General features: G+C 43.7%; 2 protein-coding genes across 7 annotated transcripts; both read right to left on the bottom strand.

Annotated features, from left to right (window-relative positions):
- Nucleotides 1-24575: 24575 nt before the first annotated feature.
- LOC129466591 (pregnancy-specific beta-1-glycoprotein 6-like) lies at nucleotides 24576-41639 on the bottom strand. 3 transcript variants are annotated; one of them, XM_055250352.2, is made up of 6 exons: nucleotides 41474-41633; nucleotides 39899-40264; nucleotides 34009-34287; nucleotides 31007-31285; nucleotides 30352-30606; nucleotides 24576-25285 (listed from the first exon to the last, which is right to left on the bottom strand). In XM_055250352.2, the coding sequence occupies exons 1-6, from the start codon at nucleotides 41535-41537 to the stop codon at nucleotides 25233-25235; spliced, it is 1296 nt and encodes a 431-aa protein (XP_055106327.1). In that variant the 5' UTR covers nucleotides 41538-41633; the 3' UTR covers nucleotides 24576-25232. The 3 variants fall into 3 exon arrangements, with proteins under 3 accessions (XP_055106327.1, XP_055106328.1, XP_063477103.1); XM_055250353.2 differs by lacking the exon at nucleotides 24576-25285 and adding an exon at nucleotides 26285-26952 and having other exon boundaries at nucleotides 41474-41639; XM_063621033.1 differs by lacking the exons at nucleotides 24576-25285; nucleotides 30352-30606; nucleotides 31007-31285 and adding an exon at nucleotides 33283-33609 and having other exon boundaries at nucleotides 41474-41594.
- Nucleotides 41640-47822: 6183 nt separating this feature from the next.
- Nucleotides 47823-60869, bottom strand: LOC129466589 (pregnancy-specific beta-1-glycoprotein 7). 4 transcript variants are annotated; one of them, XM_063620047.1, is made up of 6 exons: nucleotides 60643-60869; nucleotides 59033-59398; nucleotides 53121-53399; nucleotides 50115-50393; nucleotides 49461-49715; nucleotides 47823-48509 (listed from the first exon to the last, which is right to left on the bottom strand). In XM_063620047.1, exons 1-6 carry the CDS (start codon nucleotides 60704-60706, stop codon nucleotides 48493-48495), a joined length of 1260 nt encoding a protein of 419 aa, XP_063476117.1. In that variant the 5' UTR covers nucleotides 60707-60869; the 3' UTR covers nucleotides 47823-48492. The 4 variants fall into 4 exon arrangements, with proteins under 4 accessions (XP_063476117.1, XP_063476119.1, XP_055106323.2 ...); XM_055250348.2 differs by lacking the exon at nucleotides 47823-48509 and adding an exon at nucleotides 48564-49105; XM_063620049.1 differs by lacking the exon at nucleotides 53121-53399.
- Nucleotides 60870-70814: the final 9945 nt, after the last annotated feature.

The following is a 70814-nucleotide window of genomic DNA, read 5'->3' as shown; positions in this document are numbered from 1 at the left end:
ATTGCACTTTTGAGGTCATTAAGTTTTACATGTATGTCTTTTTCTGAGATGTTTTTATGATTATAGATCTTATAATTAACTCACTGATCCATTTTTAGATAATTGTTTGATATGGTTGGAAGTATAGTTCTCTAAGTTTGTTATCTAGTTGTTTCTGCACCATTATTTGAAAGGATGATTGTTCCTCCATTAAATTATCTTGACACCATTGTGCAAGAGCAATTGACTATAAGGGTGAGGGTTTATTTCTGGAATCTCAATTCTATCCCTTTGGTGTCTATTTGTATTCTTATGCCAGCAACTTCTGTTTTTAATAGTTGTAATGTTTTGTGAGATTTCAAATAAGAAAGTTCAAGTTCTGCAATTTATTTTGGCAAAATTGTTTCGGCTATTTCAAGGGTACTTTTTTGAAAAGCAAGGAAGCCAATGTTTTGCAATTGGAAAAGCCTTTTCTGTATTCTTTTGGAAGGAGATTTTGATGTCTAGGGATCTTTTCAGGAACTTTATCAAAGTAGGTAAGTTATCACCACTTCCTTTGCTGAGGTACTGTGTTAAAATGTGTGCTGCCTCCCGTTGAGGAATTGAGAGACCTTGGAAGCACTTGCCCATGTGGTGAAGGACAGTGAACTCCATAATGAGGGGCACAGAAGCCATTGCTTTGGGACACAATGTTGTCACGGGAGCTGTGTGCATCTCTACTTTATTTTATTGTACAACTTGCATCTCTGCTGGACATACTAGATATTGAAATCTTTGTTCATTGTCTTGGTTCTGGGTTGGCTGACCTGTCAGCTGGGACTGGAGGACATGCCTGGCAGGGGAGTGACCCCCATGGGAAAGAGCAGGGCTCAGCAGAGTGAAAGCAGCTGGGACCCAGAGAAGCCAGGGAGATCTGACTCTAAGAAGTCAAAGACCAGCAGGTGGGTGTCCTCAGGGGCAAATGGACTGCACTGGTACCCATTGCAGTGGACTGGAAAAAGGTAAGAGGCTTTGGGTATCCTATTTTCTCTCTCAGCTCTTCAGTAGGAGATTCGGGCCCTGGGCTGGTACTGTCCTGCAGGAGGGGCAGGGTAGACAGGAATGGCTGCATATCAGGCCTAAGTCCATGTCATCCTCTCAGGGATTGCCACTGAAGATGGAGAATTTTGTTCAGAGGCCCAGCCTGGGCACATGGGAGGAACCACCTTGTTAAAATTAATTTAAGAAAACAGTATGCATACTTTATTCTTCTAGAATGATTATTAATGTCATGTTTTACAATGTATCTCTTAAAGGAATGGTGAGAATCATGTACATAATGTATGTTTTAAGTGGTCTTTTCTATAATTGCAGCTTTCATATGATCTTATAGGAACCATTTTCTTTGGGAACACACAGGCAGTATGCCTGTGTTCATTTCTACCAGGAAACATTTATGCAGGGTGGAGAGAGTCACATTTCCTAATGAGAGATGGAAAGCATCTGACTACCAGAAAAAGTGTCCAAATGCTGCTGGTAATGATAATGGGGCTGCAGGTGGAGGTCTATTTAAGGAGGTGTCAGGGAAAGTAATTTTGATAGTCTTTTTTTTTACAAAATCATGGGCGGAAGCCACCACTTGGTCCCGCCACATGTTGGAATGGAGGTGGAGCAGAAATAGAGGGCAGTAAATTAAGAATGAAATCCAAGAGTGGGCAAGAGGTTTGAGAGGTCGTCGGGTGTGAGAGGTGGATGGGTGAATGGTGAGAATGTTCAAAACATCTTGTTTCTCCATAATAAAAGAGCATTTAGGCCCCTGAGTCATACAGTGTCCAGGACAGGGGGAGCAGGATGTTGTCAGCTCTCCTGGCCAAAAATGAGACTCCAGCAGTGTCCAGTTACTTGGTCCTTCTTGGGATTTATTCATATTTTTAAAATGATCCAATGGTATACAATTTTGAAAATATACAAAAATCCCTATGCTACCATTCATAGATAGCTAAGATGGCCTTAAGATGGTGAGAGAATCTGAATGGGGTTTGGGTTTATGTTGTGTATTTTTTTCTCCCAATTTCTACAGAATTCCCTACATCCCACTTTTTAATATAACCCAGAGGGTGTCATTCCCATTCTCAGTTACAGACCTTTCTGGTTCATGGTTACAGACCCTTGGAAAACCCATACGCTTTCTGCTGTGAAGTAGAGGCAGCCATGTGGCATCACCTCTAAACATGGCTTCTGGGACATCAAATTGCTGATTAAGTAAAAGTCATTTCAATCGATATTGAAGACCTTAATTTTACCCCTCTCACACTTGTAATTCTTCTACCAAGAGGTGATGGATTTTAGTGGTGATTTGCTTTTATAGATTAGTGTAGATTAATGCTTCTGCCAGGGGCAATTTTTTCATTTGGAAAAGCATTTGGCAAAGTCTGGAGACATTGCTGGTTGTCAGAGCTGGGGGAGGGAGTCCTGCTGGCCTTGAGTGGGTAGAATCCCCGGATAGTGCTGAACATTCTAGAGCTCACAGAGCCCGACCAGCATGACCACTACAAAGTTCAATGCTGAGGAGGAGTGGAGAGCCCTGATATGCCTCCCCTAGCTTTCCTGGAGCTTTTTACCTTCTCCTTCCATCAGTCTCTATCACTTTCTCACCTCAGCTTACTCCTGCCCTCCACTTGAACTTGCCCTTAGTTTAAGACCTGCTGTAATCTCTCAACTCCCCTGGCCCCTTTCTGATCCTTAGCAGGGTGTCCTCTAGAGGGCACCGTCACCTTTCCTGTAGCTTCCCAGGATCCAGATGCCCCCACCCTGTGTTTATACCGGGAATATCGCTTTGTTCCCATGTCCTTAAAGGTCCTGTCACTCAGGACATTTGTGTGAGAGCAACTGAGGTGATATTACCCTCCCCTGCTTTTCTTGGAACATAAAAATTATGCAAACCTTGTAGAGTAAAATTTCTTAATACATGTGAAAATTTAAAAAATATATATTTTTGCCTCCCAAACTTTACTGGAAAAAATTTATCACAGTCTCAGTCATAAAAAATGACACCTAATCAGAGTTGTTCACTGTATTGTTTAACAGCAAAATATTGGGAACAACCTAGACTTTCACCAGCGCAATGCTAATTAAACAGGTTAACATATATGTACACAATAGAATATGATGCAGCTGCATAAAAAGTATGGAATCTTTCAGCTATTCATATGGAAACACCTCCATGTTCTGTTTTAATTATAGCGTCTAAACATCACAGAATAAGATGCAGTTTTTGTACTAGATCTGACCTTAGAACATTATTTTTACTTTTTTTTTTTCTAAAAGAGAGGGTCTGACTCTCATACCCAGGCTGAAGTGCAGTGGCAAGATCATAATTGACTGCAGCCTCAAGCTTTTGAGCTGAAGTGATTTTCCTGCCTCAGCCTCCTGAATAGCTGGAATCACAGGCACTTGCCATAATACCTAGCTAATTTTTTGTGTTTGTTTCTGTAGAGATGGGGTTTCACCCAGGCTGGTGAAACCCCAGGCTGGTCTCAAACTTCTGGGCTCAAGTGATCTGCCCACTTTCACTCCCAAAATGCTGGAACTACAAGCAAGTGTCATCACACCTGATTCTGCCTTTTTTTTTTTTTTAACTGGACTGCAGTCTACTCACTCATCACTTCCCCATCAGGTGATTTCTAATTTTCCTCTATTTCTCTACCATATGTCCATGCCAAAATCCACATGTATTTGCTTTTATCTAGAATTAGATTTTTTTTGTTGTTAAAGAGAAGCCTTAGGAATGGTCTCCTAGCTGATTTTCAGGATTCTAATCTTCACTGTCTAAGCCATAGGTTTTCAATTCTGGATACTGATTAGAGTCACTTGCAGGGTATTTAATGCCTACAAATGCCTGTACAATCCCTCAAGTGTATCCGATTTGGCTGATGTGTGGTGTGGCCCAGGGATTGGTTGTTTAAAAATGCTTTCAAGGAAAAGGGTCATTTTGCAGTGGAGGCACTTTAGCCCAGTGATCAAAGTTAACATCCCCAGTAATCAGAGATAATGACATCTTAGGGCATTCTAATATAGTGGATGGAAAAGGTGCAGCATCACCCTGTGGTATTCTTGTACAAAGTCTATAACCTGAGTTTATTCATGAGAAAATATTAGAAAAGTCCAAACTGAGGGTCATTCTACAAAAGAAGTCACCAATACTCTTCAAAAGTAAAAGAAAAGGTAAAAGAAATCCTGATTAACTTTCCCAGATTAAAGGAGATTGAGAGAACAGTACAATGAAATGCAATATGTGATACTAGATTGGATCCTGGTCCAGAAAAAGGACATTAGTCAGAAGATAGAGGGGATTTGAATAAGGTCTGTAGAGGCATTCATTTTACAGTGTTAATAATCATTTATTGATTTTGATGATTAGGTGCATATCTATAACGTTAATATTTGGGAAAGTTGAATGAAAAGCATATGAGGACTTTGCTTATTTTTGGAACATTTTTGAAAGTCTGAAATTATTTCAAAATTAAACATTAAAAGAAAAGAAAAGGAGTACAGATGTTTTAGATATTTCTATTAAGTTGCCAAAGTTGAATACCATTTCCCAACTTATCTTGCCTAACACTGTCAGAGTAATCTTCCTGGAAATGCTGTTTGTCATGTTTGTGACCTCAAAGCTTTCCAGTGACTTATCTTATCTGTAGGATGAAGTTCCCATTATGTAGGCTGTCATTTAGTGTCCTCACAGCATAGCCTTAATCTCCTTTTTTCTGATCTGTGTTGAAAGACCTGACCAACATTTTACTTTCTTATGTTGAAACCTGTTCTAATTTTTTCTTGGTTGTGTAATGCCCTTCCCTGTCTTCTCAACTGTGGGAGTTTAGTCAGGGTGGTGGGAAAGATTTTAGAAGAAAAATTATAAAGAGAGTTATAGGAAATAGTCACAAACCTTGGAAGCCCAGGTGGTTTGCATAGCTTCAGTAAAAGGTTTGGCTGAAGGCAGCTGAATTATCTTAAAAGCTTAGGGTGTAGATACATAGGAATGTAGAGTTTATCTAAATAGCTTGTTTACTCAGGCGGTCCTAAAACCAAAATTTAATCTTATGCTCTGGGAACTACTCTCTGGAGATTGGCAATGTCAATTACCTTCTAGTGGTGTTTACTCAAGAGCTTTGTCATTTAATCTGTACTTAATAAATTGAAACTGTGCTGGCTGATCAGGGCTGCGGCTGCTAACTTTTTACCAGAAGGGTCTGGACCCTTCTCTGTACAGGTGGGTAGTGACTAGGCAGCCTGGCCTGCTCTTTCGCTGGATATTTGTGTCTGAATGTATGTGTTCATCCGTTGCTGGGTCAGGGTCTGCCGGTTGGACCCAGACAGTTGGTGCCCCGTGTGAGGACCTGGCCTGTTGGTGCCCAGGTCTGAGGTATAGCTGCAAAGAATCGAACCCTCGAAAACAAAGAAGACTGTGCCATTGGTAAGCCAGTAAGTCGATAAGTCAGTAAGTCAGTAGATCATTGGTCCCTGCTTGGGATCTCCAAGTTCGAGGGAATTGTTCAGGCTACGGTTTGACCCTGGAACAACAGTTATCAGCACAACAGAAGCAGTATATAAAAGTATTCCAACAGCTGCTTAAAGCAACTGTAGCCTCGGTTTTGCAGGCTCAATGAAGGGACCTAATGCAAATTGTATCACTTAACCCATGGTTCCTGAAAGAAGTTACACTAGATGTAGAGCTTTGGGAACAAGTGGGAAGAAATTTTCTTTTTTTTGAGGTGGGGTCTCCCTCTGTCGCCCAGACTGGAGTGCAGTGGCGTGATCTCAGCTCACTGCAAGCTCTGCCTCCTGGGTTCATGCCATTCTCCTGCCTCAGCCCCCTGAGTAGCTGGGACTGCAGGCACCCGCCACCACGGCCGGCTAATATTTTTGTATTTTTAGTAGAGACAGGATTTCACCCTGTTAGCCAGGAAGGCCTCGATCTTCTGACCTTTTGCGCAAGAGCAACGGGTCCCAGTAATCTTTAACGCTATGGGCTTTAGTGAGGGCGACTCTGGTCCCATTATACACAGAAGAGCCTAAAAAGGGGAAGGAGGCAGAACCGTCACCTATTTTACCACCCCGGAGTCCCTCAGCCCCACTATCACCATGCCAAAATAACAAAGAGGAAACGGAGGTTTTGCCTGAGCACTCTCCTCCAATAAATGAGAAAAAAGACAAGGGATACACTACAGCTATTGGACCCTGTCTTAAGCAAGCGGCTTTAGAAGGGGAGCTTTTAGCCTGCCCGGTGATGCAAAATCAATAAGGTAATCAGGTGTATGTTTATAGAGAGATAAGGAAAGGCATTAATGGGTGTAGCACACCAACATGGCATATGAATACATATGTAACAAACCTGTACGTTGTGCACATGTACCCTAGAACTTAAAGTATAATAAAAAAAAAAAGGAAAAGGCATTAGAGGCCGAAGCCATGCAGCCAAGCGGGCTGTGGGCCAAAGGAAAGCCTCAGCAGCAAAAAAACTCAAAGCGCCCAAGCTGACAGGGTTCGCCCAGGCTGGCAGCATCCACGCAGCAGTGGGAGGAGGGAGCCATGCAGAGAAAAAGCGGCGCCTAAGCAAGCACAGTGTGGCTGCCGCCCAGGAACCGCCCCGCTGCCCTCCGGCTCCACGGGAGGCCCACGGTAAAATCGCATTTGTTCCTTGTATACAACGAACATTCCAAATTATAATTCTCTGTTAAAATTTAAGTTAAATTTAAATTATAATTATGGCCACTGTTTTTCCTCCGCTACCCGTGATGTGGCTCTCTCAAAATCTTAATTGGGTAAAAGAGTGACCTCTGAAGGGAGAGAAATTACAAAGAGACCGTGAATTAGTTGAGGAACGATTACAAGCTGGCCGTACAGAACCATCTAACGGCCCTTGGAATTCGCCCATTTCATCATTCCCAAAAGTCTGGCAAATGGAAACTTTTGCATGACTTACGTGCTATTAATGCTAATCTACAGCCTATGGGACCCCTTCCCCTGCGGCGATTACTCAAGATTGGCCTATAATTGTTACTGACTTAGACTGTTTTTATACTATTCCTCTCCCAGAACAGAACAGAGAAAAATTTGCGTTTACATTACCAGCTATTAAAGTCTGTGAGATTTTACACTGATAATGCTTTTTCTTTTCATGTACAGAATAAAGACAAGATGAGACCAAATATTCTTCCCCCTACTTGTCTCTTCCTACCTGCTTTCCCTCCTTTAAGAAGATGTGTAAATACCAGGCCTCCTGAAAACCGCCTCAAAGACACAACAAGCCATAGAGGGTTTCTACAACTTGTGTTTTTGCAGGGTATGCCCTCAAGCTCTGGTCCAATAAACCTCAATTGATTCAGAAACAAACCTCAACTGATTCGGGCACTTGAATCAGGCACTCAATTTGGTTAACATTTTGCCAACCATGAAGGGGTCCTCTTAATGGAGTTTAGAACCTTTGACCTGCAGTGTTTCTTTTGTTCGTGGTCAGTACCAGATATAGAGCTTTAGTTCTGGCCAGTCGTGTGACTTTCTGAGAATTGGATCCTACTTTCTCTTGAGGTCCCTGCTCTCTCCGATTTTTTTATTTGAGATGTGAGTTTTGTTTTTTCATGGAACTCCTCTCCTGACGGAGCTTTGCTCACTTCCTAAAAGGGAAATGAGTTTCCTGCTCCTGTGACAATGGAGAGCAGACTACAGCTTGGTCCCTGCTCAACTAAGGAGCTGGTTTGGGGTTTTGTTTTAGAATTTGGTAGCTGCAGGATAAGGCTTATTACTACTTCATTCTAAGCTCTCCTTATGCTTAGAGTGTTCAGCAGTATGTAAACAGTGCAATCGCTATTTGTGTTTTTGGCTTTTATCATTCTTCTTTTGGATTTGACCAATTCTTCACCTTGTCTAATGTCCAAAACACCTTTCACTTGGTCAAATCCAAATCTAACAGGAGCTCTAAATTATGGTGAAGGAGGCCTGTAATTTGGCTAAAATTCTTTAACTGCAGAACATCCAATTCCACCTCTAGAAACACCCGTTTGTTGAAGAAAATACAAATATTTTAACTCACAATATATTTCTTTGACAAATTTTGAACTGTCTGTCAGAGGGCCAGCAAATAGAAGTGGCCCTTCACAGTTGCCTTTTGTGGAAAAATCTATATCATTGATAATCATTGTTAATGCAGGCATGTCTTCCCTTATCTGGATGTGGGAAAAATGGACTGAATCTGATACCTTAAAGATAAACAAGTTTAGCATTGATTTTTCTCTAGGGCTGCTACCTGCAAGGTTTCACTGACACAAGACCAGCTTTGCTAACTGAACTTCCTTTCTCCCATGACCTGTATTACCACTAAAACCTGATTTACTTCCATAACCTTGTTTTGGACATGCAGAAATGCATGAAAGTAATCAGCCAGCTAAAGGGTAAAATTGTATTAGTCTCAAGTTTCCTAGCTTCTCTCTGTGTATTCTTTCCAATTGGATGGTAAAAATCACTGTGTCCTCCACCAAATTTTGATTAAGGGGAGAAGATTTGTGTTGGACTAGTCTTGGTGTAGTAATTCTGGTGTACTTTTTAGTAATGTTGGGGTATGAATATTTTGATTGTTTAATCCATTTCCTCCCAGAAATAGTCTTTCCCTTTATCTCTTTCCTTCTGTGTTGTTCATAAAGGGAGGTACTGGATAAAGTTTTCTCTCATCTTGTCATATGTCCTTGAGGGCTTGATTTGTGACCAAGTCAGAGCACTCACTCTTGGTCTCCACCATCAGGGGGAGGAGTCATTTTTGAGTCACATTATGTGATCAGCTGTAATGTGGCTGAGAACCTGAGGTTTTTTATTTTGTTTTGTTTTCCAAATGTGTTAATATCCCAGGAGGGCTTGTTATAAGAAGTCCCATCCAGGCCGGGTGCGGTGGCTCACGCCTGTAATCCTAGCACTTTGGAAGGCCGAGGTGGGTGGATCATGAGGTCAGGAGATTGAGACCATCCTGGCTAACATGGTGAAACCCCGTCTCTACTAAAAATACAAAAAAATTAGCCAGGCATGGTGGCAGGCGCCTATAGTCCCAGCTACTTGGGAGGCTGATACAGGAGAATGGTGTGAACCAGGGAGGTGGAGCTTGCAGTGAGCCAAGATCACGTCACTGCCCTCCAGCCTGGGTGACAGAGTGAGACTCCATCTCAAAAAAAAAAAAAAAAAAAGAAGTCCCGTCCATCAGGGACTTTTTTGTCATCCCAAGTCTTGTTGCTTGGATAGAGCTGTGGCAGCAAGAGTCTTGCTTTCCTAAGCCTATTCCTGAGAGTACATATTTTATTTTAGGGTGGGGGGAAAGATCATTGGGATTGGTTTTTCACTGAAGAGGCTGTTGGATTGAGTTACTTAGAATCAATACACGACTGGAAATTCTAATTGTCCATGGCCAGAAGATGGATTCTTTAAATTGGGACTTCTAAGTTAAAAGATATTTTAGAGATCTCTTATTCCAAACAGTTGATCAGAGGATTGAATTTCAAAGAAAGACACTTGATAGTGTTATGGCTAGCCTTAACATTTCTTTTGACTAAATTACAGAGCAAAAATCTCACCTAAAGTAAAGTTGTTTTGTTTTGTAAGCTCAAACTGCTTGACTTAGATAGTCTGAGAAAATAAGAATAAAAGCCACTTTACCTTGTCATCGAATAGTTAAAATCTTATGCTTTTACTGCTGCAGCCTGGATTTAATTTTGGGTCAGGGAACCAGTCTTATTTGTTTTGATATTTGTGTGATTTCTGAGTTTCTGAGGTGCTCCTTCACCTCTTTGGGGATGCCTTATACATCCTTGGCTAAGCCATAATCTTGGTTAAGCCTTATTAGTTTCATTTGGGAGGATAATTTTGGTTAAAGAAATGAAAAGCCAGAAATACCAGCTGTTTGTCCTACCTAAAATCTGATATTAAGTAGTCTGAGGCTGGGCACGGTGGTTCACCCCTGTAATCCCAGCACTTTGGGAGGCCGAGACAGGCAGATCACGAGGTTAGGATATCAAGACCATCCTGGCTAACACGTTGAAACACCGTCTCTAGTAAAAATAAAAAAATTATCCTGGCATGGTGGCAGGCACCTGCAGTCCCAGCTACTCAGGAGGCTGAGGCAGGAGAATGGCATGACCCTGGGCGGCAGAGGCAGGAGAATGGCATGACCCTGGGGGGCGGAGGTTGCAGTGAGCTGAGATCATGCCACTGCACTCCAGCCTGGGTGACAGAGCGAGACTCTGTCTCAAAAAAAGAAAAAACATTCTGCAAGTGTTACAGTAGTTAACCGGTCAGACATGAGCAGGGCAGGAGAGATCCTTCCACCCCCACAAACAAGAAATGTCTAGCGATCATCACCAAGTGATAGTCAAGTCAGGTGGTTGTTAACGATCTCTCTAAAGTAATAATTGGTTGCAGGTAGTGCCAGGGAGAGATAGTCTCACAATTGATAGAAAACACCTGAAACAGGTGATCAGCAGCTTCCCAATAAGTTCTCAGAAGTTGAGCAAGTGGGCTCAAATATACACATTAAGAGGCAACATAATAGAGTTTCTGGTATATGACCTTCCAGGGCCTTTTTTTGTTTTGTTTTGTTTCGTTTTTTACATTTTAGAAGCATCATTTTTTAGGAACTATGTTTTTAAATTTTTTATTGTATTTTATTTTTAAATCTTTTATTTTCATAGGTTTTGGGGATTTGGTATTTAATTACATAAGTTCCCTAGGGGTGATTTGTGAGATTTTGGTGCCATCACCCAAGCAGTATACACTGAACTCAATTTGTAGTCTTTTATCCCTCACCCACTTCCCACCCTTTTCCCCAAGGCCATTGTATCATTCTTATGCCTCTGCATCCTCATAGTTTAGCTCCCACTTATGAGTGAGAACATATGGTGTTTGGTTTTCCATTCCTGAGTTACTTCACTTAGAATAATAGTCTCCAGTTTCTTCAAGGTTGCTGCGAATGCCATTAATTCATTCCTTTTATGGCTGAGTAGTATTCAATCATATATATATATTATATATATATACCACAATTTCTTTATCCACTCATTTATAGTTTACATTCCCACCAGCAGTGTAGACGTGTTCCATTTTCACCGTTTCCACACCATCTATTATTTTTATTTATTTATTTTTGAGATGGATAGAGTCTTGCTCTGTCACACAAGCTGGAGTGCAGTGGCATGATCTTGGCTTACTGTAACTTCTGCCTCCCAGATTCAAGCCATTTGTCTGCCTCAGTCTCTGGAGTAGCTGGGATTACAGACATGTGCCACCTTACCTGGGTAATTTTTTTGTATTTTTAGTAGAGACAGGGTTTCATCATGTTGTACACACTGGTGTCAAATCCCTGACTTTAAGTGATCCGCCCACCTTGGCCTCCCAAAACGTTGGGATTACAGGTTTGAGCCACCGTGCCTGGCCAACAACTATTATTTATTCATTTTTTGATTGTGAACATTCTTGCAGGAATAAGGTGGTATCACATTGTGGTTTGATTTGCATTTCCCTGATCATTAGTGATATTGAGCCTTTTTTCATATGTTTGTTAACCATTTGTATATCTTCTTTTTTTTTTTTTGAGACAGAGTCTCGCTCTGTCGCTCAGGCTGGAGTGCAGTGGCGCAGTCTCGGCTCACTGCAAGCTCCGCCTCCCGGGTTCACGCCATTCTCCTGCCTCAGCCTCTCCGAGTAGCTGGGACTACAGGCGCCCGCCACCATGCCCCGCTAATTTTTTTGTATTTTTAGTAGAGACGGGGTTTCACCGTGGTCTCTATCTCCTGACCTCGTGATCCGCCTGCCTCGGCCTCCCAAAGTGCTGGGATTACAAGCGTGAGCCACCGTTCCCGGCCATCTTCTTTTCAGAATTGTTTATTCACGTTCTTAGCCCACTCTTTGATTGGATTGTTTGTTTGTTTGCTGATTTTTTGAGTTTCTTATAGATTCTGGATATTGGTTATCTTTCAGATATATAGATTGTGAAGATTTTCTTTCACTCTGTGGGTTATATGTTTAGTCTGCTGACTGTTGCTTTGCTGTGCAGAAGCTCTTTAGTTTAATTGCCTCACCTATTTATTTTTCCTTTTGTTGCATTTGCTTTCTGGTTCTTGGTCATGAACTTTTCGCCTAAGCCAATGTCTAGAAGGCCTTTTTCCATTGTTATCTTCTAGAATTTCTATAGTTTCAGGTCTTAGATTTAAGTCCTTGATTCATCTTGAGTTGATTTTTCTATGAGTTAAGAGATGGGGATTCAGTTTTATTCTCCTACATTCAGCTTGCCAATTATTTCAGCAACATTTGTTGAATAAGGTGTCCTTTATCCATTTTATGTTTTCGTTTGCTTTGTCAAAGGTAAGTTGGCAGTAAGTATTTAGGTTTTTTTCTGGGATCTGTATTCTGTTCCATTGGTCTACATGCCTATTTTTATACCAGCACATGCTGTTTTGGACTTTGAGTATTGTTTGAAGTCAGGTGATGTGACACCACCAGATTTGTTCTTTCTGCTTAGTCTTGCTTTGCCTATGTGGGCTCTTGTTTGGTTCCATAGGAGTTTTAGAATTGTTTTTTCTAGTTCTGTGAAGAATGATGGTGGCATTTTAATGGGAATTGCATTGAATATGTAGATTGCTTTTGTCAGCATGGTCATTTTCACAATAATGATTCTATTCATCTATGAGCATGGGGTGCGTTTTCATTTTTGCATAATCTATGATTTCTTTCAGCAATGTTTTGTAGTTTTTCTTGTAGAGGTCTTTCACCTCCTTGTTTAGATACATTCCTAGTTATTATTTTTTTATAAGTGCTCTCATAAAAAGGGTCCAGTTCTTGATTTTATTCTCTGCTTGGTCGCTTTTGGTGTGTAGCAGAGCTACTGATTTGTGCACATTAATTTTGTATACTGAAACTTTCCTGAATTCATTTATCAGTTCTAGGAGCTTTCTGGAGGAGTCTTTAGGGTCTTCTAGGTATACGATTATATCGTCAGCAAACAGGGACAGTTTTACTTCCTCTTTGCCAATTTGGATGCCCTTTATTTATTTCCCTTGTTTGATTGATTTGGCTAGGACTTTCAGTACTCTGTTGAATAAAAGTGGTGAGAGCAGGCATCCTTTTCTTGTTCCCCTGCTCGGAGTGAATGCTTTCAACTTTTTCTCATTCAATATTGTGTTGGCTGTGGTTTTGTGTGCCAATTTTGCTGAGAGTTTTAATCATAAAACAATGCTGGATGTTGTCAAGTGCCCTTTCAGTGTCTATTGAGAGGATCATGTGATTTTTAAATTCTGTTTATGTGGTGTACCACATTTATTGACTTGTGTATGTGGAACCATTCCTGAATGCCTAATATGAAACCTACTTGATCATGGTGGATTATGTTTTTGATGTGCTGTTGGATTCAGTTAGTATTTTGTTAAGAATTTCTGCCTCTGTGTGCATCAGGGATATTGGTCTGTAGTTTTCTTTGTTATGTCCTTTCCTGGTTTTGGAATTAGGGTGATACAGGCTTCATAGTATGATTTAGGGAGAATTCCCTCTCTTTCTAGCTTGTGGAATAGTGCCAATTAAATTGGTACCAACTCTTCTTTGAATGTCTGGTAGAATTTAGCTGTGAATCTGTCTGGTCCAGGAATTTGTTTTGTTGTTAATTTTTTAATTATCTATTCAATCTTCCTGCTTTTTACTGGTCTGTTCAGGGTTTTTAATTCTTTCTGATTTAATCTAGGAGAGTTTTATATTTCCAGAAATTTATTCATCCCCTCTAGGTTTTCTAGTTTATGCACATAAATATGTTCATAGTACCTTTGAATGATCTTTTGTATTTCTGTGGCATTGGTTGTAATAGCTCCCATTTCATTTCTGATTGAGCTTATCTGGCTCTTCTCTCTTCTTTTCTTGGTTAATCTTGCCAATGATCTATCAATTTTATTTATTTTTCCAAGAAACCAGCTTTACATTTTATTTATATTTTGTATTATTTTGTTTCAGTTTCATTTAGTTCTGCTCTGATCTTGGTTATTCTCTTTCTTCTGGGTTTGGGTTTGGTGTGTTCTTGTTTCTTGAGTTTCTAGAAATGTAACCTTAGATTGTCTATTTTTGCTCTTTCAGTCTTTTTGATGTAGGCATTAAAGGCTATGAAGTTTTAGCATGCTCTTTGCTGTATTCCGGATGTTTTGATAGGATGCATCACCATTGTTCAGTTCAAAGAATTTTAAAATTTTCACTTTGATTTCATATTTGACCCAATGATCATTCAGGAGCAAGTTATTTAATTTCAGTGTGGTTGCATGCTCCTGCTCACTTTGTGGCCATTTGCATGAGGTGTCTTTTTCCACCCTTTTACCTCAAGTTTATGTGACACTTTATGGTTAGGGGAGTCTCTTGAGGGCAGCAGATACTTACTTGGTGAATTATTATCAATTCTGCAATTCTGTATCTTTAAAGTGGAGCATTTAGACCACTTACATTCAATGTTAGTATTGAGATGTGAGGTACTATTCCATTCAGCCTGCTATTTGTTGCGTGAATACCTTGGTTTTATGTATTTATTTATTGTATCTTTGTTTTATAGGTCCTGTGAGATTCATGCTTAAAGAGGTTCTCTTTTGATGTGTTTCCAGGATTTGTTTCAAGATTTGGAGCTCCTTTTAGCAATTATTGTAGTGCTGGCTTGGTAGTGGCTAATTCTCTCAGCATTTGTTTTTCTGAAAAAGACTGTTATCTTTCCTTTATTTATGAACTTTAGTTTTGCTGGATACAAAATTCTTGGCTGATAATTTTTTTTAAGGAGGCTGCAGATAGGTATGCATGCTTATTTGAGGTGTTCTTCCCTTATTGAAGATTGCTAAAATCACACGTGTTGAAAAGCATTTTGGATTATTTACTTAATTGATGAGTATCCATTTATTTTTGCATTAATTTGATACCATGTACAAACAATATATATACATAGGTATGGACATTTACATATATGTGATACAACATAGAACATATATGTGTGCACATAAAGATAGACGGGGACAGAAATACTTTAGATTTTTTATTTTAAAACTTTATGCATGGAACCCATAAAACTCACCATTAAAAAATAAAGTTGGATTTAAATTGTGCTTTTGTAAATAGAAAAATTTACCATTTATCTGAGGAAGCCCTTGCTGAGTTTTAGAGAAAGTAGGTAGTAAATTTACATCTCAAAGCACAGAGAGAGAGAGAGAGAGAAAGGAATTTGGGTGTGTTCAAGGAAGATTAAAAATAGATGGCAAGGTAACACAAAAATGATAGAAATTTATAACAGAATTTTATAAGAAGACCAATTTTATTTACATACGTAGCTTTTATTTTGGTCTCTGTTTTCCAACTGTACTCCAGGAAACACACTACACAAGCTTCCTTCTTAATTGCTGGTGGGCCACTGCACATGCAGACAGCCCACTTTAAGGGAAGAATCAGGGGAGAAGAAATGCAGACCCCAGAATTATGCCAACATACAAAAGTGTAAAACATTCCAATTTCTCCACATCCTCTCCAGCATCTGTTGTTTCCTGACGTTTTAATGATCACCATTCTAACTGGCATGAGATGGTATCTCATTGTGGTTTTGATGTGCATGTCTCTAATGACCAGTGATGATGAGCTTTTTTTTGTATGTTTCTTGGTCATAAATGTCTTATTTTGAGAAATGTCTGTTCATGTGCTTCGCCCACTTTTATGGGGTTGTTTTTTCTTGTAAATTTAAGTTTCTTGTAGATTCTAGATATTAGCCTTTTGTCAGATGGATAGATTAAACCTTGCAAGCTGTAACTAGATGACTTATGTAAACTTCTGGATATATAAACAACCTTTGTGCCTGCTGATGTGTGGACTACACAAAAGGTACACATGAACACTGGATTCAGAATGCAATTCAGAGAAATGTCTCAGATTACCACTGCAATTGGGAGATGCTTCAGAAACTATAGAAAACCTAGTCTGTAGACTGCACCAGACATTACAGTTGAGCCAACATACAACTGAAGGGGTTAGAGCGGTGTTTGCCAAATGAATTGCTCTAATTGAAGCAGCAGTTGTGTGACTTCAATCAGGATTATACTGTCCCTTTGTTGCTGTAACTTCCCTTTGCCCTTTTCTGATTTGTCTTCATCCCCTTTTCCATGGGACATGACTTCTTAAGAATGAGCCTTCCTAGTGATGTAGGATCCGATGAAACATACAGTCACAAAGTCATGTCTTCTACAATGCTTTCTCTGAAATCTTTTGAAGAATCGGGGGGCCAGGTGTGTGGGCACAGGCCTGTCATCCCAGCACTTGGAGAGTCTAAGGCAGGAGGATCACTTGAAGCCAGGAGTTGAAGACCAGCCTGAGCAACAAAGGGAGACCACATCTCTACAAAACATAAAAAAAATCAAATTAGCCAGGTGCAGTGGTGCATGCCTATAGTCTCAGATACTTGGGAGGCTAAGGTGGGAGGACCGCGAGTACACTCCAGTCTGGATAACAGAGCAAGGTTGTGTCTCTAAAAGAAAAAAAAAAGAAAGAAAAGAAAAAGAATGGAGTAAACAGGAAAGCCAAAGATCTCGAGCATCTCCAGATGATTGCCTGAACAAATTGTTTTTTCTTGGCTTCAAAACCTTTCAAGGTGTATATTTCTTTGTAAAAGAAAGACATGCCAATTGTAGCTTTAAGTGAGCAATCAAAATCTAGCTCCTAAAACTGAAGTATTTTAACTCTCCTTCTGATAATATTTATTTTTCTGGGGCAAAGAAGAAAGATAAGATTAGATCAATTGTTTTTCTGCCCACTCCATCTCTTCCAACCTGCCTTCTCCACTTTAATCAAATGTACAAATACTAAGCCTCCTGAAACCTCTTCAGAGAAAACACAAGCCACAGAGGTTTTTTGCAACTCATGTTTTCCCAGGGTGCACCGTCAAGCTCTGGCTCAATAAAACTCAATTAGTCAAGACCCTTGCCTCAGTCAGTCATTCTGGATAACCACCATGAGTCCTGCAAAGCCCTTCAGTAATCTATTGCCTGTCTAGGTGATGTGTACCTAGGTGAGTCAGGTCTTCATGAGTCAAACACTCATCTTCCTTTTCTGTCTTTCCCAACCCTACCACTCAGTGCTGTGTGCTCTGATCTGACCCCAGCTCCCAGGTTGTTTGTATTGGTCTAAGAAAGCAAGACCAGGAGGGGCAGGCTGAGAAGGAAGTAAGAGGCCAACAGCCATGGAAAGTGGCAGGTGGGGCTGTCATTGCTCAAAGTCACACAACCTGGTTGCATTTTATGAATTTTTCTGGATTCGGAATCTTTTCCCTGTGTGTCTATCTAGAAACTCACTCTCCTCCTACTTTCTTCTCATTACACTTTCTGTTTCTAGTGCACTCGTTTATGGCCACAGAATGGCCATGCAAATAGTTGACAATAGAATAAAAAATGACTTTTTGTGAGACTTGGAAGCAGGCCTTTCTTTTTTCCAAAAGAGATTGAGGTTTCTAAAAGCTAGCTTTTATGCAGGATTGTGCAGTTGTGAGTGTAGTTTTAGGGAACAGGTGTGTAAGTGAAGGGTGAGACAGAAAACAAAATGCTGGCTGTTTGTGAAATCTTGAAAGTAAATGGGACAAAAATCATTTTTGAAGGAGGATGTCATTCAGGAGACCTTGTACATCTTAGAGTGTCCTCTTACCAGAGGAAGTGGAGGATGAGGTTGAATTATGGAGTTAGGTGACAGTGGGTACATACTTCTCTGCCTCAGTTTTTTTCTTTAATCTGTAAAAATGGGGATTGTGGCACTTGGGATTTTTTGGTGAGGACCGTAGTTACCTGGAAAGCTCTTAGGATACTGCCTGGTGCATAGTGAGTGTTGCATCAGTGTGAGCTGTTATAATTATGGGAATAGACGAAGGTGCCACCCTGGCCATCCAGAGTGGGGAGGTATTTCCGGTCAGGGCCCAGGCAGGCCAGCTGGAGATGAAGCTGATTAGTAAGAAAGCTTAACTTCCAGGAGTGGAAGAATTCAGGAGGAGTAAAAAGAATGCACAGCATTCTGTAAACATTCCTTTACCAAACAGTAGGAATACTCAGGGTGGGTGTGGCTTCTGTGGCAATCATTATCTCCTGGGAATCTAAGAATGTGTCCTAGAGTCAAATGGCTTTGATGTAAGCCAAACCCAGAAATGGGCTTCAGGGCTGCCTTGCACATAGCATTCATTCATCTTGAAAAAGGAAAGCATTCATCTTGCTAAAGGAATCCCCTCTTCTGGCCCAGGCCATTATTTTTGTTTTTGTACTATCCTAATTTTTAAGGTGTAAGGAGAAAGACTGAAGAATAAAATAATGAAGTACATGTATGAAATAACAGGGTAGAATTGAGACTGGTACGTGTAAGTTAAGAGAAATTGTGTATAAATTTTGTGTGAACATAAAAAGGATTTCTTGTTGCAAACAGACCTCTTCATATAAATAATACCCATTGCCTTTAGTGGATAGCAGACCACATCACAAGAACATTCCAGCGGAGTCATGAGAGAATGGGTAGTGTGGCTTCTTTAATTGGCAGGTTAGACTGAGTAAGTTAGTGAAGAGAAAGGAGTTGGAGAAGGTGGGTGAGGGCAAGAAAAATTGGAAGGTGAAAGGAAAAGACTGAAAGGAATGTTTACCAAGGGCTCATCAGGAACCAGGCTCTGTGACTAATGTCTTACACATGTTAATTGACTCTTCCACTGTCATTTTCTGATGCAGTAAGAGTCAGCCTTACACTGCAGATGAGGAAAGAGGCTGAGGGAGGTCAAATGAGTGGCCCAGGGTCATCCAGCCACTTCATAGCAGAGCTAGTGTGTTTCACTGTGGTTTGTGCAGACAGAAAAGTGAGACATGGAAGGAAGGCAAAACATTTTTGTTGTGGGTGATGTTTATGAAAGTGACCCGTCTGAGGCAGAATAATGGCCTCTTAAAAATGTTCACATCCGGGCCAGATGCAGTGACCCACGCCTGTAATCCCAGCACTTTGGGAGGCTGAGACAGGTGTATCACGAGATCAGGAGTTTGAGACCAGCCTCACCAATATGGGGAACTCAGTTTCTACTAAAAATGCAAAAACTAGCTGGGCATGGTGGCGGGCGCCTGTAATGCCAGCTACTTGGGAGGCTGAGGCAGCAGAATCATTTGAACCTGGGAGGCTGAGATTGTAGTAAGCCGAGATTGTGCCACAGCACTCTAGCTGGGGCAACATGAGTGAAACTCTGTCTCAAAAAAAAAATCCACACCCTAACTCTTGGAACACATGCATTTACTTTTCTTGGCAAAAATACTCTTCAAAGGTGATGAAGTTGAGCATCTTGAGACGGAAATCTTATTCTGGCTTAGGTGGGTGGCTTCGAGTGTCATCATAAGGGTCCTTGTAAGTGAAAGAGAAAGGCAGGAGGGTCAGGGTGAGAATGATGCAGCCTGAGAGACTCCACTGGCCATTGCTTGCTGTGAGCATGTGTGATAAGACAAAATTACAACTAATTTAGTTATAGATGAAATTGGCTTTTATTTGTGATTTATGATTTGGGGCAGCTCTCCCTCTGCAGATGCCTTAGCATCCCATGAAGCTGGGACAATATTGCAGGATCTGGCCAGCAGCCTGCCATGCAACGGGGCTCTTTCTTTGTTCCCAGGTGGATTGGCAGGTTGAGAAATAAAAGACACACACAAGATAGTGAAAGCTGGGTCCGGGGGGTCACCCCCTTCTTGGTCCTGTGATGCTGCAAATGCACTGGATATACCAGCATTTATTATTAAGTTTAGTGAGAGTGGGGGTAGGTTAGTGAGTGATTTAAGGTCATATATAGGCCCTCCACAAGGATCACATTCCATTCCCAGAGCTATGGACATCTGCTTTTCTGAGATAGGAATCTAATGTGAAGCCTCCCTGACTGCACATCCATTCATAGGCTCTCGGCAGGGGGACGCATATCACATGCTGTTGGCTCATTCTGGCAGCCAAACCTGGCATTTTTTTTTTTGTTTTGTTTTTTTTTTTTTTTGAGACGGAGTCTCGCTCTGTCGCCCAGGCTGGAGTGCAGTGGCGCAATCTCGGCTCACTGCAAGCTCCGCCTCCTGGGTTCACGCCATTCTCTTGCCTCAGCCTCTCCGAGTAGCTGGGACTACAGGCGCCCGCCACCACGCCCGGCTAATTTTTTTGTATTTTTAGTAGAGACGGGGTTTCACCGTGGTCTCGATCTCCTGACCTCGTGATCCGCCCGCCTCAGCCTCCCAAAGTGCTGGGATTACAAGCGTGAGCCACCGCCCCCGGCTCAAACCTGGCATTTGTCTTTACACAATCCTGCATGCAATTTTGTATTTACAATAATCAGGAGCATTTCATCTTTTATTCCATAGCAATAGTTTCAGAGGGTTTCCCTTCATCTCCCCCTTTTCTCTGATTTAAATGAACCATAGCAATCATAGCTTGGCGCTGATCACGATTGGATTGAATAATATTTTTTCCAATTTTACACATGAACAATAAACCAATAGCACAAATTATACACAGAACAAAATTAATGATAGTGGATCCACCCAGAGATTTTACCTATTGAATGGGGTTGAGATTAGATAATCCCTCAGAGATACTGTCTAAAACTTCAGCACTGGGTAAAGCCATTAAGTGTGCTTGAGAGGCCTCAAAAATCTGTTCTTTTACTTTGCTTATGTCTAAACTTAAATTATCTTCACTTCCTTGTAAGTGACATTTTAGTGATTCCCAATTGTGAACAGACTCATTATATTGGAATGGAGTTATACAAAAGTCAGAAGTATTCCAATCACATTGCATTTGTAATCTATGTTCTAAACTCATAATTCTATCTCCCATCCATATAACAGAAGCACATCACGCGCTGTAGCCTCATTCTGGCAGCCCAACCAGGCATTGTCTTTACACAATCCTGAATGCAATTTTGTATTGACAATAATCAGGAGCATTTCATCTTTTATTCTGTAGCAATAGTTTCAGGGGGTCTCCGTAAAGGACTACAGGTGCCCGCCACCATGCCTGGCTAATTTTTCTATTTTGAGTAGAGACAGGGTTTCACTATATTGACCAGGCTGGTCTCGAACTCCTGACCTTGTGATCTGCCTGCCTTGGCCTCCCAAAGTGCTGGGATTACAGATGTGAGCCACTGCGCCCAGCCCATAAATCACACATTTCTTTGAGTTTTTGTAACTCCAGCCCAAGAGAAACTATTTGATATTTGAAGAATGGCTGCACCCAAATATTTGCACGCAAATAAAAACATCTGTAGATTGCACCACACGAGGGAGAGTACCAGTATGACTATCAGGAGGAAAATATCAAGAGTTAGGAATATGCACCTTAGGCAAGATCCAAACCAACTACAATAGGATAGATCAAAGAAGAAGCCGGAAGAGTTTAGTCGTTTTAACCAGGCAGCACAATTATTGATTTTTACAAATGAGTCTCTATAATACCTGATATATTTATCCATGTGCAACAAGAAGTGTCAGAAACTGCACAGGCTCCCCTCTGTTCAGCTGGTAGAGAGCAATTATATTATCTAGCATTGCATGTCTATGTTAAATTAAAACAGGGAGTGAGAATAGGCAAATATAGAAGTGGAAGCTTAAAGAAAACTCCATATATTTGAGGAAAAAGTTGTGTTACAGATGTAGCTAATGTCCGCCTTTGGGTGGACTAAAGAATATCTTGTTATGTAAAAATGTGTGGGCCAGGTGTGGTGGCTCACGCCTGTAATCCCAGCACTTTGGGAGGCTGAGGCATGCGGATCACCTGAGGTCGGGAGTTCGAGACCAGCCTGACCAACATAGGGAAACACTGTCTCTACTGAAAATACAAAATTAGCTGGGTGTGGTGGCGCATGCCTGTAATCCCAGCTACTCAGAAGGCTGAAGCAGGAGAATCACTTGAACCCAGGAGGCAGAGATTGCAGTGAGCCAAGATTGTGCCATTGCACTCCAGCATGGGCAACAAGAGGGAAACTCCATCTTAAAAAAAAAAAAAAAGTGTGGTTGACATGATATATCTGACACTGTTAACTTTCTCTCTGAAGTTACTTCTTGTGAAATCCTAAGTAGAGCATTATTCTGGGAAGCAAAGGAGACAGGCATAAGCAAGGACAAATTAAGAGAGGTAAGAGTCTCATCGTGATTGACAGTCTTGTTCTGACATCTTGAGAAAAGCTGTCCACAGTGTAAAGTCGTCAACTTGTTGTCCTGGTTTGCACTTTGAGTGTTTCTAAGTTATGGTGTTGAACATTTGGTGAGGTGTTAGTGGCCCACACCTCAGATATGAAAGTTTTCCCATGAAATTTACATTGAGTTCTCCACCTCCAGCTTACATGGCTTGAGGAACAGAGCCGCTCTTGTTCTTACTGATTTCATTGGAGAAAATTGAATTGGAAGAACTAAAAGAATTCAGGGTCCAGTCCAGTCTACCAGTGGATTATAAGTACTCAAAGATAATGAACAGTGGTTCAATCTGGTAACAGGTGTACTACAGTTTTTCTTTTCAACATAGTTTTTCTCTCTATAGGAGTCTCTATTTTTACCAAAGATAATTCCAGTAGGATGAATTTGTTTGCAAAATAGGTTGAGTCTCACCGAGCTTGCCCAGATTTTTTACCTAAGTGCGGCAAGAGTAGCAACGGACCGTAGAGGCTCTTTTTAAACTTCGCTTTGCTAGAAGTTTTTAATAAGAATCTCAGATTAAACTTCCAAAACTTCTTGAGACTAGGAAGGCAAACCAAGGCCAACTTCAGACTTTGCCTGCATTCCCTATGGGTTTATTCTATGTATATTCTCAAATATAACATCCCAGTCAAAGCCTTGGTAATATAACCAATGTTTTCAAATGTGTCCTGTTATAGAGAGAGCAGATTCTTACTGAACTTGTGCAAATAACGTTATTACCATAAACATGTGAATACTCATGAATAGTTTCCCAATTCTGGGGCACTCAGAGAGTAAAAGCAAATGTTTCAATTTTTGTTTACAAAAGTATACTTTACCAATTGCTCAAGGAAAAAAGTTCATTAATCTGGAGAATAAAACATTCAAAGAATCGGCACATTTTCAAATAGGAAATTATGAAAACGTTATCCTTTTGATTATTTAGTCCAATAACATTGAGTTTTTTTCTTCTTTGTCTTGAATTTCCTGAAGATATCAGCCTGTTCATTAAAATTTTGAAAGTTCTTACTCCAGTGGTGTGATCTTGAAGTTATCAGAAACTTGTATTCAAGAGTCCTTGTCAGAGTCTTTTCCATAAATCTCCTTGAAGAAAAAGCAATTTTGGACTGTAGCTGATTGTAAATACTTTGAGGAAGAATCAAAGCAACTGTCTGGGTAGGACAAAGGTTTAAAATGACTATAGTTAACAATCTAATGAGAGTTTATTATGGTAAAGACACAGTTCACATAGAAATCTAGTTACTTCTGTGGCATATGACACTATGATAACATATTTGATTTCCAGAATTTCATATAATTTTTAGAATACTCATTAAAAAAATTTTTTTTGAGACACAGTGCCACTCTGTCACCCAGGCTGGAGTGCAATGGCGCGATCTCAGTTCACTGCAAGCTCCGCCTCCTGGGTTCATGCCATTCTCCTGCCTCAACCTCCTGAGTAGCTGGGACTACAGTTGCCTGCCACCACGCCTGGCTAATTTTGTTTCTGCATTTTTAGTAGAGACGGGGTTTCACCGTGTTAGCCAGGATGATCTCGATCTCCTGACCTCATGATCTGCCCACCTCGGCCTCCCAAAGTGCTGGGATTACAGGCATGAGCCATCACACCCAGCCTAGAATACTCATATTATTAACATTCCCATAAATATTATTTAGAGAAGGTTTAGCATCACGTATCACTTATTTGAAAATGCCTTCTATATAATTTAACATCTCAAATAAGGTGACTTTTCCATTGAGCTTCCGTTTCTCAACTGGATTACTGAGTTCTTGGTGTAGCCCATTCATAAATAGGGCCAAAAAAGTATAATCTTATGTATGTTGAAAAAGGTCCTTAGGTAATTCCAGTACTTCCAGCTGAAAATCGTTGATTTAGTTTTAAGTTCTACCTGTTACAACAAGAGTTCTCCATCCTTGTTATGTGTTAGTAGTGTCAGGGAAGATTTAAAAATTACCAATGCCTGGGTCCCTCTCCAGACCTTTAAACTGGAACTAATGGGTCGGGCTTGAGCATCACTTTTAAAAATGTTTTCCAGTGATTCCAATGTGTAGCTCTATTTCCAATCAGATTTCTCTGATTTCTTGTGGCATTCAATTATTTCTATTTTGGTATCACGATTATTTTCAGGTCTCATTTCCTGTCTTAGGCTTTATGTCTCCTGGGGTAGGGACCTTGCCTTCTTCATTTCGGTATCTTTTTTGAACACGTGAACTTGTCATCAGGAAAAGATCTCAACCACACATAGGTTGTGTTCTGAGTCTCAGGTTCACATGTTAATCCTAAAGTCTTTGTTCTCCATGAGGTCAGATGTTGCTTGTGATGAAGTGTGTGGTTAAGTCTGCAATGCAGATGGTGGAGGAGGTTTCACTCTGTTTTTAGACATAGCATTGGAACTAAGAATTTTATGTCTGTATGGGTGAAGGGGCAGGGATGTGTAGGAAGACAGTTCTAATTAGGATGGAGGAATTATGCTAGGAAGTAGAGGTAAAGGAAGTGAGAAATCTTAGTAAATAGAAGAAATGTGAACTTATCAAATAGGCTAGAGTAGACCCCTGGAGATTCTTGATTAAGTGAATTAACTAGATTTTAGAAAGGTAATGAGGCAGTCATATGCAAGGAAGGTTTCAAAGTCTGGAGACAAGAAGTCAAGCAATACTTTGAGGAGTGGTTGAGCTTTCTGGGAATGGAGAGAATTACACTATTGAGAGATGTTAAAAATAATGAAGAGGGTTTCACCATGTGGAATTGTGTTTCTCATTTGAATCTGAGAAACAAATGAGCAGAGGCTGGAGATAGTTATGTCTAAAAGACAGTGGAGTACAGGGAGCATAAAGGCCAGGGAGAAAGGGAACTGCAGGAATTAGTGCTGAGAAGCAGGAGTTTAGTGGAGGATGGAGGAGATCCAGTCCCAGATACAGGCAAATAAGTCTTTTCCCTCTCCCAAGTATGGCAGTCAGCCCTGCAGGAACCAGGATAAGAGAAAAGGCCATCATACCTGCCAGTCTTCCTGAAATACAGAAGTGACATCACGGCTGCTCTAATGGATTAATGCCAGGAAGACGTCCTGTTCCTGAAGGAGCTGTCATGGAAAGAAAAGAAAAGAAAAGAAGGAATGAAGTTGATGTTATTTCACATGGTGGAGCCTGAGGAACAAGCATGTAACATGAGGTACTCTAGAATTGTTTCTTCAAGGACTACATTGTTTCTGTTGGAAAATTGATGGGAGATGATGATATTCTTGCAGTTTTTTTCCCCTCTCACCATGTTTCTAGGTTGGTGATCAGTCCTCTGTCAATTCTCTACTGCACTCAGATATTTTGGAAGGTTTTCGGATGTGAGAAAGGCTGATTGCTATTTTCTATGTCACTAGAGCTTGCCACCTTTGCACCTTTTCATGGTGGCTTCTTTTTCTCAGTGTCTCTGTTGTGGCAGCCATGAGGGAGACCCTGCCAGGTCTCCATGGCAAGGACCTGATTGACAGAAGGCCCAGGTCTGTGCATTTCAAATTCACCACCTCCTTTGCACAGAAAGCTTCTTTCCCACAGGCTCCCAGCAAGGGTGTGAAAGCAAGCCTAGTTCTCTGAGGCTCTCTTTAACTCTAATGGGTGACTGGTTGGAGGACTCCCCATCAGCCTTGCAAAAACTCTTAGAACTGCATTGGTACCTAAAACTTCTTTCTCTTTCTTTATCACAGGAATCAGCTCTGCATAGTGGTCTGTGGGTTCTCCCATGCTACCTTCATGCCTGCCCCACATTCCTTCACAGGTGTCTTCCCTGATAAATTATCTTGTATGTCTAATCGCATCTTGGATGCATCTCAATTGGTAAAAACTAACAAACCAGGCTTGATTCTTTGCACTTAGCTTTTTTCTTTCTCTCCTACAAGTAGTCAGTAACCATGTCCTAGTGTTTTTTGTGTTACCTCTTTTTCCATATATATATGGAAAAAGGTAGGTACAGTTGAGGGGCACTTCCTATGTGCCAGGCCCTGTGCTAAATATTTTACCTGTAGCTCATTTAATCCACACAATAACCCTGTCATGTGACATTATTTCCATTTTGCCGATGAAAAGACAGAAGCTTAGAGTGGTGTAAAAACTTTCCTGGTGTCATATGGCTACTGACAGGTGGATCTGAGATTTGATTCTAGGACTATTTGACCTCAAGGCTAATGATGATGGTAGTAATATAGCAGCTGACATTGGTTCCTCTGTGTATGGCATCTTGTTTCATTGACTGCATTAAACCTTTAAAAGAATGGTATGAAGAAATACTCTCATTGCAATTTTCAGGGGAGGAATCAGAGGTTCAGAGAAGTTGAGTCTTGCGCAAGAAATGTATAACTGTAAACTCTCACATTAAAAGAGAAGAAAGATCTCAGATCAACAACCTACTTTAATACTTCAGGACATGAAAGAAGAACAAACTAAACCCAAGCACAGTGAATGAGGGAAATAATAAGGATTAGAGTAGATATAAATAAAATGGAGAATGGAAGAAGAATAGATGAAATTAATGAAACCAAAAGTTGATTCTTCAAAATAAAATCAACAAAATTGACAACCATTAACTAGATTGACTAAGAAAAAAAAGAGAAAAGTTTAAAATTACTAAAATCAGAAATGAAAATGGACTCTGAGCATGGTGGGTCATGTTTTAGTCCTAGCACTTTGGGAGGTCACAGCAGTAGAATTTCTTGAGACCAGGTGTTTGGACCAGCATAGGTAACCTGGGGAGACCCTGTCTCTACAAAAAAATGAAAATCCAATTAGCTGGGCATGGTGGCATGCACCTGTAGCCCTAGCATCTTGGGAGGTTGAAGAAGGAGAATTGCTTGAGCCCAGGAGGTTGAGGCTGAAGTGAGCCATAATCATACCACTGTATTCCATCCTGGGCTGGCCTACAGAGTGAGAGCCTGTCTCTCTCTCTTCAAAAAAAAAAAAAAAAAGAAAAATGAAGCATTACTAACAATTCTAATAGAACAGTGATTACAAAAGTACTATAAATAATTGCATCCCAATAAATTGGATAATCTGGATGAAGTAGACAAACTCCTAGAAACACACAAAAATATGAATAGAACTATAATCAGTAATAAGATTGAATCAATAAAAGCATTTGATGAAATTCAGTATTTTCTCATAACAAAAGCATTCTAAGAATGGAAGGAAACCACCTCAACATAAAGGCAATATGTGAAAAATCCAATGCTAACATCATACTCAATGGAGAAAGGCTGAAAGCTTCCCTGTATGAGCAGGAACAAGACAAGGATGTCTGCTTTTGACAGTTTTATTCAACATAGTATTGAAAGGTCCAGTCAGAAAAATTAGGCAAGAATTTTAAAAAAGACATCCAAATTGGAAGGAAGGAGTAAAATTATTGCTGTTTACACATAACTTAAACTTATATGTAAAAAATCCTAAAGATGGAACAAACCTATTAGAATTAATAAATAAATTCAGTAATGTTGCACAATACAAAATCAACATTCGAACATCAGTTGTATTTCAAGACACAAACCGTGAATAATCTGAAGGGAAATTAAGAAAAGAAATTTCAAATTATATTAACATCAAAAAGAATAAAATATTTAGGAATAAGTTTAACCAAAGAGGTGAAATTATTATACTTGAAATCTACAAAATACTGCTGAAAGAAATGAAAGACGACATCAATAAATTGAAAGACATTTTGTTTTCGTGAGTTGGAAGACTCAATATTGTTAGGAGGACAGTGCCACCCAAAGTGAGCTGCAGATTCAATACAATTCCTATCAGAATCTCAGTGACATTTTTGCAGAAAAAGAAAAATCTTTCCTAAAATCTATATTGAATCTCATGACTCTAAATAGACACATAGTTTGAAGAGGAAGAATGAAGCTGGAGGAGTCACCTTCCTGATTTCAGCATTTACTACAAAACCCCAGCAATCAATACAGTGTGGTACTGGCATAAAGGAGAACATAGAAATTAATGAAATATAATAGCCCAGAAAGAAATGCTTGCATATATGGCCAAATGATTTTCATCGAGTGTGCCAAGATCGGTCAATGGGGAAGGGGCAGTGTTCTCACCAAATCATATTGGGAAAGCTGGATATCCAAGGGCAAGAAGAGTGGAACCTTTAACTAACACCATGTAAAAAATTAACCCACAATAGATCAAAGATCTAAATGTAAGAGCAAAAACTATACAACTCTTAGAAGAAAAGCTTCATCATACTGGATTTCAGAATGATTTCTTGGTTGTAACAACAAAAGCATAGGCAAAAAATAAGATGATTAAATTGGACTTCATAAAAATCAAAACGTTTTATACATCAAAGAACATTATCAAGAAAGTAAAAAGGCAACCTGTGAAATGATACAAATATTTGCAAATTATATGTGTGATAAGAAATTAATTTCCAGAATACATGAAAAGCTACAAGTCAACAACAGCAAACATCCAAAAACCCAATGAAAAACAAAGGATTAAAATAGAGTTTTCTCCAAGGAAGATATTCAAATATCCAATAAGCCCACGCAAAGTTCCTCAGCATCACGAATACTTAGAGATATGCAAATCAAAACCACAATGTTAAATCACCTCACACACTTTAGGATGGCTTTGATAAACAACAACAATGACAGCAACACAAAACAACAGATGTTTTCAAGTAGATGGAAAAATTGCAGCTCTAGTACATTGCTGATGGGAATGGGAAATGTTATAGCCACTGTAAAAGGTGGTGTGGCTGTTTGTCAAAAAATTAAACAATAAATTAAAATTTGATCCAGCAATTCCACTTCTGGACATGCTCCCCATAGAACTGAAAGAAATTTGAACAAATATTTGTACACTGATGTTCAGAGAAGCATTACTCACAATAGCCAAAAAATGGAAACAACTGAAAAGTCCATTGAAAGAGAAGTGGGTAGGCAAATGAGGTGTATCTATACATTGAAATGTTATTCAACCTTAACAATGAATAAAATTCCAATACATCGTGCAAAATGGATGAACCTTAAAGATATGCTAACTTAAATAAGCCAGACACAAAAGGATAATTATCATATAATTCCATTTATAAAAGATAGTTAGAATAGCCAGCTACATAGAGACAGAAAGTAGAATGGTGGGTGCTAAGGGTTAGGGGGAGAAGGAGTGAGAGATACTGTTTATTGGGTACAGAGGTTTAATATGGTAAGAGGAAAAAGTTCTGGAAATGGATAGTGTGATGGTTACACAACACCAAATTGCACACTTAGAAGTAGTTAATGGTAAGTCTTATATTAGATATATATAAAGTGTCTGGTAGTCTTACCCTCTCTATAATTACACACTTTTTGGCGTTGCCCCTTTCCTGCCATGCAGAGCCCCAGACGCGAATCTCCCTATTTCTCCAGCTCTGCATCAGTCACTGTCCTCTGTGCTGTGTCCCACGTGCTGTGCCCACAGCCTCATACAGCCGGTGACTTCAGAGCCAGGATGCAGCTCCGGAGTCTGCCCTGAGGCTCCCTGTCTTCTCATTTCCCTGCAGCCTGGCCCGGGGGAGGGTTGTCTTCAACTGGCAGCTCGATTTAGCGAAATTCAGGACAGGCCATCAGGGCTCTTCGTCCACACATGCTGGTCCCACCCCAGGTGGAGTCAGGCATGGCCAGTCACCAGAGGAGCCCGGAGCAGAGCAGGAAGCAGAGTCTGAGCTGCTCCTCCCTCACCCAAGGGGCTTCCTCCTCTCATTTGTGGGAAAAGCGTGAGCTTGTTTCAAAGCCTCACATGTTCCTTGTAGCTCATGGAATAGGTACAAGAAAACAAAGACGTGGCAGAAGGGGATGTGTTGGTGACAGCGAGAAGCAACTTGATCTTGAGGACTCTACTTCTTGTCCCTCTGTGAAGCCTCTTCTATCACATAGGGCTCAAGGCTGATAAAGTCCCCTCCCTACCTTTCTCAGGCCAGACACAAGGTCAGCCATGAGAAAACAGAAAAACAAGGAGAACAGAGTCTGTAGAGACAAATTGGGAGGGTACAGGAGGAGATTTTGGGATTTGCTTCTGCCCATGGGACACAGGCTGGGAATAAAAATGTTTTCCTGACTCTTCTCTGAAAGCCAGATAGACTCCACCTAAAACCCTATTGCCAAGGATGCTGGGATCCACTTACCAGAGACTTTGACTGTTATAGTTCTGGAGCTTTCCTTGCCAGTGGCTGAGTTACGAACAGAGCAAGCATAGAGCCCGCGATGCTTTGTAGTAATGTGGGGGATAGAGAGCTTTTGTCCTGATAGCAGAAACTTCCCATTAATTGTCCAAGAATACTGTGCCGGTGGGTTAGAGTCTGCGAAGCAGGACAAGGAGAGGTTGTCTCCTGAACGGTAATTTGCGAATGAAGGGTAAATGCTGGGGAGGTCTGGACCATCTGGAGCAAAGAGAATAAAGCCAAAGGTGATGACATCCGAGGGAAGGGGATGTTCCTGGTCTCTTGAAGGGGCACAGTGACACTCTGAGCCAAGACACATCCTCAAGTCCCAGCCGAACCCCCTCTATGTTCACAGAGCTGAAGCCTGAGGAGTTCACCTGTTTCTCCCATCACAAGCTGTGGGCCCCAAGTCTCCCATGACAAGAGCGTCCCCTCCCCTTATATTCTTGGTTAAGGCTGTGCCTACCCAGGTTTTCCCAGGGCAGGGATACATGGCCAGCTCGGATGTTTAGAAGTAAAGATGTCTATACTTGGACCGGAGAGAGACTGAGAGGCCTGGCCTCTGGTCGTTTGGATTTAAGCTTGTGTCCTGACCCAAAGAGGAAGAAAAGATACTTACAGAGGACATTCAGGGTGACTGGGTCACTGAGGATGCCACCATATTGGTCCCGTATTTCACATCGATAGGGTCCTTTTTCATTCCTCGTGACACTGGGTAGAATGAGGGTTCTGTTTTCAATGGGTTGCTTTACCCTGGGACTGACCGGGAGGCTCTGACCATTTAGCCACCACATGTAGGTGTAGTTCTCACTCTTAGGTTCACAGGTGAAGGCTATGACATCCTTATTCTCCCAGGGGTTTAAGTTTTTGGTGGTGATGTAGGGCTTGGGCAGCTTTGCTGTGTGGATAACAGAGAGAAGATTGTCCTGTGTGGCACCTTTGATTCCTCCACAGGCATCCTTCAATCAGAGTTGGCATCTCCCACCTGTCAGCCCACCCAACTCCTTGAAAGCCAATAGCTGGTGCGTGTGTCAAAAGACAGATGCATGATGCTCTAAGGGCTCAAAGACTGTGAGGCCGCCTGCTCTGTCTTAGGGAAGCACAGACTTTCTCAAGTGTCAATTGAGCAGCAGTATTGGGTCATGGACAGACACGTCAGTGGGAGTCACAGCCCCTGGTACCCCTCGCAGTCCCTCCCTCATCAGTTGACTCGCTGGCTCACCTTGGGTTCCTTACCTGGAATGTGCAACTGCTGGGCCCCTTCCAAATTCCATCCTACTTTGCCCCCCTAGATGTGATTTCTCTGCAGCTTCAATTTCCAAGGACATTCTAGAGATGAGTAATAATGGGACTTCCCATTGTCCTGAAACCCTGAAAATACTTAGCAGCCTAGACAGGACTGGATGTTTCAGCAGAAATAACACAGGGGAGACCAGAGTCAAGCCTGGAGGTCAGTTCATTCATCAGGCAGTGGAGGCACAAGGTGGGGCAGTTTTTTGCAGGTGTTTCATGATGACTTACTTGAACTGGTGACCTCTAAAGATAGAGCAGAGTGCAAAGAATGATCTAGAAAGAGTGAAGGCGACAGGCAAGAGCTGGTGGCTTTGGAGAACAATGTTCCCTGTCCTGGGTTATTTAAGTTTCCTCTCCTTCTGCAGAGAGCAGGTGAGGAACATGTGGATCTTTCCAGAAATACATGTGGACATTTGTAAATGCAGAACTGACTTGTGGAAAGGGTGGGAATGAACTGCTGGAAATCTGGTCCTCATGGGCCATGTGTGTTTGATGGATATGAGACAAATTTGGAGAGAAGTTTTGCAAATATTTTCTTTCATTGGACATTCTACTCTCTGATTCCATGGGTTCGACTACTCTAGGGACCTCATGTAAGTGGATTCCAGAGTGAATATGAGAAGAGACTGCTGGTTGCCAGGAGCTGGCAGTGGGGAGAATCAGAAGTTGTTCATGGCTGTGCAGTTTCAGTTATGCAAGGTGGGGAGGTTCTAGAGCTCTGCTGTACAGCTTGATGCCTATAGTTCACACAGATTGAGTATTTCTTCTGCATAAGACTTAGGACAAATAGTATTTTGGATTTCTGACATTTTTTGATTCTGAAATATTTGTCATATACTTACTGGTTTAGCATCCCAAATCTGAAAGATTCAAAGTCTAAAATGCTTCAGTGAGCATTTCTTTTCAGCATCAGATTAGCAGGCAAAAGTGGGAGGTGATAAGCCAAATATATTATTGCCCTTTTTTTTTCTCCCACCAGGTTTCTAGCTTGGTGATTAGTTTTCAGTCAATTCCATACTGGCTATGCTGCACTCGTATATTTTTGAAGGCTTTGGGATGTGAGAAAGGTTGATTGCTATTTTCTATGTCATCAGAACTTTCCACCTTTCTATGGTTGCATCTTTTTCTCAGTGTTTCTGTTGTGGCAGTCATTAATAAGAGCCTGTCAGGTCAGATTTGGGACAGAGTTTTCTAATTCTGCAAAAAATGTTACTGGGATTCTGGTAAAGGTTGCCCTGAATCTGAAACTCATTTTGGGTGGTATTGTCTTTCTAAGAATATTGAGTCTTCCAATCCATGAAAATGAAATGTCTTTCCATATATTGCTATCGTCTTTAATTTCTTTCAGGAATGTTTTCTGGTTTTCAGGGTATAATCATTTGACCTTTTTGATTAAACTTATTCCAAAATATTTTATTCCTTTTGATATTAATGTGAAGTGTAAGTCTTTTCCTAACTTCCTTTCAGATTGTTCATTGTTAGTGTATAGTCTAAAGAATTATCTAGAAAGAGTGAAGGGGACAGGCAAAAGCTGGTGGTTTTGGAGCAGAAACATATTCCCTGTCCTGGGTTTTGATTTTCCCTCTCCCTTTGCATAGGGCAGGTGACTCTTCCCTGATAGCTAGATGGACTTCACTGGAACACATATTGCCAAGGCTCCAGGGATCCACTTACCAGGTACTATCATGCTCTTGATTATGAGATTTGTTCCACCAGTGGCTGAGTTATGGATAAAACAGACATAGACCCCTCTATATGTTTTAGTGATTTTGGGAATAAAGGACACTTGTGCTGATTGGTGGAACTTCCCATCAATCAGCCAAGAATGCTCTGCCAGTGGGTGAGAGTCTGTGAGGCAGGAGAGCTTGGGGACTTCCCCTGTATGGTAATAGGTGTATGAGAAAGAAATGGTGGGGGCATCCAGGCCATCTGGAGCAAAGAGAATAAAGTCACAGGTGATATTGTCAGAGGGAAGGGAAAATCCTGGTCTGTGGAAGGGCCACAGTGACCCTGTGAGCCAAGTCGCAGCACTGAAGTCCCAGCCAAATCCCCGCTGTGTTCACTGATCTGGCGCCTGAGACATTCACCTGTTTCTCCCATCACAAGCTGTGGAGCCTGAGTCTCCATGACAGGAGCAGCCTCTTTTCTCCTATTGTTGATCAAGCCTAGGCCTACTCTGGTTTGCTTGGGGCAGAAAGTCATGGCCAGCTTTGATGTCCAGGGGTAAAGGTCTCTGTACTTGGACCTGAGAGGGACTGAGAGACCTGGCCTCTGGCCATGTGTATTTGGGATGGCAGCCTGGCTCCCAGAGGAACAGAAGATACTCACGGAGGAGATTCAGGGTGACTGGGTCACTGCGGCTGGCACTCACTGGGTTCCGTATTTCACATTCATAGGGTCCTGAAATATACTTTGTGACACCATACAGAAAGAGGGTCCTGTTGGTTTTGGACAGCTGCAACCTGGGAGTCACAGGGAGGTTCTGACCATTCATCCACCACAGGTAGCTTGCATCCGGAGTCTCAGGATCACAGGTTAACTTCACAACCTCCATGGCCTCCCTGGGGTTTAAGTTGCTGCTGGAGATGGAGGGCTTGGGAGTCTCCACTGTGCAGAAAACAGAGAGAAGATTGCCCTGTGTGGCACCTTTGATTCCTCCAAAGGCATTTTTCAATCAGAGTTGGTATTTCCCATCTCTCAGCCCACCCAAGTCCTTAAGAGCCCATGGCAGGTGTGTGTTTTGCAAGACAGATGCATGGCAATCTGAGGGCTCAGAGATTGTGAGACTGCCTGCTTTATGTGGGAGAAGCACAGACTTTCTGAAGTGTGAATTGAGCAGCAGCATTGGGTCATGGAAAGACACAGGACCAGCAGTCACAGCCCCTGGTGCCTCTCTGAGTCCCTCCGTCTCCAACTGCCTGCCTGGCCCACCTTGTGGTCCTCACTTGGAGCATGCAGTGCTGGGATCTTCTTAGTTTCAGTCTTACTTTGCCCCCCGAGGTATGTTTTCTCTGCAGCTTCCCTTTCCAAGGACATCCTATAGATGGATGATGGAACTTCCCATTGTCCTTTAACCTTTTGGGTACTGGAAAGCCTGGCCTGGGACTGGGTACTTCAGCAGAAATAACACAGGGGAGACCAGCGTCAAGACTGGAAGTCAGTTCAGTCATCAGGCAGGGGAGCTACAAGGTGGGGCAGTTTTCCCAGGTGTCTCACAGTGACTGACTTGAGCCAGTGACCTCTAAAGATAGAGGAGAGACCAAGGAATGACCTACAAAGAGTGAAGGGGACAGGCAAGAGCTGATAGCTTTGGACCAAGACCCTGTTGCCTGCTCTGGGTCCATGATGCCCCCCTCCCCCTGTAGAGGGCAGGAGAAGACCATGTGAATCTTTCTGGAAATACATGTGGATGTTTGCAAATGCAGAACTGACTGGTGGAAATGGCGATCATGAACTGACGATGGAAGTCTGGCCCTCATGGACCATATGTGTTTGGTGGATATTAGCCCAATATTTAGGAAGAAGTGTTGCAGATACTTTCTCTCATTAGACATTCTACCCTCTGATTCTGAGTTTGACTACTCTATGTACCTCATATCAGTGGATTCCGGGGTGAATCAGAGAGTAGAATAGTAGTTTCCAGGAGCTGGGATCAGGGGAATAGGGTGTTGTTCCGTGCGTGTGCGGTTTCAGTTATGCAGGATGAGGAGGTTCTAGAAATCTCCTGTACAGCCTCATGCCTATAATTCATACAGATAACCAAGTGTTTTGGATTGCTATTTTTTTATTTTGGAATATTTGCAGTATATCTACTGGTTTAGCATCCCAAATCTGAAAAATTTGAAATCCAAAATGTGCTAGTGAGCGCTTATTTTTAGCATCACATCAGTGGTCAGAAGTGTTGAGTTTTGGAGCATTTCAGATTTTGGATTTCTGGATTTGCGATGCTCAATTTGTAATACTGGAATTTTCCCATAAAATATTGTCAGGCATTTGGACCTCATGTTATCTTCTGACTCTAGTAACAACAACAAAAAAATCTGGAGGAAACATTAAAATGTTTTCATAAGTGGAAATTTTTACTGATGGTCCAAATATCTAAGATCAATTGCTGGTAGTAGTATTTCTGTTAAGACCAAAATAATGTTGAGGTGTGCCATGAATTCCAGCAGGATCACATTATACTCAAAGAAAGATGCCAAAGGTGATTTGAAATTAGCAACTCCTTAAGTAGAGAGAGTCCGGTTAAAAGGACAGGACTAGTCAGTGCATCAATTACATGAAGGGAGGAATGATGCCAAATTAAAAGAAGAGATGTGTGTTATGTTAGTAAATATGGAAAGAACTCCCTACTTCTAATTTCTCTGCAGAGTTAGGAAAAATGGGGAGGACCCTAAAACAGGTATGTGAAATGCTTTCTTCATTTTCTCTTAAGCTCAGGAAACACCACAAGAGTTTAAGTTTGTGTGAATTAGGAAAAGTCTAAGTGAGATGCCAATGGCTCGTGTGTCTCCCCACATGAAGAACTCCAATGTATGAAAACGGCATCGTCATGAGGAAACAGTTGTATGTGGCACAGGCAGTAAAATCATCAGATAGCACCGACCTGGCCACCTCCAGCTGGTCCCCAAAACCACCAGTATTCCCATTATATGCATGTTACAATTTTGTAGTTGTCCCACAACTACAAAATTTAAAAATTGCTATTGTCAAAAAAAAATATTAAATATGAAGTTGAATATGTTGTTCCGCTTTTTTTTTCCCCATTCTTTTTGAATTTTCCTGTTTCAGTTTTGGAAGTTTCTATTGACACATCCTCAAGCTAGGGATTCCTTCCTCAGCTATGTGTAGTCTACCAGTAAGCATCAAAAGCATTCTTCATTTCTCTAACAGCATTTTTTTTGTTCTCAGACAGAGTCTCGCTCTGTCGCCCAGGCTGGAGTGCAGTGGCATGATCTCAGCTCACTGCAAGCTAGGCCTCCTGGGTTCATGCCATTCTCCTGCCTCGGCCTCCCAAGTAGCTGGGACTACAGGCGCCCGCCACTACGCCCGGCTAATTTTTTGTATTTTTGTAGAGACAGGGTTTCACTATGTTAGCCAGGATGGTCTCTATCTCCTGAATTTGTGCCTGCCTCGGCCTCCCAAAGTGCTGGGATTACAGGCGTGAGACATTGTGCCCAGCCGTCTCTGAGGGATTTTAGCGAGTTGTTGACTTTTGAGTTTGTTCAGCTTTTTACTTAGTGTTAGAACCGCGTGACAAATTTCAAGCTTGTTATTTGCCTGACAGGAAGCCAGAAGTCTCTAGGAAGTGACTAGAGAATGTGAGCTCCATAGCAGGTTGAGGATGGAGTCACGATTGAAACGGGTGAAATGAGCCCATGGGCTTTGGGGACTGCAGGCCTGTCCAGCCACCGACACTCTGGTGAGTCTGTGCAAAGATTACAACAGTGAGAGCAAACTAGCATGGCTGACTCCATCTGGCATCTAGTCTCAGGCTAGCTGTCCTCATTCATTCCTGGGCATAGGCCAGGCTAACCTTGGGAGGAATTTAGTTTATGGTTTAACTTTGAAGCAAGAATGAGAATAGTTCCTCGATAAGACTAACACCCTTACTTTGCCCAGGGACTGCCTTTGTAAAACTAGTGAAAGACCATGAGATTAAGATGATAGGAGGGAACTGAATTCTGCTAAAATGTAGGCACAGTTTCTATAATACCTGACTGCTCAAATGTCATTTGGCCAGAGTTTACAAAATTTGTAACTAATTGCTCCTGTAGATAACATCACTATTGTAGAACGTGAGATTGGTCTTTTGAGATGTTTCTCATTCTTTTGCATTCTGGCAACCAGCTGACCTCATCCATACTTATGACTAATGGCTCAGCCAGTCATGTGGTCCCTACCTAGAGGCAGATTCAAGCACAAACAGATCATTTCCCTCCACCCTCATGATCCCATCACCAAACAATCAGCAGTACTCATTCTGTAGTCGTGTGCCCCTGAAACTATCCTTGAAAATCTCTAACCCCTGATCCACTGAGGAGGCTGATTTGAGTAATAATAAACCTCTGTCCTCCTGTTTGGCAGACTTGGAGTTGTTAAAATATTTCTTGACTACAAATCAGCATTTCAATATTTTTTTGTGTGTGTGCAGGAGGCCAGAGGAACTTGTCTGGCAATTATAAGAGTGGATGGAGGAACTGCCTACCCCTGTCCCATGGTCTTGTCCACAGGTCAGCCTCACAGAGGGAAAGAGCCCTGGATGGGAATACAGTGGACGGTCATTCTCTTAGTGACCTGGGGACATTGGCTCGAGATGAAGCCTGGCAGGAGTGGAAACTCCAGTGATTTCTGCACCTTTCTTAATTCCTGGGAGGTGGGCCAGGCCACAGTGTTAGCGGGAAGGGAACAGAACAGCCAGCCTAGTTAGAGGGAGTGTCTGCGGAAGGCCTAGGGGTGGAGGAAGAAGCTGTGCAGGACAGGGCTTGCCAGTCAGAATGAAGTGGGAGGAAGATGAGGGACACAGAGAAGCAGAGAGAGGCAGAGACACCATGGCAGTGAGCAGTGAGGGCTACACTGACTTCAGAGACCCCTGGGACCAGGTGCCCCCAGTTCCACAGTCCAGGACCAAGGAGCCCTGAGAACCCTCCAGTGGCCAAAGAGCTTCAGAGTTACATGAGGTGGGATGTCTTTAGGGGCAAGAGGTAGTGGGGGGATGAAACATGGGTGTCAGCCTCTGAAGGACAAGGGACAGGTGTGGCTAGAACCTCCTAGGATTCTGCATCCAAGATCCAGTCTCTAAAGAGGTTTTGGATCATTCGATTCTTCATTCGATTCCTTCATTTGTTATGTGAGAGCTCCTGAGTGTGTCTCTCTCGCTGGGCCTGTGCTAGTGTAGGGGGTGAGCGCGGAAAGAAAACAAGGTCCTCTCCTTGATCCTCTCATAACAGTGACATGGACACTTTGGGAAACACACGATTTCAGGTTCAGGGATGGGATGAAGATCTGAGGGGGAGGCCTGGACAGTTTTTTTGCACTGACTCTGACGGTTGAGGCAGGTGATTCAGTTCTGGGGTATAGACTAATCAGCTGACCATTTGCTCTCACTCCTCTGAGGTTTGGATGCCTAAGAAGAGAGGATTTCAGCCAATAAATGACTATGGGGTCCTTGGAACCCAGTAAGCCCTCACTTCTGGTGGAGGAGAGGATGGGCCTGTGGCTGCAGACAGACCTCATGTGACCCTGATCTCCCCTTTGTGTTTGTGTGACTCTGCTTCAGTGATTGTGCCTTCCTGTGCCTCAGTTTTCTGTCAATCAAATAAGCTAAATGGCAAGTGGACTGTGGCTTTTCATGCTATCTGTGAATAAATTTTAAATTATTCACAGTCACCTGACCTAATGCTTGGCACAGTGGAGGTGTTCACACAAACAGCATTTATTACTCATTTGCTTCCATGAGAAAGCACATTTAGGTCAGATCCCTGTGGACAAGCTGCTACCAGGTACATCTTCTCTCTTCTGTTTCTGCTTCTGGGGACATTAGACTTTCTATGGACTGTCCTAAGCCTCCCAAGGCAGTTGGCTGATGGTCTACAAAGCTTGTCTTTCTGTCCTCTCCACTCTGAGCCTCAGGTGAAGAAAGGTCTGCCCTTGCCCAGATGAGGCTCTGAGGGCTGAGCCCTGGCTGGTGAGCAGCTCCAGGAGACACAGTCCTCAGACAGCTGGTAAATCCTTGGTCCCAGTAAGCCCTGCCCAAGAAGCCACAGCCCAGTCTTGGCACAGGGTCCTCAGGTTTATCTGGAGTAAGGATTTAGGGACAGGGGTCTGGGGTTGAGGCTTCTAGGGCTGAGCTTCTCTGAGAGTATCTCAGCGGGCCCCTCAGGCCAAGCTCTACTCAGTTCTCCAGGGTCTTTCTCAGGGTGAAATTTATGAAGAGGGCATGAGGTGCTTGACTGAGACTGATCTCCGGCTGCTGAGTCCCCCCATCAGACTGTCCTTCCTCTGCAGCAAGTGTCTGCAGGGTCTGGATGCGGGAAAGGAATTCTGATCTGTTGAAATTTGTCTCCTCTGTGTATGTCCTGCACTAAATGTCCAAACCCCAGCATGGGACATAATGCACAGAGGGACACAGGCACAGTCCATGCCTGACAATCCTGTGTGTGTGAATTAGAAGTGACCCCTGTCCCTCAGTACCCAGGGATCATGTGGAATCACTCACGGTATAAGGTGACGGTGAAATGTCCAGTTACTCCTGTAGTCTCATCACCTCGCCTTCTGATGTGTAAGTTGTAGGATCCTGCGTCCTCGCGGGTGACATTCTGGATCAGCAGGGATGCATTGGAATATACTGTTTCTCGTCCAGTGTATGCAGGCCCAGATATAATTATCTGATTGTCTACTACATATGATGTAATGTAATGGTAAAGGTCCGTCATTTGCCCTTTGTACCAGATGTAGCCAGTAAGATTCTGGGGCAAATTGTGGACATGTAGAAGAACATCCTTCCCCTCAGAAAGTTTTGGTGGCTGGGCTTCAATAGTGACTTGGGCAGTGGTGGGCGGGTTCCAGAAGTTTAAAAGTGATGCTAGGAGGAGGAGAGAGCATCAGTTAATATTGATATGTATGTATTGGAGTGAAAAGTTGGGGCCCTGTGTCTTGAGAAGTTCTCTTCAATCCTCAGCCTTGCAGACACACACACACACACACACGCACTCACACACACACACACACAAAAGGGGCATGTGTGTTTGTGTGTCTGTCCTACTGTCCTACTAGGTCATGGTCAGCAGCATTATCCCCATTCCTTCAACACTTCTGACCTTGGCATTTTTCTGTTTGGAATCCTCTTCTCCAGGGGTCGGCACGGCCCCCTGCACACTGCCCTCAGGTCCTGCTCACATCAGGGCATCCTTAGACTTCTTTCCTGACACCTCCTTCAGAGACCCTGGGTCTTCCCTTTCTGACCTTTCCCTGCTCTGCTCCCTCCAGGGTTCTTGTCAACACCTGACCTCACATTCTAGATCTCTTTCTATGTCTGTCTTCCTCCTCATGGCAGCGTGAGCTCTGTGAGGACAGGGACTTTTGTGATCTTGGTTGCATCCCAGTGCCTGGAACAGGCTGCAGACTCCTGTAGATGTGAGAGTTCTCAGGGCCCTCCATGCCCGGGGTGTTTTTTGTTTTCCCCCAATTGTTGATGTTTTTTGCTGAGGACAGTGTTTCATACCCTGCTTATATTTTTATTTGAAGTGTCATCTGATATAGTTATTATTATCATTTTTCAAAATGTGGTGGCCCCTGATGATTAATCAGGAAAACAGAACACTTAAGATTTTCCTACTTCTTACCAATTCCGGTTCAATGTGGCTTTCCTGTTTTGACCCCTGTCCCTCTGTGGTGTATTTTCCCCTATCCAGGCTCCAACAGAGCCTTCTTTCCTTTTTTTCTTTTCTCTTTTTTTTTTTGAGACAGAGTCTCGTACTGTCACCCGGGCTGGCGTGCGGTGGCGCTCTCTCGGCTTGCTGCAACTTCCGCCTCCTGGGTTCACGTGATTCTCCTGTCTCAGCCTTTCGAGGAGCTAGGATTACAGGGGCACACCACCATACCTGGTTAATTTTTTGTATTTTTAGTAGAGACAGGGCTTCACTGTGTTGGCCAGACTGATGTTGTGATCCACCAACCTCAGCCTCCCAAAGTGGTGGCTTCTTTTATTTTTTAGAATCGATCCTCTACAGGAGACCCCATCCAGTGACTCTACTTCCTCCTCCTGTCCTCTCCCAGGAAGTTGTCTCCTCACCTGTGAGCAGGAGCCCCTTCCAGGTGATGCGCTGTGTGGATGGAGGGGCTGAGAGGGGCGCCATGGTCTCTGCTGCCTGCGTGTTCTCCTCTGTGGAGATGAGCCTAGGATCCAGAAGCTTCCTGAGCACGGCTGTCAGGTGTGCTGTCCTTCCTTCTTCTGCGCTGAGCCTCTTCCTGGGGCAGGAGCACTTCTCAGGCTCATGGGTGGGGTCAGGCCCAGGACACCTCTCTGTCCCCTCCTCTCTCAGTCCTGCCTCCTTGTCCCTCCTTCTGTTTTTCCTTTTGTCTGTGTTTCAGTTCCCTGGGAATTGTGGAGGCCTCTGCCTTTTTCAGCAGTGATTCTTTCACCAAACCTCAACACACACTTTGTGCAGAGACACACACACACACACACAGAAGAGACACACACAGACCCACACAGTCACACACATACCCTGCAAGTTGGGTAAGCACAGTCCTTGGCGTCAGCCTCCTGCTGTCCCCATGGCTCTGGGTCGGGGTGCACATTCACGCCCTTTGCCCTCTTTCATCCCCATCTGGCTCTCCCCTTCAGTGCAGGAGGCTGCAGCTGCATCAGGTCTCTGTCACAGTGACACACCATTGTGTTGTGGGTGAGCTGTGTGTTGCCTGGTGAGAGGGACCCTTCCCTTCTCTAATCGTGTCTAGCTTGGCTGCAGCTTCCAAGGGTGGACATTCAGAACCTGCGTGTCCCAGAGGAAACTGTCCTTCGTGGAGGTGTGCAGGGTGAATCTCTCATGCGTCTTGGGAGGAGAGGCCTGTGCTGGTTGCTCAGTGGGGGCTGTGAGTCCCAAAGTCAAAGGGACAGTTCTCGGTCACTCTGTGGCTCCCTGGGGTCTGGTGGCTGAGCTGGAGCTCAGGGTTTCTCATGTTCTTCCTGACCATCTTTGAGGTCCTCTCTTCTCTGCCCAGCTGATTGTCCTGTGGTCACCACACCTTCCCCGTTGTGGTGCAGGAGGAAGTGGGGAGTTACCCAGGAACCCCACGGGACATGGCTCATTGAGACGCAGGAAGGGGAGCCTAGGACAGTGCAGGGGTTCAGAGCTGGAGAGATTCATCCCTACTTACTCCGTGGCCATGATGGGCTCAGCCCTCCATGTGCTGACATACCCAGGGGTCTGTCCTGAAGATTTTGACCTGGCCAAGCTACTCTCTGTAGAGGAGGAACAGGCAGTGGCCAGAGAGCCTGTCTGGAGGGACGTTGCTCACACCTGAGAGGGCGGGTGGGGGTGAGTTGTGTTCTGGGAGCAAAGAGCAATAACACCCCCCTTCTCCCCGCAAGCACACAGGAGAGGTCTGTCTTCCCAAGGGACAGCTGGGGGCAGGTGGCCACATCCCGGATGGTGCCTGTGTGTGAGCATCACACGCGCTCTGTGCCCCCCGGGGTGCAGCGGGCAGGCAGGTCACAGGGTGCCTGGATGATTCCTGGGGAGGCTGTGGGCCCTGAGGCAGCCGCTGTTCTGTGTCAGTGCTAGGCTTGGCCTGGGATGCCCCAGAGAACAGGACAGATGGAGCAGGGGCGGGCATTTAGGGAGCAGTGACAGAAAGAGTTGGTGAGATTGGAGGGATGTCACGAGGGGAAAGTGCCCAGTGTGGCGTCACGTGCACCAGCGCTGTCCTAGGAGATGCCTTTAGCTGGGCCCAGGGAAGGAGCAGGTGTGTGGGGCAGGAGCTACCTGCAGAGAGAGTGGTGTTAGGTTGGCGGCCGCCAGGTCAGGGAGGAGCTGACAGAGTCCCTGTGGGGAGCACGGAGTGCGCTGAAGACTGGTGCCAAAGTGACCCTGGTGAGGATGGACCCTGCTGGGATGTGGGTTCCCCTGAGGGAGGCTGGCATCCCCTCGGAAGGCTCCAGGCTGGGAGGGACTCTGTCGCCCTCTGGTGGACATTGAGGGAAGTGTGAACAGCAGCAATCCCAGGCCAGGCTGCATGTTTTATTCCACATGGATCTGTACACTTCACAGGAGGTCACACATGTATTATGTTACAGCTCCGTCACCTTCCAGCCCTGTGAGTCCCATTCTCTGTGGCTCTACATTCACTGTTCTCCCTCTTTGACAATCAGATGTCCCAAACGCAGATTTTTGTCACCTTCTGTGAGTTTGTGTGCAGTAGGCGGCACTGTGTATACCCTGGGGGCAGTGATGTCTGGGGCTGAGCACTGCACATGGGCTTGGGAGCAGAATAGGGAGCAGCAGGGTGGGAAGATCAATGTCAGGGCGGGGAGGGACAACTCATTTTCATTTTCTCACTCCCAGGGACCAGAACCCAGGATTCTGACTCCAGGGCACAGTACTACACCCTGCTGGTGTACCTGGATGTCATCATGCTCATAGTGTCATGTTGCCTTGGCATTCATTTTTTAAGGTGTAAGATTATTTGCCTCAAATCAGAGGCAGGGCTTGGTCACCATGGCAGTTTCCAATACTGTATCTGGTTCAAATGGCTCCAGTTGGTGGCCAGAGATAAAATCTTAGAGGCATCTCTCCTGCTTGGTGTGCTGGGCTCCCCTCTCTCCAGCTGCTTTCTTTAAACTGATCATTCTGACATTCGCCCTCACATTTAAAGTGACCACCTCTCAGTCACAGCGTGAGCTCCTGGTCCCAGTGTTTGCTGCTTGCTTTGAACACATCCATTAAATCTCCCTGCTGGAAACCTGTCAGATAACACCCTGGGCTTAATAAAGCCATTGGCTTACCGGTCTCTTCTCTCCTCCCTGCCTGGGCTCACTGACCTCTGTTTCTGTGGTCTCCAGGTGTGCCGAGTGCTCCCCAGTGTCTGTAAGTAGTAAAAATACTTACACTTTCACCCTGTGGTTGTATCGCTGTGGCCTCACATGCCATCCAGGGCCTGACACTGAGGCTGCCCTATGGGACCTGTGCTGAGTAGCCCCTGCTGGAGCTCTCGTTTTGGGGCCTCTGGTTCTACTGGGGACAGGAGCTTCCAGCTAACTTGATTGAAAAACTGATGCGTTTCATTGAAAACACTGGGTCAGATGATGTATTCATGGGCTTCAGCTGCCATAACAAACATCTCAGCCTAGGTGAATTAAATAATAGAAATCGATTTTTCACAGTTCTGTGAATAATGTGCTATTTTGACCACTTTAAAATGCACAATCAAGTGAAATTAACCACATACACAGTGTTATATTACCATCACCACTATTTTTCCTAGAAAATTTTTATCATTTTAAACCAAACTTTGTATCTTTTAAACAATAACTCCCTGTATGTTCCACCCTAGACCTTGATCATCTCTACTCTGTCTCTATGAATTTGCCTATTCTTGATATTTCATATAAATGAAATTGTACAATTATGTTATTTTGTTTCTGACATAAAGTCCATGCATCTTCTAGCAGATGTCAGTGCTTCATTCCTCTTTATGGTAGATTAACATTCTGTTGTATGTGTCACCATATTTATTTATTCATGTGTTGATGAGCACTTGGATTGTTTTCATATTTTATCTCTTGTGAATAATGCTGCAATCAGCATTCCCATGCAAGTACCTGTTTGAGTCCCTGGATTTAATTCTTTGGATATATACCTAGGAATTGATGTTGTTTCAAATGAGAATTCTATCATTAGCTTTTTGAGGAACAGCAAAACTGTTTCTCCTAGCGGCTGTACCTTTGTATATTCTCACCAGCAATGTATGAGGATTCCAAATTCTTCCTAATGCTGCTACCTGTTATTTAACATTTTAAAAGAGTGTTAGCCAGTTTTGTAGGTGTGACATGGTGTCTCATTGCAGCTTTGACTTTGTATTTTCCTAATGACTAATAATGCTGAGTATCTTTTCATGTCCTTCTTATTTGTATATCTTCTTTGAAGAAATATCTATTTGAGTCTTTTGCCCATTTATAAATTGGATTGTTTGTCGTTTTGTTATTGAGTTGTAGCTAGTTCTTTATATTATCTGGACATAAAATCTGCGTATTTGTGGTTTGCAAGTATTTTCTCTCATTGTATGTCTATTAATTATTTTCTTGATAATTTCCTTTGATGCATAAATGTCTCGCATCTTGATAAAGCCAAATTTATCCTTTTTTCTTGTTTGTCATGCTTTTGTATCATATCTAAGAATCTATTGCACATTTGAGGTCATCAATAGTTACCTCTATGTCTATTTTAAGATGTTTTTATGGTTATAGGTCTTACATTTAACTCACTGATCAATTTCTTAGAGAATTGTTTGATATGGTGGGAGGTAGAGTTATCTAAATTCACTGTTTTGCATGCAGTTTTCTAGTTGTTTCTGCACTATCATTTGAAAGGAGAATTGCCCCTTCATTAAATTGTCTTGACACCCTCTTCAAAGAGTAATTGACCATAACTGTGAGGCTTTATTTCTATACTCTCAATTGTATCCCATTTGTCTTTATGTCCATTCTTTTGCCAGCAGCTTCTGTTTTAATAATTGTACTCCTTTGTGAGATTTCAAATAAGAAAGTTCGAGTCCTACAATTTATTTTGGCAAGATTGTTTTGGCTATTCAGGGGTACATTTTTAAAAGGTAGGGAGGCCATTGTTTCACAATTGGGAAAGCGTTTTCTGTCTTCTTCAGGGGGAAATTTGGGAGAATCTTTTAAGAAGCTTTATCTAAGTAGGTAAACTCTCACCACTTTATTTGCTGAAGTGCTATGTTAAAGTGTGCATTGCCTCCTGTGGAAGAATTGTAAGACCCTGGAAGCACTTGCCTACATGGTGAGAGGCAGTGAATACCATGATGAGGGGCAGAGAGGACATTGTTTTGGGATACAGTGTTGTTAGGGGAGTTGTATATGTCTCTACTTCTTTGTCTCTGTATAGTAGGTTTATGGACCAGCCCCACAGGGTCGGTGGATTTTTCTCCCTGTGTGCAGAGACAAGAGATTGTAGAAATAAAGACACAAGACAAAGAGATAAAAGAAAAGAGAGCTGGGCCGGGGGGATGACTACCACCAAGACATGGAGACTGGTAGTGGCCCCGAATGCCAGGGTGTGTTGATATTTATTGGATACAAGACAAAGGGGCAGGATAAGGAGTGTGAGCCATCTCCAATTATAGGCAAGGCCGCATGGCTTATGTGTCCACTGGACAGGGTGCGCTTCCCTGCCTGGCAGCCAAGGCAGAGAGAGAGAGGAGAAAGAGAGAGAGAGCTTACACCATTATTTCTGCTTATTAGAGACTTTTAGTACTTTCACTAATTTGCTACTGCAAACTAAATGGCAGAGCCACAAGTACAGGATGGAACATGAAGGTGGACTAGGAGTGTGACCACTGAAGCACAGCATCATAGGGAGATGGTTAGGCCTCCGGATAACTGCGGGTGGATGTGAGTAATGTCAGGCCCTCCACAAGAGTTGGAGGAGTGGAGTCTTCTTTAAACTCCTCCAGGGAAAAGGAGACACCCTTTTCCGGTCTGCTAAGTAGCGTGTGTTTTTCCTTGACACTGAGGCTACAGCTAGACCATGGTCCGCTTAGCAACGGGCGTCTTCCCAGACGCTGGTGTTACCGCTAGTCCAAGGAGCCCTCTAGTGGCCCTGTCTGGGCACAACAGAAGGCTCACACTCTAGTCTTCTGGTCACTTCTCACTATGTCTCCTCAGCTCCTATCTCTGTATGGCCTGGCTTTTCCTAGGTTATGATTATAGAGCGAGGATTATTATAATATTGGAATAATGAGTAATTGCTACCAACTAATGATTAATGATATTCGTATATAGTCATATCTAGGATCTATATCTGGTATAACTATTCTTGTTTTATATTTTATTATACTGGAAGATCTCGTGCCCTTGGTCTCTTGCCTCGGCACCTGGGTGGCTTGCCACCCACAAGTGGGCATCTCCATTGGACACAGTAGGTTTTGAAATCCTTGTTTATCCTCTGGGGTCTGGGTCTTGGCTTACCTGTTAGCTGCAGCTGAAAGAGGTGTCTGCTAAGGCAATGACACCTGTGGGGAGAAGAAGAGTTCAGCAGAGTGAAAGTAGCTTGGGCTCAGAGAAGCCAGGAAAGTCTGACACTTAGAAACTATGGGTCAGCAGATTGTTGTCCTCAGGGGTAAATGGGCCATGCCAGTTGCCATTGCAGTGGACTGGAAGACGGTAAGTGATGCTGGGTATCCCATGTTGTCTCTCAGCTCTGCAGCTGAAGATTTGGGCCCTGGACTGGTATGGCCCTGCAGCAGGGGAAGGGTATACAGGGATGGCTGCATATCAGGACCAAGTCCATGTCATCTTCTTAGGCATTGTTACTGAAGATGGAGGATTCTCTTCAGAGACCTGGCCTGGAAACATGGGAGGGCTCACCCCATTCTTTTAAAATTATTTTAAGAGAACAGTATTAGCAAATGTGGTACATGTTTTATTCTGCTAGAATCAGTATTACTGTCACGTTTTACAATGTTTCTTGTAGAAAACGGCCAGAGCCAAACACACAATGTGCATTTAAAGGGGACTCTACTATAATTTCAGTTTCCTACCTCTTTATAGAAACCATCTTCTCTGCAAACACACAGGCAATATCTCTGTGTTCATTTCTATTGGGAGCCCTGTATGCAAGGTGGAGAGAGCCACATTTCCCCTGAGATGTTATGTAAAAGTTTGAGGTTGAGATGACATATCTGACACTCTGTTGTTACCCTCAGAAGCTACTACATGTGAAATTCTAATGACTGCATTATCCCGCCAAGTGAAAGAGGGAAGTATGAGCAAGGACGTTTAAGAGGGATGAGAGCGTCATCATGATGGGGAGTCTTGTTCTGACATCTTGGGAGAAACTGCCCACAGTGTGAAATCATCAGCTTGTTGTCGTGGTTTACAGTTTGGGCGGCTGTCGTTATGGTATCGAACATTTTGGTGAGCTCTGAGTGGCTCATGCTTCATGTCCAAGGGTTTTCCCGTGAAATTTACATTGAGTTGTCCACCTCCAGCTTATAGGGCTTCTGGAACAGCGTGGGTCTTGCTCTTAGTGATTCCATGGGAGAAAATGGAATTGGAGGAACTAGTAGAATTCAGGGTATTGTCCAGTCTACAGGTGGATAATAAAAACACAGAAACAATGAACAGAGCTGCAATCTCATAGCAGGTGTACTACAGTTTTTATTTTCCACATAATTTTTCTCTCTATGGGCATCTCTATTTTTACCAATGATAACTTCAGTAGCATAAGTTTGTTTGCAAAATAGGTTGAGTTTCCTCAAATTTGGTCTGATTCTTTACATAAGTGCAGCTAGAGTAGCAGTGGACCATGTAGGCTCTCTTTTAAAATTTTCTTTGCTCTAAGTTTTTATGAGGAATCTCAGATTAAACTTTTACAAAACTCTTGAGAATAGGAAGCCAAACCAAGGCTGACTTCAGACTTTGCCTGCAGTTCATATTGGTTCATTCTATCTATATTCTTAAATATAACATCCCAGTCAAAGCCTTGGTACTATAACCAATGATTTCAAATGTGTCCTGTTACAAGGAGAGCAGATTGTTACTGTACTTGTGCAAATATGTGTATTACCATAAACACATCAATATTCATGAATAGTTGCCCAATTCTGGGACAGTCGGGTAGAGAGCAAAAGTAAATGTTTCAATTATCATTCCCAGAAGTATAGTTTATTGAACTGCTATAAGCTATAGATAGATTAAAAGAGAAAAATTCCATAAATCTAGAAAACAAACCAATTAAAGAATCAGCAAATTTTCAAATAAAAATCATAAAAACATTATCCTCATTATTATCAATTATTTCAATGAAATCAATGTTTTTCCTGCTTGGTCTAGGCTGGGAATTTTATGAAGATATCAGCCTGTTTGTTAAAGTTTTGGAAGTTCTTAGAGAAATTGGGAGGGTTCAGGAGGAGAATTTGGGATTTACTTGTGCCCATGGGACACAGGCTGGGAATAAGAATATTTTCCTGACTCTTCTGTGAAAGCCAGATACACTCCACCTAAAACCCTATTGCGAAAGAAGCTGGGACCCACTTACCAGAGACTTTGACTGTCATGGATTTGGAGCTTTCCTCGCCAGTGGCTGAGTTACGAACAGAGCAAGCATAGAGCCCACTATGCTTTGTAGTAATTTGGGGGATAGAGAGCTTTTGTCCTGATAGCTGAAATTTCCCATTAATTGTCCAAGAATACTGTGCCGGTGGGTTAGAGTCCGCAAAGCAGGACAAGGAGAGGTTTTCTCCTTTATGGTAATAGGTGAATGAAGGGTAAATGCTGGGGAGGTCTGGACCATCTGGAGCAAAGAGAATAAAGCCACAGGTGATGTCATCCGAGGGAAGGGGATGCTCCTGGTCTCTTGAAGGACACAGTGACCCTCTGAGCGAACACACACCCTCAGGTTCCAGCCAAACCCCCTCTATGTTCACTGAGCCAAAGCCTGAGGTATTCACCTGTTTCTCTCTTCAGAAGCTGTGAGCCCCAAGTCTCCCATGACAAGAGCGTCCCCTCCCCTTATATTCTTGGTTAAGGCTGTGCCTACCCATGTTTTCCCAGGGCAGGGAGTCATGGCCAGCTCGGATGTTTAGAAGTAAAGGTGTCTATGCTTGGACCGGAGAGAGACTGAGAGGCCTGGCCTCTGGTCGTTTGGACTTAAGCTTGTGTCCTGACCGACAGAGGAACAAAAGATACTCACAGAGGACATTCAGGGTGACTGGGTCACTGCTGATGCCACCATATCGGTCCCGTATTTGACATTGATAGGGTCCTGTTTCATTTCTCGTGATACTGGATAGAATGAGGATCCTGTTTTCAATGGGTCGCTTTACCCTGGGACTGATCGGGAGGCTCTGACCATTTAGCCACCAAATATAGGTATAGTTCTCACTCTTAGGTTCACAGGTGAAGGTTAAGACATCCTTATTCTCCCTGGGGTTTAAGTTGTTGATGGTGACGTATGGCTTGGGCAGCTTTGCTGTGTGGATAACAGAGAGAAGATTGTCCTATGTGGCACCTTTGTTTCCTCTACAAGCATCCTTCAATCAGAGTTGGCATCTCCCACCTCTCAGCCCACCCAACTCCTTGAAAGCCAATAGCTGGTGCGTGTGTCACAAGACAGATGCATGATGATCTAAGGGCTCAAAGACTGTGGGGCTGCCTGCTCTGTCTTAGGGAAGCACAGAATTTCCCAAGTGTCAATTGAGCAGCAGCGTTGGGTCATGGACATACACGTCAGTGGGAGTCATAGCCTCTGGTACCCCTCGCAGTCACTCTCTCATCAATTGACTCGCTGGCTCACCCTGGGTTCCTTACCTGGAATGTGCAACTGCTGGGCCCCTTCCAAATTCCATCCTATTTTGCCCCCCTAAATGTGATTTCTCTGCAGCTTTCATTTCCAAGGACATTCTAGAGATGAGTAATAATGGGACTTCCCATTGTCCTGAAACCCTGATGATACTGAGCATCCTGGCCTGGGATTGGATGTTTCAGCAGAAATAACACAGGGGAGACCAGAGTCAAGCCTGGAGGTCAGTTCAGTCATCAGGCAGTGGAGGCACAAGGTGGGGCAGTTTTTTGCAGGTGTTTCACGAGGACTTACTTGAACCAGTGACCTCTAAAGATACAGCAGAGTGCAAGAAATGATCTAGAAAGAGTGAAAGGGACTGGCAAGAGCTGGTGGCTTTGGAGCAGAACCATGTTCCCTGTCCTGGGTTCTTTAAGTTTCCTCACCTTCTGCAGAGGGCAGGTGAGGACCATGTGGATCTTTCCAGAAATACATGTGGACATTTGCAAATACAGAACTGACTGGTGGAAAGGATGGGAATGAGCTGCTGGAAATCTGGTCCTCGTGGACAATCTGTGTTTGCTGGATATGAGACAAATTTGGTGAGAAGTTTTGCAAATATTTTCTTTCATTGGACATTCTACTCTCTGATTCCATGGGTTCGACTACTCTAGGGACCTCATGTAAGTGGATTCCAGAGTGAATATGAGAAGAGACTGCTGGTTGCCAGGAGCTGGGAGTGGGGAGAATCAGAAGTTGGTCATGGCTGTGCAGTTTCAGTTATGCATAATGGGGAGGTTCTAGAGATCTACTGTACAGCTTGATGCCTATAGTTCACACAGATTGAGTATTTCTTCTGCATAAGACTTAGGACAAAAAGTGTTTTGGATTTCTGACATTTTTCATTCTGAAATATTTTTCATATACTTACTGGTTTAGCATCCCAAATCTGAAAGATTCAAAATCTACAATGCTTCAGTGAGCATTTCTTTTCAGCATCAGATTAGTAGGCAAAAGTGGGAGGTGATAAGCCAAATATATTCTTGCCCTTTTTTTTTCTCTCACCACGTTTCTAGCTTGGTGATTAGTTTTCAGTCAATTCCATACTGGCCATGCTGCACTGGTATATTTTTGAAGGCTTTGGGATGTGAGAAAGGCTGATTGCTATTTTCTATGTTATCAGAACTTTCCACCTTTTCGTGGTTGCATCTTTTTCTCAGTGTTTCTCTTGTGGCAGTCATTAATAAGGGCCTGTCAGGTCAGATTTGGGACAGAGTTTTCTAATTCTGCAAAAAATATTACTGGGATTCTGGTAAAGGTTGCCCTGAATCTGCAACTCATTTTGGGTGGTATTGTCTTTCTAAGAATATTGATTCTTCCAATCCATGAAAATGAAATGTCTTTCCATATATTGATATCTTCATTAATTTGTTTCAGCAATGTTTTGTAGTTTTCAGGGTATAATCATTTGACCTTTTTGGTTAAACTTATTCCAAAATATTTTATTCCTTTTGATGTTAATGTGAATTGAAATTCTTTTCTTAATTTCCTTTGAGATTGTTCATTGTTAGTGTACTGTCTAAAGAATGATCTAGAAAGAGTGAAGGGGACAGGCAAAAGCTGGTGGTTTTGGAGCAGAAACATATTCCCTGTCCTGGGTATTTGATTTTCCCTCTCCCTTTGCAGAGGGCAGGTGGCTCTTCCCTGATAGCTAGATAGACTTCACTGGAAAACATATTGCCAATGCTCCAGGGATCCACTTACCAGGGACTATGATCCTCTTGATTATGAGATTTGTTCCACCAGTGGCTGAGTTATGGATGAAACAGACATAGACCCCTCTGTATGTTTTAGTGATTTGGGGGATAAAGAACACTTGTGCTGATTGCTGGAACTTCCCATCAATCAGCCAAGAATGCTCTGCCAGTGGGTGAGAGTCTGTGAGGCAGGAGAGCTTGGGGACTTCCCCTGTATGGTAATAGGTGTATGAGGAAGAAATGGTAGGGGCATCCAGGCCATCTGGAGCAAAGAGAATAAAGTCACAGGTGATATTGTCAGAGGGAAGGGAAACTCCTGGTCTGTGGAAGGGCCACAGTGACCCTGTGGGCCAAGTCGCAACAGTGAAGTCCCAGCCAAATCCCTGCTGTGTTCACTGATCTGGAGCCTGAGACATTCACCTGTTTCTCCCATCACAAGCTGTGGAGCCTGAGTCTCCATGACAGAAGCAGCCTCTTTTCTCCTATTGTTGATCAAGCCTAGGCCTACTCTGGTTTGCCTGGGGCAGAAAGTCATGGCCAGCTTTGATGTCCAGGGGTAAAGGTCTCTGTACTTGGACCTGAGAGAGACTGAGAGGCCTGGCCTCTGGCCATGTGTATTTGGGATGGCAGCCTGGCTCCCAGAGGAACAGAAGATACTCACGGAGGAGATTCAGGGTGACTGGGTCACTGCGGCTGGCACTCACTGGGTTCCGTATTTCACATTCATAGGGTCCTGCAATATCGTTTGTGACACCAAATAGAATGAGGGTCCTGTTGGCTTCAGACAGCTGCAACCTGTGAGTCACAGGGAGGCTCTGACCATTCATCCACCACAGGTAGCTTGCGTCCGGAGTCTCGGGATCACAGGTTAAGATCACAACCTCCATGTCCTCCCTGGGGTTTAAGTTGCTGCTGGAGATGGAGGGCTTGGGAGTCTCCGCTGTGCAGAAAAGAGAGAGAAGATTGCCCTGTGTGGCACCTTTGATTCCTCCAAAGGCGTTTTTCAATCAGAGTTGGCATTTCCCATCTCTCAGCCCACCCAAGTCCTTAAAAGCCCATGACAACTGTGTGTGTTACAAAAGAGATGCATGGGAATATGAGGGCTCAGAGATTTTGAGACTGCCTGCTTTATGTGGGAGAAGCACAGACTTTCTTAAGTGTGAATTGAGCAGCAGCATTGGGTCACGGAAAGGCACAGGACCAACAGTCACAGCCCCTGGTGCTTCTCTTAGTCCCTCCGCCGCCAATTGCCTGCCTGTCCCACCTTGTGGTCCTCACTTGGAGCATGCAGTACTGGAATCTTCTTAGTTTCAGTCTTACTTTGCCCCCCAAGCTATGTTTTCTCTGCAGCTTCCCTTTCCAAGGACATCCTAGAGATGGATGATGGAACTTCCCATTGTCCTTAAACCCTTTGGGTACTGGAAAGGCTGGCCTGGGACTGGGTACTTCAGCAGAAATAACACAGAGGAGACCAGAGTCAAGCCTGGAGGTCAGTTCAGTCATCAGGCAGTGGAGCCACAAGGTGGGGCAGTTTTCCCAGGTGTCTCATAGTGACTGGCTTGAGCCAGTGACCTCTGAAGATATAGGAGAGTCCAAGGAATGACCTACAAAGAGTGAAGGGGACAGGCAAGAGCTGATAGCTTTGGACCAAGACCATGTTCCCTGTTCAGGGTCCAATGTGCTCCCTTCCCCCTGTAGAGGGCAGGTGAGGACCATGTGGGTCTTTCTAGAAATACATGTGGATGTTTGCAAATGCAGAACTGAGTGGTGGAAAGGGCGAACATGAACTGATGATGGAAGTCTGGCCCTCATGGACCATATGTGTTTGGTGGATATTAGACCAATATTTGGGAAGAAGTCTTGCAGATACTTTCTCTCATTAGACATTCTACTCTGTGATTCTGAGTTTGACTACTCTATGCACATCATATCAGTGGATTCCGGGGTGAATCAGAGAGTAGAATAGTAGTTTCCAGGAGCTGAGATCAGGGGAATAGGGCGTTGTTCCGTGCGTGTGCGGTTTCAGTTATGCAGGATGAGGAGGTTCTAGAGATCTCCTGTACAGCCTCATGCCTGTAGTTCATACAGATAAAGTGCTCCTTATGCAGAAAGCTTCAAACAAAGTGTTTTGGATTTCTCATTTTTTTATTTTGGAATATTTGCAGTATATGTACTGGTTTAGCATCCCAAATCTGAAAAATTTATAATCCAAAATGCGCCAGTGAGCACTTCTTTTTGGCATCACATCTGTACTCAGAAGTGTTGAGTTTTGGAGCATTTCAGATTTTGGATTTCTGAATTTGGGATGTTCAATTTGTAATACTGGAACTTTTCCATAAAAAGTTGTCAGGAGTTTAGACCTCATGTTGTGTTCTGACTCCAGTAACAAAAAATACATTTGGAGGAAACATGAAAATGTTTTCATAAGTGGAAATTTTTACTGATGGTGCGACCATCTAAGATCAATTGCTGGTAGTAGTATTTCTCTTGAGACCAAAATAAGGTTTAGGTGTGCCATGAATTCCAGCAGGATCACATTATGCTTAAAGAAAGATGCCAAAGGTGATTTGAAATTAGCAACCCCTTAAGTAGAGAGAGTCCCGTTAAAGGACAGAACTGGTCAGTGCGTCAATTACATAAAGGGAGGAATGATGCCAAATTAAAAGAAGCGATGTGTGTTATGTCAGTAAATATAGAAAGAACTCCCTGCTTCTAAGTTCTGTGCAGAGTTAGGAAAAATGGGGAGGACCCCAAAACACGCATGTGAAATGCTTTCTTCATTTTTTCTTAAGCTCAGGAAACACCACTAGAGTGTAAGTTTGTGTGAATTAGGAAGAGTCTAAGTGAGATGCCAATGGCTCGTGTGTCTCCCCACATGAAGAACTCCAATGCATGAAAATGGCATCATCATGAGGAAACAGTTGTATGTGGCACAGGCAGTAAAACCATCAGATAGCACCACCTGGCCACCTCCAACTGGTCCCCAAAACCACCAGTATTCCCATTACGTGTATGTTACAGCCTTTGTAGTTGTCCCACAACTACAAAATTTAAAAATTGCTATTGTCAAAACAAAATATTAAATATGAAGTTGAATATGTTGTTCCACTTTTTTTTCCCCACTCTTTTTGAACTTTCCTGTTTCAGTTTTGGATGTTTCTATTGACACATCCTCAAGCTAGGTATTCTTTCCTCAGCTGTGTGCAGTCTACCAGTAAGCATCAAAAGCATTCTTCATTTCTCTAACAGCATTTTTTTTTTTTCTGAGACAGAGTCTCGCTCTGTCGCCCAGGCTGGATTGCAGTGACATGATCTCAGCTCACTGCAAGATCCAACCCCTGGGTTCACGCCATTCTCCTCCCTCGGCCTCCCAAGTAGCTGGGACTACAGGCACCCGCCACCGCACCTGGCTAATTTTCTGTATTTTTAGTAGAGACGGGGTTTCACCATGTTTGCCAGGATGGTCTCTATCTCCTGACCTTGTGTCCGCCTCGGCCTCCCAAAGTGCTGGGATTATAGGTGTGAGCCACTGTTCCCAACCATCTCTGAGAGATTTTAGCGAGTTGTTGACTTTTGAGTTTCTTCAGCTTTTTATTTAGTGTTAGAACTGAGTGACCAATTTCAAGCTTGTTATATGCCTGAAAGGAAGCCGGAGGTCTCTAGGAAGTGACCAGAGAATGTGAGCTCCATGGCAGGTTGAGGATGGAGTCACGATTGAAATGGGTGAAATGAGCCCATGGGCTTTGGGGACTGCAGCACTGTCCAGCCTCTAACACCCTGGTGAGTCAGTGCAAAGATTACAACAGTGACAGCAAACTAGCATGGCTGACTCCATCTGACATCTAGTCTCAGGCTGGCTGTCCTCACTCATTCCTAGGCATCGCCAGGTTAACCTTGGGAGAAATTTAGTTTATGGTTTAACCTTGAAGCAGGAATGAGAATAGTTCCTCCATAAAACTAACACCCTTACTTTGCCCAGGGACTGCCTTTGTAAAACTAGTGAAAGACAATGAGATTAAGATGATAGGAGGGAATTGAATTCTGCTAAAATGTAGGCACAGTTTTTATAATCCCTGACTGCTCAAATGTCATTTGGCCAGAGTTTACAAAATTTGTAACTAATTGCTGCTATAGATAACATCACTATTGTAGAACGTGAGATTGGTCTTTTGAGATGTTTCTCGTTCTTTTGCATTCTGGCAACCGGCTGACCTCATCCATACCTATGACTAATGGCTCAGCCAGTCATGTGGTCCCTACCTAGAGGCAGATTCAAGCACAAACAAATCATTTCCCTCCGCCCGCATGATTCCATCACCAAGCAATCAGCAGTACTCATTTTTTAGTCCTGTGCCCCTGAAACTATCCTTGAAATTCTCTAACCCCTGATCTACCGGGGAGGTTGATTTGAGGAATAATAATCCTCCATCCTCCTGTTTGGCAGACTTGGATTCGTTAAAATCTTTCTTTACTACAAATCACCATCTCAATAAATTTTTTTTGTGTGTGTGCAGGAGGCCAGAAGAACTTGTCTGGCAATTCTAAGAGTGGATGGAGGAACTGCCTATCCCTGTCCCATGGTCTTGTCCACAGGTCAGCCTCACAAAGGGAAAGAGCCCTGGATGGGAATACAGTGGAAGGTCATTCTCTTAGTGACCTGGGGACATTGGCTCGAGATGAAGCCTGGCAGGAGTGGCAACTCTGGTGATTTCTGCACCTTTCCTATTTCCTCGGAGGTGGGCCAGGCCACAGTGTTAGGGGGAAGGGAACAGAACAGCCAGCCTAGTTAGAGGGAGTGTCTGGGGAAGGCCTAGGGATGGAGGAAGAAGATGTTCAGGACAGGGCTTGCCAGTCAGAATGAAGTTGGAGGAAGACGAGGGACACGGAGAAGCAGAGAGAGGAAGAGACACCATGGCAGTGAGCAGTGGGGCTACACTGACTTCAGAGACCCCAGGGACCAGGTGCCCCCAGTTCCACAGTCCAGGACCAAGGAGCCCTGAGAACCCTCCGGTGGCCAAAGAGCTTCAGAGTTACATGAGGTGGGGTGGCTTTAGGGGCAAGAGGTAGTGGGGGGATGAAACATGTGTGTCAGCCTCTGAAGGACAAGGGACAGGTGTGGCTAGAACCTCCTAGGATTCTGCATCCAAGATCCCTTCTCTAAAGAGGTTTTGGATCATTCGATTCTTCATTCGTTTCCTTCATTTGTTATGTGAGAGCTCCTGAGTGTGTCTCTCTCGCTGGGCCTGTGCTGGTGCAGGGTGCGAGTGGGGAAAGAAAACAAGGTCCTCTCCTTGATCCTCTCATGACAGTGACATGGACACTTTGGGAGACACACGATTTCAGGTTCAGTGATGGGGGTGAAGATCTATGAGGAAGGCCTGGACAGTTTTTTGCACTGACTCTGACGGTTGAGGCAGGTGATTCAGTTCTGGGGTACAGACTAATCAGCTGACCATTTGCTCTCACTCCTCTGAGGTTTGGATGCCTAAGAAGAGAGGATTTGGCCCAATAAATGACTATGGGTCCTTGGGACCCAGTAAGCCCTCACTTCTGGTGGTGGAGAGGATGGGCCTGTGGCTGCAGACAGACCTCATGTGACCCTGATCTCCTCTTTGTGTTTGTGTGACTCTGCTTCACTGACTGCCTTCCTGTGCCTCAGTTTTCTCTCAATGAAATAAGCTAAATGGCAAGTGGACTGTGGCTTTTCATGCTATCTGTGAATAAATTTTAAATTATTCACAGTCACCTGACCTAATGCTTGGCACAGTGGAGGTGTTCACACAAACAGCACTTATTATTAATTTCCTTCCATGAGAAAGCACCTTTAGGTCAGATCCCTGTGGACAAGCTGCTACCAGGTACATATTCTCTCTTCTGTTTCTGCTTCTGGGGACATTAGACTTTCTAAGGACTGTCCTAAGCCTCCCAAGGCAGTTGGCTGATGGTCTACAAAGCTTGTCTTTCTGTCCTCTCCACTCTGAGTCTCAGGTGAACAAAGGTCTGTCCTTGCCCAGATGAGGCTCTGAGGGCTGAGCCCTGGCTGGTGAGCAGATCCAGGAGACACAGTCCTCAGACAGCTGGTAAATCCTTGGTCCCAGTAAGCCGTGCCCAAGAAGCCACAGCCCAGCCCTGGCACAGGCTCCTCAGCTTTATCTGGAGTAAGGATTTAGGGACAGGGGTCTGGGGTTGAGGCTTCTAGGGCTGAGCTTCTCTGAGAGTATCTCAGGGGCTCCTGAGGCCAAGCCCTGCTCAGTTCTCCAGGGTCTTTCTCAGGGTGAAATTTATGAAGAGGGCATGAGGAGCTTGGCTGAGACTGATCTCCTGCTGCTGAGTTCCCCCGTCAGACTGTCCTTCCTCTGCAGCAAGTGTCTGCAGGGTCTGGATGTGGGAAAGGAATTCTGATCTGTTGAAATTTGTCTCCTCTGTGTATGTCCTGCACTAAATGCCCAAACCCCAGCATGGGACGTAATACAGGGAGGGACACAGGCACAGTCTCGGCCTGACAATCCTGTGTGTGTGAAGTAGAACTGACCCCTGCCCCCCAACACCCAGGGATCATCTGGAATCACTCACGGTATAAGGTGACGGTGAAATGTCCAGTTGCTCCTCTAGTCTCATCACCTTGCTTTATGATGTGTAAGGTGTAGGGACCTGTGTCCTCCCGCGTGACATTCTGGATCAGCAGGGATGCATTGGAATATACTGTTTCTCGTCCAGTGTATGCAGGCCCAGATATAATTATGTCATTGTCTACTACATATGATGTAATGTAATGGTAGAGGTCCGTCATTTGCCCTTTGTACCAGGTGTAGCCAGTAAGATTCTGGGGCAAATTGTGGACAAGTAGAAGAACGTCCTTCCCCTCGGAAATTTTGGGTGGCTGGGCTTCAATAGTGACTTGGGCAGAGGTGGGCGTGTTCCAGAAGTTTAAAAGTGATGCTAGGAGGTAGAGAGAGCATCAGTTAATATTGAGACCTATGTATTGGGGTGAAAAGGTGGGGCACTGGGTCGTGAGATGGTCTCTTCAATCCTCAGCCTTGAAGACACACACACACACACACAAACACAGACATGCGCACAATAAGGGCATGTGTGTTTGTGTGTGTATGTGTTTGTGTCCTACTGTCCTACTAGGGCAAGGTCAGCAGCATAACCCCCATTCCTTCAACACTTCTGACCTTGTCATTTTTCTGTTTGGAATCCTCTTCCCCAGGGGTCCGCATGGCCCCCTCCACACTGCCCTCAGGTCCTGCTCACATCAGAGCATCCTTAGACTTCTTTCCTGACACCTCCTTCAGAGACCCTGGGTCTTCCCTTTATGACCTTTCCCTGCTCTGTTCCCTCCAGGGTTCTTGTCAACACCTGACCTCACATTCTCGATCTCTTTGCATCTGTGTCTTCCTCCCCATGACAGCGTGAGCTCCATGAGGACAGGGACTTTTGTGATCTTGGTTGCACCCCAGTGCAGACTGCAGTGGAAGGAACAGGCTGCAGACTCCTGTAGATGTGAGAGTTCTCAGGGCCCTCCACGCCCTGGGTGTTTTCTTTTTTTCCCCAATTGTTGAGGTTTTTTGCTGAGGACAGTGTTTCATGCCCTGCTTGTATTTTTATTTGAAGTGTCATCTGATGTAGTTATTATTATCATTTTTCAAAATGTGATGGCCCCGATGATTAATCAGGAAAACAGAACACTTAAGATTTTCCTGCCTCTTACCAATTCCTGTTCAGTGAGGTTTTCCTGTTTTGACCCCTGTCCCTCTCTGGTGTATTTTCCATTATCCAGGCTCCAACAGAGCCTTCTTTCCTTCTTTTTCTTTTCTTTTTCTTTTTTTTTTTGAGACAGAGTCTCGTACTTTTGCCCAGGCTGGCTTGCAGTTGCGCTATCTCGGCTTGCTGCAACTTCCGCCTCCCGAGTTCAAGTGATTCTCCTGACTCAGCCTCCCGAGTAGCTAGGATTACAGGAGCACACCACCATACCTGGTTAATTTTTTGTATTTTTAGAAGAGACTGGGCTTCACTGTGTTGGCCAGACTGATCTTGAACTCCTGATCTTGTGGTCCACCCACCTCAGCCTCTCAAAGTGCTGGCTTCTTTTATTGTTTAGAACCCCATCCTCTCCAGGAGACCCGATCCAGTGACTCTGCTTCCTCCTCCTGTCCTCTCCCAGGAAGTTCTCTCCTCACCTGTGAGCAGGAACCCCTTCCAGGTGATGCGCTGTGTGTACAGAGGGGCTGAGAGGGGCCCCATGGTCTCTGTTGCCTGCGTGTTCTCTTCTGTGGAATGAGCCTAGGATCCAGAAGCTTCTTGAGCACGGCTGTCAGCTGTGCTGTCCTTCCTCCTTCTGTGCTGAGCCTCTTCCCGGTGCAGGAGCACTTCTCAGGCTCATGGGCGGGGTCAGGCCCAGGACACCTCTCTGTCCCCTCCTCTCTCAGTCCTGCCTCCTTGTCCCTCCTTCTGTTTTTCCTTTTGTCTGTGTTTCAGGTCCCTGGGAATTGTGGAGGCCTCTGCCTTTTTCAGCAGTGATTCTTTCACCAAACCTCAACACACACTTTGTGCAGACACACACACACACACACACAGAAGAGACACACACAGACACACAGAGTCACACACTTACCCTGCAAGTTGGGTAAGCACAGTCCTGGGCGTCAGCCTCCTGCTGTCCCCATGGCTCTGGGTCGGGGTGCACATTAATGCCCTTTGCCCTCTTTCATCCCCATCTGGCTCTCCCCTTCAGTGCCGGAGGCTGGAGCCGCACCAGGTCCCTGTCACAGTGACGCCCCATTGTGCTGTGGGTGAGCTGCGTGTTGCCTGGTGAGAGGGACCCTTCCTTTCTGTAATCGTGTCTAGCTTGGCTGCAGCTTCCAAGGATGGACATTCAAGACCTGGGTGTCCCAGAGGAAACTGTCCTCCATGTAGGTGTGCAGGGTGAATCTCTCATGCGTCTTGGGAGGAGAGGCCTGTGCTGGTTGCTCAGTGGGGGCTGTGAGTCCCATAGTCAAAGGGACAGTTCTCGGTCACTCTGTGGCTCCCTGGGGTGTGGCGGCTGAGCTGGAGCTCAGGGTCTCTCATGTTCTTCCTGACCATCTTTGAGGTCCTCTCTTCTCTGCCCAGCTGATTGTCCTGTGGTCACCACACCTTCCCCGTGGTGGTGCCGGAGGAAGTGGGGGGTTACCCAGGAACCCCGTGGCACATGGCTCATTGAGACGCAGGAGGGAGAGCCTGGGACAGAGCAGGGGTTCAGAGCTGGAGAGATTCATCCCGGCTTACTCTGTGGCCATGATGGGCTCAGCCCTCCATGTGCTGACATACCCAGGGGTCTGTCCTGAGGGTTTTGACGTGGCCAAGCTACTCTCTGTAGAGGAGGAACAGGCAGTGGCCAGAGAGCCTGTCTGGAGGGACGTTGCTCACACCTGAGAGGGCGGGTAGGGGTGAGTTGTGTTCTGGGAGCAAAGAGCAATAACACCCACCTTCTCCCCACAAGCACACAGGAGAGGTCTGTCTTCCCCAGGGACAGCTGGGGGTAGGTGGCCACATCCCGGATGGTGCCTCTGTGTGACCATCACACGCGCTCTGAGCCCACCGGGGTGCAGCGGGCAGGCAGGTCACAGGGTGCCTGGCTGATTCCCGGGGAGGCTGTGGGCCCTCAGGCAGCCGCTGTTCTGTGTCAGCACTAGACTTGGCCCGCGATGCCCCAGAGAACAGGACAGATGGAGCAGGGGCGGGCATTTAGGGAGCAGTGACAGAAAGAGTTGATGAGGATGGAAGGAGGTCACGAGGGGAAAGTGCCCAGTGTGGCGTCATGTGCACCAGCGCTGTCCTGGGAGATGCCTTTAGCTGGGCCCGGGGAAGGAGCAGGTGTGTGGGGCAGGAGCTATGGGCAGAGGGAGTGGTGTTAGGTTGGCGGCCGCCGGGTTAGGGAGGAGCTGACAGAGTCCGTGTGGGGTGCACGGAGGGCGCTGAGGACTTCGGCCAAAGTGACCTTGGTGAGGGTGGACCCTGCTGGGATGTGGGTTCCGCTGAGGGAGGCTGGCATCCCCTCGGAAGGCTCCAGACTTGTAGGGACTCTGTCGCCCTCTTGTGGACAGGGAGGGAAGTGTGAACGGCAGCAATCCCAGGCCAGGCTGTATGTTTTATTCCACAGGGATCTGTACACTTCACACGAGGTCACACATATGTTATGTTACAGCTTCATCACCTTCCAGCCCCGTGAGTCCCATTCTCTGTGGCTGTACATTCACTGTTCTCCCTCTTTCACAATCAGATGTCCCAAACCCAGATTTTTGTCACCTTCTGTTAGTTTGTGTTTGTGTGCAGTAGGCGGCACTGTGTATACCCTGGGGGCAGTGACGTCTGGGGCTGAGCACTGCACATGGGTTTGGGAACCAAAGAGGCAGCAGCAGCGTGGGAAGATCAATGTCGGGGGGGCAGGGACAAGTCATTTTCATTTTCTCACTCCCAGGGACCAGAACCCAGGATTCTGACTCCAGGGCACGGTACCACACCCGGCTGGTGTCCCTGGATGTCATGATGCTCATAGTGTCATGTTGCCTTGGCATTCATTTTTTATGGTGTAAGTTTATTTGCCTCAAATCAGAGGCAGGGCTTGGTCACCATGGCAGTTTTCAGTACTGTATTTGGTTCAAATGGCTCCAGATGGTGGCCAGAGATGAAATCTTAGAGGCATCTCTCCTGCTTGGCGTGCTGGGCTCCCCTTTCTCCAGCGCTTTCTTTAAACTGATCATTCTGACATTCGCCCTCACATTTAAAGTGACCACCTCTCAGTCACAGCGTGAGCTCCTCGTCGCAGTGTTTGCTGGTTGCTTTGAACACATCCATTAAAGCTCCCTGCTAGAAACCTGTCAGATAACACCCTGGACTTAATAAAGCCATTGGCTTACCGGTCTCTTCTCTCCTCCCTGCCCGGGCTCACTGACCTCTGTGTCTGTGGTCTCCAGGTGTGCCGAGTGCTCCCCAGTGTCTGTCAGTAGTAAAAATACTTACACTTTCGCGTTGTGGTTGTATCATTATAGCCTCACATGCCATCCAGGGCCTGACATTGAGGCTGCCCTATGGGACCTGTGCTGGCTGAGCCCCTGCTGGAGCTCTCGTTTTGGGGCCTCTGGTTCTCCTGGGGACAGGAGCTTCCAGCTAAGTTGATTGAAACACTGATGCGTTTCATTGAAAACAGTGGGTCAGATGATGTATTCATGGGATTCAGCTGCCATAACAGACACGTTAGCCTGGGTGAATTAAATAATAGAAATCTATTTTTCACAGTTCTGCGAATAATGTGCTATTTTAACCACTTTAAAATGCACCATCAAGTGAAATTAACCACATACACAGTGTTAAATTACCATCACCACTATTTTTCTTAGAAAATTTTTATCATTTTAAACCAAAACTTTGTATCTTTTAAACAATAACTCCCTGTATGTTCCACCCTAGACCTTGATCATCTCTACTCTGTCTCTATGAATTTGCCTATTCTTGATGTTTCATATAAATGGAATTATACAATTATGTTATTTTGTTTCTGACATATTTCACTTAGCATAATGTTTCCAAAGTCCGTGCATGTTCCAGTGGGTGTCAGAGCTTCATTCCTCTTTATGGCAGATTAACATTCTGTTGTATGTGTCACCATATTTATTTATTCATGTGTTGATGAGCACTTGGATTGTTTTCATATTTTATCTTTTGTGAATAATGCTGCAATCAACATTCCCATGCAAGTACCTGTTTGAGTCCCTAGATTTAATTCTTTGGGTATATACCTAGTAATGGATACTGTTTCAAATGAGAATTCTATGATTAGCTTCTTGAGGAACAGCACAACTGTTTCTCCTAGTGGCTGTACTTTTTATAATCTCACCAGCAATGTATGACGATTCTAAATTCTACATAAGGCTTTCACTTGTTATTTAACATTTTAAAAGAATGGTAGCCATATTTGTAGGTGTAATGTGGTATCTCATTGTGGCTTTGAATTTGTATTTTCCTAATGACTGATGATGTTGACTTTCTTTTCATGTCCCTCTTGATGATTTGCATATCTTCTTTGAAGAAATGTCTATTTGAGTCCTTTACTTATTTGTATACATTGGGTGGTTTGTATTTTTGTTATCGAGTTGTAGCAGTTCTTTGTATATTCTGGGCATGAAACCATTGTCTATGTGATTTGCAAATATTATGTCTCATTCTGTGTTTGGTCTTTTTATTTTCTTGATAATATCCTTTGATGCACAAAAGGCTTGCATCTTTAGCCCAATTTATCTATTTTTCCTTTATGTTTCTCATGCTTTTGAGTCATACCTGAGAATCCATTGCCCATTTGAGGTCGTTAAGTTTTACCCCTGTGTCTTTTTCCAAGTTGTTTTTATGGTTATAGATCTTATAACTAACTCACTGATCCATTTTTAGATAATCATTTGATATGATTGGAAGTATAGTTCTCTAAGTTTATTGTTTTGCATGTCGTTATCTAGTTGTTTCTGCACCATTACTTGAAAGGATGATAGTTCCTCCATTGAATTATGTTGACACCCTTGTGCAAGAGTAATTGACTATAAGGGTGAGGGTTTATTTCTGGACTCTCAATTCTATCCCTTCGGTGTCTATTTGAATTCTTATGCCAGCAACTTCTGTTTTTAATAGTTGTAATGTTTTGTGAGATTTCAAATGAGAAAGTTCAAGTTCTGCAATTTATTTTGGCAAAATTGTTTTGGCTATTTCAAGGGTACTTTTTTGAAAAGCAAGGAGGTCAATGTTTTGCAATTGGGAAAGGCTTTCCGATATTCTTTTTGAAGGAAATTTTGCTGTCTAAGGATCTTTTCAGGAACTTTATCAAAGTAGGTAAATAATCACCACTTCCTTTGCTGAGCTACTGTGTTAAAATGTGTGTTGCCTCCTGTTGAGGAATCAGGAGACCGTGGAAGCACTTGCCCATGTGGTGAAGGACAGTGAGCTCCATAATGAGGGGCACAGAAGACATTGCTTTGGGACACAATGTTGTCAGGGGAGCTGTGTGCATCTCTACTTCTTTATTTCTTTGTACAACTTGCATATCTGCTGGACATACTAGATATTGAAATCTTTGTTCATTCTCTTGGTTCTGGGTTGGCTGACCTGTCAGCCAGAACTGAAGGACATGCCTGGCAGGGGAGTGACTCCCATGCGAAAGAGCAGGGCTCAGCAGACTGAAAGCAGCTGGGACCCAGAGAAGCCAGGGAGATCTGACTCTCAGAAGTCAAAGACCAGCAGGTGGGTGTTCTCAGGGGTAAATGGACTGCACTGGTACCCATTGCAGTGGACTGGAAAAAGGTGAGAGGCTTTGGGTATCTCATTTTCTCTCTCAGCTCTTCAGCAGGAGATTTGGGCCCTGGGCAGGTACTGTCCTGCAGCAGGGGCAGGGTAGACAGGAATGGCTGCATATCAGGCCTAAGTCCATGTCATCCTCTCAGGCATTGCCACTGAAGATGGATAATTTTGTTCAGAGGCCCAGCCTGGGCACATGGGAGGAACCACTTTGTTAACATTAATTTTAAAAAGCAGTATGCATGCTTTATTCTTCTAAAATAATTATTAATGTCATGTTTTACAATGTATCTCTTAAAGGAATGGTGAGAATCATCTACATAATGTATGTTTTATATGGTCTTTCCTATAATTGCAGCTTTCATATGTTCTTATACAAACCATTTTCTTTGGGAACACACAGGCAGTATGTCTGTGTTCATTTCTACCAGGAAACATTTGTGCAGGGTGGAGAAAATCACATTTCCTAAAGAGAGATGGAAAGCATCTGACTACCAGAAAAAGTGTCCAAATGCTGCTGGTAATGATCATGGGGCTGCAGGTGGAGGTCAGTTTGAGGAGGTTTCAGGGAAAGCAATTTTGAGAGTCTTTTTGTTTTACAAAATCATAGGCAGAAGCCACCACCTGGACCCACCACATGTTGGAATGGGTGAGGGACAGAAATAGAGCTCAGTAAGTTAAGAATGAAATCCAAGAGTGGGCAAGAGGTTTGAGAGGTCCATGAGTGTGAGAGGTGGATGGGTGAATGGTGAGAATGTTCAAAACATCTTCTTCCTCCATAATGAGAGCATTTAGGCCCCTGATTCAGACAGTGTCCAGGACAGGGGGAGCAGGATGTTGTCAGCTCTCCTGGCCAAAAGTGAGACTCCAGCAGTGTCCAGTTACTTGGTCCATTTTGGGATTTATTCATATTTTAAAAATGATCCAACAGTATACAATTTTGAAAATATACAAAAATCCCTATGCTACCATTCATAGATAGCTAAGATGGCCTTAAGATGGTGAGAGAATCAGAATGGGGTTTGCATTTACATTGTGTATTTTTTTCTGCCAATATCTACAGAATTCCCTACATCCCCCTTGTTAATGTAACCCAGTGGGTGTCATTCCCATTCGCAGTTACAGATCTTTCCAGTACATGGTTACAGACCCTTGGAAAACCCATACCATCTGCTGTGAGGTACAGGCAGCCATGTGGCATCACCTCTAAACATGCCTTCTGGGACATCAAACTGCTGATTAAGTAAAAGTCATTTGAATAGATATTAACGACCTTAATTTTACCCCTCTCACAATTGTAATTCTTCTACCAAGAGGTGATGGATTTTAGTGGTGATTTGCTTTTATAGATTAGTGTAGATTAATGATTCTGCCAGGGGCAATGTTTTCATTTGGAAAAGCATTTGGTAAAGTCTGGAGACATTGCTGGTTGTCAGAGCTTGGGGGGGTAGTCCTGCTGGCCTTGAGTGGGTAGAGTCCCCAGATAGTGCTGCACATTCTAGAGCTCACAGAGCCCGACCAGCATGACTACTACAAAGTTCAATGCTGAGGAGGAGTGGAGAGCCCTGATGTGCCTCCCCTAGCTTCCCTGGAGCTTTTTACCTTCACCTTCCATCAGTCTCTACCACATTCTCACCTCAGCTTGCTCCTTGAACCTTAATGCCCTCCACTTGAACTTGCCCTTAGTTTAAGACCTGCTGTAATCTCTCAACTCCCCTGGCCCCTTTCTGATCCTTAGCAGGCTGTCCCCTAGAGGGCACCCTCGCCTTTCCTGTAGCTTCCCAGGATCCTGTTGCCCCCGCCCTGTGTGGGCACCAGGGATATGGCCCTGTGCCTGTGTCCCTAAAGGTCCTGTCACTCAGGACATTTGTGTGAGAGCAACTGAGGTGATATTACCCTCCCCTGCTTTTCTTGGAATATAAAAATTTGTTCACATCTTGTAGAGTAAAATTTCTTAATGCATGTGAAAATTTAAAATATATATATTTTTGCCTCCCAAACTTTACTGGAAAAAATTTATCACAGTCACAGTCATAAAAAATGACACCTAATCCGAGTTATTCACTGTATTAACAGCAAAATATTGGGAACAACCTAGACTTTCACCAGTACAATGCTAATTAAACAGGTTACCTTATATCTACACAATAGAATATGATGCAGCTGTTTAAAAGGTATGGAATCTTTCAGCTATTCATATGGAAACACCTCCATGTTCTGTTTTAATTATAGCATCTAAATATCACAGAATAAGATGCAGTTTTTGTGCCAGATCTGACCTTAGAACATTATTTTTACTGTTTTTTATTTATTTATTTATTTTAAAGAGAGAGGATCTCACTCTCATACCCAGGCTGAAGTGCAGTGGCAAGATCATAATTGACTCCCACCTCAACCTTGTGATCTCAAATGATCCTCCTGCCTCAGCCTCCTGAATAGCTGGAATCACAAGCACTTACCACCATGCCTTGCTAATTTTTTGTGTTTGTTTCTGTAGAGATGGGGTTTCACCCAGGCTGGTGAAACCCCAGGCTGGTCTCAAACTTCTGGGCTCAAGTGATCTGCCCACTTTCACTTCCAAAATGCTGGAATTATAAGCAAGTGTCATCACACCTGATTCTGCCTTTTTTTTTTAATCGGACTGCAGTCTACTCACTCATCACTTCCCCATCAGGTGATTTCTAGTTTTCCTCTATTTCTCTACCATATGTCCATGCCAAAATCCAGATGTATTTGCTTTTGTATAGAATTAGATTTTTTTTGTTAAAGAGAAGCGTTAGGAATGGTCTCCTAGCTGATTTTCAGGATTCTAATCTTCACTGTATAAGCCACAGGTTTCCAACTCTTGATACTGATTAGAGTCACTTGTAGGGCATTTAAAGCCTACCAATTCCTGTACCATCCCTCAAGTGTATCTGATTTGGCTGATGTGCGGTGTGGCCCAGGGATTGGTTGTTTAAAAATGCTTTCAAGGAAAAGGGTCATTTTGTAGTGGAGGAACTTTAGCCCAGTGATCAAAGTTAACATCCCCAGTAATCAGAGATAAGGACATCTTAGGGCATTCTAATATAGTGGTTGGAGAAGGTGCAACATCACCCCTGTGGTATTCTTGTACAAAGTGTATAACCTGAGTTTAATCATGAGAAAATATAAGAAAAGTCCAAACTGAGGGTCATTCTACAAAAGAAGTCACCAATACTCTTCAAAAATGTGAAGGTCTTAAAGGTAAAAGAAATCCTGATTAACTTTCCCAGATTAAAGAAGACTGAGAGAACCGTACAATGAAATGCAGTATGTGATACTAGATTAGATCCTGGTCCAGAAAAAGGATATTAGTCAGAACATAGAGGGGATTTGAATAAGGTTTGTACAGGCATTCATTTCACAGTGTTTATAATCATTTATTGATTTTGATGATTAGATGCATATCTATAACGTTAATATTTGGGGAAGTTGAATGAAAAGCATATGAGGACTTTGCCTATTTTTGGAACATTTTTGAAAGTCTGAAATTATTTCAAAATTAAACATTAAAAGAAAAGAAATACAGATCTTTTAGATATTTCTGTTAAGTTGCCAAAGTTGAAGACCATTTCCCAACTTATCTTGCCTAATACTGTCAGAGTAATCTTCCTGGAAATGCTGTTTGTCATGTTTGTGACCTCAAAGCTTTCCAGTGACTTCTCTTATCTGTAGGATGAAGTTCCCATTATGTAGGCTGTCATTCACTGCCCTCATAGCATAGCCCTAATCTCCCTTTTTTCTGATCTGTGTTGAAAGACCTGACCAACATTTTACTTTCTTATGTCCAAACCTGTTCTGATTTTTTCTTGCTTATGTAATGCCCTTCCCTGTCTTCTCAACTGTGGGAGTTCAGTCAGGGTGGTGGGAAAGATTTTAGAAGAAAAATTTTAAAGATAGTTATAGGAAATAGTCGCAAACCTTGGAAGGCCAGGTGGTTTGCATAGCTTCAGTAAAAGGTTTGGCCGAAGGCAGCTGAATTATCTTAAAAGCTTAGGGTGTAGATACATAGGAATGTAGAGGAGTTTATCTAAATAGCTTGTTTACTCAGGCAGTCCTAAAACCAACATTTAATCTTATGCTAGGGGAACTACTCGGGAGGTCGAAGATGTCAATTACCTTCTAGTGGTGTTTACTCAAGACCTTTGTCATTTAATCTGTACTTAATAAATGCAAACTTCGCTCGCTCATTAGGGCCTCAGCTGCTAACTGTTTACCGGAAGGGTCCGGACCCTTCTCTGTATTGGTGAGTAGTGACTGGGCAGCGTAGCCTGCTCTTTCGCTGGATATTTGTGTCTGAATGTATTTGTTCATCCGTTGCTGGGTCAGGGTGTGCCGGTTGGACCCAGACAGTTGGTGCCCCGTGTGAGGAACTGGCATGTTGGTGCCCAGGTCTGAGGTATAGCTGCAAAGAATCTCGAACCCTTGAAAACGAAGAAGACTGTGCCATTGGTAAGCCAGTAAGTCGATAAATCAGTAAGTCTGTACGTCCTTTGTGCCTGCTTGGGATCTCCAAGTTCGAGGGAATTGTTCAGGCTAGGGTTTGATCATGGAAAAACAGTTATCAGCACAACAGAAGCAGTATATAAAAGTGTTCAAAGAGCTGCTTAAAGCCACTGGAGCCTCGGTTTTGCAGGCTCAATTAGGGGACCTAATGCAAATTGTATCACTTAACCCATAGTTCCCGGAAGAAGGTACACTAGACAAAGAGCTTAAGTGAGAAGAAATTTTTTTTTTTTTTTTTTTGAGATGGAGTCTCCCTCTGTCGCCCAGGCTGGAGTGCAGCGGTGCAATCTCGGCTCACTTCCAGCTCTGCCTCCTGGGTTCATGCCATTCTCCTGCCTCAGCCCCCTGAGTAGCTGGGACCACAGGCGTCCGCCACCACCCCCGGCTAATTTTTTTTGTATTTTTAGTAGAGGCAGGATTTCACCCTGTTAGCCAGGATGGCCTTGATCTTCTGACCTTTTGCGCAAGAGCAACGGGTCCCAGTAATCTTTAACGCTATGGGCTTTAG

Source organism: Symphalangus syndactylus, chromosome 17 (genome assembly GCF_028878055.3).
Source record: "Symphalangus syndactylus isolate Jambi chromosome 17, NHGRI_mSymSyn1-v2.1_pri, whole genome shotgun sequence".
In the NCBI taxonomy this organism is placed as follows: Eukaryota; Metazoa; Chordata; class Mammalia; order Primates; family Hylobatidae; genus Symphalangus; species Symphalangus syndactylus.
This window is presented reverse-complemented; position numbering and strand designations above follow the sequence as displayed.

Excerpts from the sequence above, each read along its gene's own strand:
- LOC129466589 (XM_055250348.2), bottom strand. The coding sequence starts at position 60,706 with ATGGGGCCCCTCTCAGCCCCTCTGTACACACAGCGCATCACCTGGAAG. Across the intron at positions 59,399-60,642 it reads GAAGGGGTTCCTGCTCACAG|CATCACTTTTAAACTTCTGG; the intron begins GTGAGGAGAGAA and ends TCTACCTCCTAG. Across the intron at positions 53,400-59,032 it reads TTTCACCGTCACCTTATACC|CGGAGACTCCCAAGCCCTCC; the intron begins GTGAGTGATTCC and ends TTTTCTGCACAG.
- LOC129466591 (XM_055250353.2), bottom strand. The coding sequence starts at position 41,537 with ATGGCGCCCCTCTCAGCCCCTCCATCCACACAGCGCATCACCTGGAAG. Across the intron at positions 34,288-39,898 it reads TTTCACCGTCACCTTATACC|TGGAGACTCCCAAGCCCTCC; the intron begins GTGAGTGATTCC and ends TTTTCTGCACAG. Across the intron at positions 31,286-34,008 it reads AGTCACCCTGAATCTCCTCC|CAAAGCTGCCCAAGCCCTAC; the intron begins GTGAGTATCTTC and ends TTATCCACACAG.